Source organism: Pseudorasbora parva, chromosome 14, assembly GCF_024679245.1.
Source record: "Pseudorasbora parva isolate DD20220531a chromosome 14, ASM2467924v1, whole genome shotgun sequence".
NCBI classification, from domain to species: Eukaryota; Metazoa; Chordata; class Actinopteri; order Cypriniformes; family Gobionidae; genus Pseudorasbora; species Pseudorasbora parva.
The window spans coordinates 40390159-40451106 of NC_090185.1; the positions used below are offsets into that span (position 1 = coordinate 40390159).

General features: G+C 41.6%; 2 protein-coding genes across 2 annotated transcripts; one reads left to right on the forward strand and one right to left on the reverse strand.

The window, feature by feature from the left end:
- The first annotated feature begins 25156 nt into the window (after window positions 1–25156).
- On the forward strand, window positions 25157–36842 carry ncl (nucleolin). The gene is made up of 17 exons (XM_067416400.1): window positions 25157–25308; window positions 27047–27151; window positions 27225–27339; window positions 27420–27530; window positions 28559–28690; window positions 29975–30100; window positions 30270–30407; window positions 30494–30583; window positions 30759–30882; window positions 32225–32361; window positions 32546–32672; window positions 32759–32889; window positions 32981–33122; window positions 34483–34631; window positions 34729–34855; window positions 35084–35355; window positions 36222–36842. The coding sequence occupies exons 1-17, from the start codon at window positions 25291–25293 to the stop codon at window positions 36278–36280; spliced, it is 2103 nt and encodes a 700-aa protein (XP_067272501.1). The 5' UTR covers window positions 25157–25290; the 3' UTR covers window positions 36281–36842.
- Window positions 36843–40869: 4027 nt separating this feature from the next.
- b3gnt7 (UDP-GlcNAc:betaGal beta-1,3-N-acetylglucosaminyltransferase 7) lies at window positions 40870–44509 on the reverse strand. Its single transcript, XM_067414930.1, has 2 exons — window positions 44314–44509; window positions 40870–42932 (listed from the first exon to the last, which is right to left on the reverse strand). Coding segments are annotated over exons 1-2 (1230 nt in total). The 5' UTR covers window positions 44316–44509; the 3' UTR covers window positions 40870–41704.
- Between the last annotated feature and the right edge of the window lie 16439 nt (window positions 44510–60948).

Here is a 60948-nt window from a genome sequence, read left to right on the forward strand (position 1 = left end):
TATATAGAGTTGGATATATAGAGAGAGTTATAGATATATAGAGTTATATAGATATATAGATTTATATAGATCAGTGGTCGCCCACCATCTCTATACACGGTGTGATTGGCCTGACCAGAGTTTGGTTTTTTACAGCTCAGAAGGTATTGAGAGTTGTTAGACGACACTTGCCACTAGGGTGCGTCTTGATTTCTAGACTAATAGTAATATACACTATTATTATACTATTATTATACTAAATAAAATGTTATGTTTTTTTGTAATGGCAATTTAATTGATTCAATACAATAATGCTGTAAATAAAAATAAATGCAGTAAATTCATCTTTTTTTGAGGATGTTTGTATATAGCTATGTCTACTAGAAAGACATTTCCTGTGAGAAAAGTGAGTAACTGTCCCAAATGGCACCCTAAACTCTCGCGGTCTCCCTTCAAGTCCTCACTTTGGTGACATAGCGCCACTTTGGCTGTTGGGAAGAAGTCTGCTGGAGCAAAGGGGCGCTCGCGAGCACACTTCTGAATCCGAAAATGACGAACGGGATACCCTACTTCACCATCGTGAGTCTGAGAGTAAGTCCACAAAGTGCATATGATGTGTGCCATTTGGGACAGGGCCATAAAAGATACGCAAGATCTGATTAATAAAACCGCTATAGAGTGAATACGGAGGAGCATCAGAGGGCAGTGCCTGATAAATCCCTGAAACATAAGGGAGGCATTTTGCAGAATTTTAACTAAATTCAAAAAGGCAAAAAGGAGTTGCTTTGCCACAATTAAGTTTGACCCACTAAGTGGGCAGAATAGCAGATTTATTACTCTGAATTAATGTTGTGTGTATATATGCCGAGTGCTTTTAAAGGAGAATTACACAAGGAAAGAAAGAAAAAAAAACAGTTTTGTCCTTGAAAGCCGGTCTCGGATGACTCACACTGGGTCATTTGGGTCTATTTATTGCAGAGGACAGGAAGGGACGCTGTGACAGATAATCCAGTTTAAACAAATGAAGAGAAGAAGCAACGTCTGATCACCAAACTTACCAAAGAACCTGTTTAGGCTTCAAGCACAATTTGACCTCATTTGCTTAAGCACAGGTTTGTTAATACACTACACAGTTAACACAACCCTACACCAAAGTACACTTCAGATAATTTGCAAAATGGAACACTTTTGTCAAAACTATACACGACTTTTATAAAAACAATATTTTGTTACCAAACGAAACACACACATTTCATATGACTTCAATGTTTTTGAAACAGTTACACACTGCTGTTGCTAACCTAAAACACTTTCAGCAAGTCTAATTCTCAGTGATTATAGTACAGTAAATGAAGTACACAGAGAAAGAGCAACTATACAATAGTTCACCTACACAAGACCAATGCAGACTTAGGAAAATATCATTGATTTCTCTGCATATACCCAAATCGGTCAACATGGAGAATCACAAAACATGCCCACTGTTAGCTCAGCAAACAACAGACAAATAATCTGAACAAAACTGACAACATATTCTAAATACAATATACAGTCTTAGAAGGAAAGGTTCTAAATAGAACCTCAAAGGGGTACTTCAGCGCTGGGAAGATGAATCTGTATTTAAACTGGGTCATTAATGTAGTAGAAATGTGATTTTTTTTATTTATTTAGTGCTTTCTAGACTGAGAAAAGACAGAAAACGTATTTTTGTCTCAGATGAAAGACTACAATTCCCAGAATGCTTTGCTGCCCTACAAGGCTACTCTCAAAGCCACCGCTACTAGATTACTAAATCACTGATCACTTGCCCACCGCGACCGCGATCATCTTCATAAAATGAGTTCAGTTAGAGAACAGACACTACAATTAAAAACTGAACGTGTGTGTTCAGTATGTGATTTCAACCCGATCACACATAAATGCGTATAAATAGTACGAGTGTGCAATGTCGTGGAATGTATACGCCAAAACTCATTTTGGCGTGCATATGATAAGCACTTTATGGCGTATATATGACGCGCGCTTGGGTAGATTTAGGGTAGTGGGGCGTATATATGACACACGCTTGGGTAGGTTTAGGGTGGTGGGGCGTATATATGACACGCGCTTGGGTAGGTTTAGGGTAGTGGGGTGGGGGGTTCGTATGTATAATACACCATAAAATGCGTCTCATATGCACGCGAAAAACAGCGTGCCATAGACACGCCAAAATGAGTTTTGGCGTATACATTCCACGACATTGCACACTCGTACTATTTATACGCATTTTTGTGAGAATACCCTGGTGATTTAGCCGCTGAGGGAGTCTCACAGCCCAAAACACTGCAGGAGTCACATTAACAGTCATGGATGAGCTTGTGATGAGAGCTGAGGTAAACGCGTCCGCGGCATAGATTCACAGCGCACGTTCAGTCTGCCACGTTTTCAGTTCATGCCTTTGAAAGCTTAACTTTCATAGGAATTAGTTTGAGAAGTTGAAAGACTTACTTTGCTCTGCTGGCCGCACCGTTTAGACATGAGTGCCTGAGGCTGCAGCTGCGAGCTGAGTGCTGTGAGTGTGATCTCCATCCCTCACGCGCGAGTTGAAAACATGCGGAAATGGCTCCCTCTGCTGGCTGTAGTCTTTACCCTCTGGCCAACAATTCCTCCGATGGCGCAAATTGACGATATTTGCGTCATGGGAGGAATTTTTTTCAGAAATAAAATGCATAAATCTCTTGTCTTAGGGCGATATGAGAGGGGAAAGCACGATCATTTGAATATACTCCAGGGTTTCTACTAATACAGAGCCATATGCTAATCGCTGAAGTAACCCTTTAAAAGGTTATATCGGCGCTATGTATTTGGAACCCCTAAAAGGTTCTTTATAGAACCCTTTTTAAGTGCCAAAAGGGGTATTTCTTGTAATTATAGAACCTTTTTAGCATAAAAGGTTCTTTGGAGTTGAGTACACTTTATTAGGTTCATTGGGGTTCTATACAGAACCATAGGGTACTTTACTCCGAAAAACATTTTATGCTAAACAAGTTCTATAATGACAAGAAAGAACCCTTTTGGCACTTAAAAATGATTCTAGAACCTTTTAGGGGTTCCAAATACGTAGAGCTTTCAAGGTTCTATATAGAACCTTTTCTTCTAAGAGTGTAGTATATGAACAAAAACCTTTGTAGAGACAAAAAGAAGGCAAAACAATCTGAAAATCTGCATCTGGCCACAGCACTTCATCCACATCACAGGCAACGTCCTTACTCGCAAAACAGTAACGGAGGAATCTTCTGGAATGGCGAGCCCATCCTTGCACAGATCTTGCATTAGTTAGCTCTCAGGCTGGCTACATGCTTTGAAAGAGGAATGTCCTTAAATAGGGATGGAGATCTTAAACCTTCCACTGCAATGCTGCAAACAAACCTCCCTCAGTGGGGTTAAGGAAGGGAGAGTATGGCAGGAGGTAACTGAGGATGCTCATGAAAGCAGTTTTGGACCGGAGCATAACAGTGGAAAGATATATTGTCCCAGATGAGAATGTCTCTCATCTGCTCTGCATCCATTTGGTCTTCTACTATGACAATGTTGTGTGTAGTCAGTCTAAAAAGGAGAGTATGGGGGCCGTGTTGTAAGGACCTGAGCTCCTAGAGACACTATTGATTGCAGCACACAATATTCAAAACAGCTCTGTGGCCAATAATGTTTCTAACTCTTCCTCTTTCTGTAACATTGTCTTCCATTTTTGTTGAAGACAGATAAGCTCACCTGTTGCCTTTTTATAGTGCTTACACCTGATTGTTGAGTTTACAGCTCAGCACCCGAGTGTCTACACCTGATGTGTTTGATCCATCGGTTCATAGGTGTGCAGTGCCTTCATGTTAGATTTCTGTATCTCATGTAGAGAAGCGTGTAGAGAAGTTCTTCATTATATAACACAATTTGAAATTGATGTTAATCTTAATATACTGATTAAAAGTTTAAGATTGGTAAGATTTTAAAGAAGTCTCTTTTGCACACCACCCTCTCAGAAAAAAAGGTACAATTTCGTTCCTTGGGGAACAAAACTTATAACTGTATCTTTAAAGGTGCACAATTGGTCCTTAGGGTTCAATTCCCTGTACAGGGCCTTCCTGTAGCTCAACCCGTAGAGCGTGGTGCTAGCATCACCAAGGTCATGGGTTCGATTCCCAGGGAAAGCAAGAACTGACAATAATGTAAAATGTGTACCTTGAATGCAATGTAAATTGCTTTGGATAAAGCGTCTGCCAAATGCATAAATGTAAAGGTAAACAACTCTCCCATTGTGTTCCTCTACTTAGAGCAGGGGTAGGCAAGTTCAGTCCTAAACAGACACTGTCCTGCAGAGTTTGGCCCCAGCCCTGAAAGACGTCTACAGAAGCTCTTATTGAGAACAGATTAACAGAGGTTTAGATGCTGATGTTTTACTGAAAATGTTTGGTCACCATTATGGTGATCAGTGTTTCCTTTAGTTGGCCAGTTTATGGCAGTTTGGCTTTTTATGTGAGTTTGTGATTAGACATTTAGATGCACACAGATATCAAGAATCAGCATATGAATCTCAACAACGGTGACATACTTAAAGCTGCAATGCATGCTGGGAGTGATGAGTTTTATACTGTGGTGGCTTAGATGCAGGACATCAACTCTCTCGCACCGAACCTGCTGACCCCTGACTTAGAGGTATAAAACCCCAGTGACGGCCACCTTAAAAGGTATATTTTTTTTACTCTTTTTTTTTAGAGTGTAGGCTTGCATTTATTTTATCCCAAAAAAAGAAGGAAAAAAAATAAAAAACAGTAACACGGTAAAAAAAAATAACACAATGAAATATCATTCCCATGTATAACAGCGGTTCTCTGTGTGAATATAGTAAAGTGTGATTTATTCCTGTGATCAAAGCTGAATTTATCATCATTACTCCAGTCTTCAGAGTCACATGATCCTTCACTAATCACTCTCATGAGGATCTGATCATCAACACACATTTATGATTATTATCATATTTTTTGGTGGAAACCATAGTTTGTTTTATAATTATTTCATTAATAAAATGTTCAAAAGAACATTTACTTTGAAATCCATTAAAGATGTTAAACTTTAAACTTTCCACTTAAAACAGTTGGGTTAAAAATGACCGTTATTTAAACCCACTGGTTGTGTTGTTATATAAGTCAACCAATACATGTAAGGAATAACTCAAAAAAATGACCCAATATGTTTAACCCAGATATTAAGTGCCATAAACCACCCAACCCAATGTAAGTGTATGAAGAATGGCATGTTGCACTGCCTGCATGAATGAAGTCCTGGGAATAATGCTTCCACTGACATTTAAAATGCAATGATGCCCTCTTGTGGCCATTGATAATCTCTGCATTGCCACACTTTTTTTTTTTTAGCATTTTGCTATGTGGATATTTTGTCCACTAGGCAAGTCTAATTGCTTAAAAATGTAATAACACATTTCTCCTCAATAAACAGCATGATATAAACTCATCAGCAGCTCCTGATCATACATTTCTGTGTGACTAACCTATGATTAACTGCTAGTAGTTTTACTTTGAAATAACTACACACATGCAGGACACTTTTGGCACAGGTCATTGCGTAATTCGGCCTGAATGATTTCGGACACAGTCCTTGATTAGCTGGTTCACAGAGGCGTGTTTGAGCTAAACTCTGCAGGACAGACAATAGATTGTATGATTTTTTTAAAAATGGGAATTATGGAAAATAAGTATTTGGTCAATAACAAAAGTTCATCTCAATACTTTGTTATATACCCTTTGTTGGAAATGACAGAGGTCAAACGTTTTCTGTAAGTCGCCAAGGTCTTTACACACAGTTGCTGGCAGTTTGACCCATTCCTCCATGCAGATGATGTTTTGGGACTGTCTTATTTTCAACTCCCTCCAAAGATTTTCTCTGGGGTTGAGATCTAGAGACTGGCGAGGTCACTCCAGGACCTTGAAATGCTTCTTAAGCCGGGCATACACTGTGCGATTTTCGTCCGATTTCGAGCCGAATTCTGACTCGTGCGACTCTTTTTTTGGGTCGGGCCGATTTTCAGGTTTATCGTGCGTCGTTTGTCGTGAGGTGTTCGTGTAGTGTACAGGGGGAAACGAGGGGCGACAAACCTCTCACGATCGGGAATCGGATGGTCGGATGAATTTCTGGCGTGTCAGAAATTTTGCTCGTCCCTCGTGAGGTTATCGCACAGTTGAAGCAAAGCCACGAACTGATTGCCCTATTTCCCCTCACTGCGCCTGCGCCAAAGCAGAAGTTCAACCATTTAATTGTTTAAAGCATTAAAGGTGCACTATGTAGTATTTTTGCAGTAAAATATCCAAAAACCACTAGGCCAGTGCTATATATTTTGTTCAGTTGAGTACCTACAATATCCCAGAAGTTTCCAACTATTTGTAAATTGTGAGAAAATTGCTATTTTAACTCAGGACCGGGACGTTTCAACATTGCATTTGAGGGAGTCGCCTGTCAATTGCGTCATATCTGCGTTACCCTCGGTTTCGGTTTATCATATTAGATACACATTTACCATATGTATCTAATATGATAAACAGAGCTACATTACCTCAAAATCATAACCGGAAGAGCGGATCTGTGCAGGATCTGTGTCCCATCCCGTCATAATAAAAGTCCCGGTATTCGCGAGGCGGGTATTTGTTTAACAATCGCTCCAGCAGCTGTGCTCAGGTCCATAACACTCGGTCCTGCTCTGCTTTAGACTACAGTAACGTTAATAACAGCATGCATGAACGTGATTTCTGCCCGAGTCCTATTTTTCACCGGCTGTGATGAGAAGACCACATCTCCCAAGATGCTGCGCTCACACTTTGCGTCATCAAACTACGGTTTGTTTTGAATTGGCGCCCTCCAGTGGACGAAAGCTGCATAGTGCACCTTTAAGGAAGAAAACGAAAAGAGGGAGATCTTTAATTATGTAGGCAGCTATCAAATAACAGAAATTAAGTAAACTGTTGTGCCTCCAGTTTGTGTTGTCTATATCCAGTGCATATTATTCATTTAGCTAGTTGATCATTAATTTAGCCTACTTGTTTTACTTTCACAATTTTAAAAAAAAATTTTTTTTAATATTAATTAATATTTAACCTTGTCCATCTTGACACAATGTCATGTTGCAATGTGTTCTTTTTCTTCATGAACGCGAGTCAGCGGATATCACGCAATGCGCAGTTTAAACGCAGTCTCAAACCCAGTCAATTATTCACTACAGAAAGTGAAAGCAAAATCTGACAAGCTTTCGGCGCATATTCTCAGACAACGAGAGATAAATGTAATTCAACATAGTGATAATGTAGGCTATTGCCTTTTCTTTCTTATTTATTTTCTTAATATTTCTATTTTGGTCCATATTGTAAGAAAAAAAAATAGAAGAGAAGTAGGCCCATTTTGTGTTAAACAAGTTGCTTTTAGATAAATCTGCTCTTACTTTCTTACATTCTTACATTATTATTGCAGTGTTCTGACATTATAATCATATAATTAGGCCTATAATTCCTTGTTTAATCGGGCTAAATGTTTTCAAATAGTGAGGAGTAATCTATCTGTTATTTTATTATGCAGTGTGTCAATTATGCATTATTGTTGGGGGGAGGGGGCAAATTAACGTAATATCAATTAAATAATAAAAGTAGGCCTACTCTAATAATAATAATAATTTTATACATAAATTCTAAATCCTCTTAATCATAAAGAAAAATCCTCAATCCTCTTAAACTCATAAATTCTAAATCCCCCTAGTCAATAGCTGATGCATTTGATAGGTTATCTCTCTATAATACACCATGGTCTATCGTCGCCACGGGGGTTTTATTGCACATTTTTCACCCGTACAGTGTGAGCAGTCAAGACGCGCTCGACGGTCGGACCGCACAGTGAGAGCACAACAATCGTGAGCTTTGGCTTTACATCGCATGCAGATTCTCTTTACATCGCATCTACTCGTACAGTGTGAGTAGGTAACCTTGCTGAAATCCCATAGAATAGAGTGTATGCCCAGCTTTATGGAGCCACTCCTTCATTGTCTGGGCGGTGTGTTTGGGATCATTGTCATGCTGAAAGACCCAGCCACATTTCATCTTCAATGCCCTTGCTGATGTAAAGAGGTTTTTACTCAAAATCTCGCTAACACATCAGCAGCATCACTGTGGAGTCACGAATGCGGATTGACAACAGTGATATGTGAGTATGTGAACACACACACACACACACACACACACACACACAAAATCATGGCTATGATTCGAACAGGTAAAATTGTCCTGAAAAAAAATTATCTATTAAACTTGTTACATATCTGGCTATTTCTGTTGTTTTTTGCATTTGTCACATGTTCCACGTCTCAGTTTCCCGCCACTTGTTTGTCACCATGGTTACCCTCATTAGTCTAGTTCTGTTCAGCTGTGTTTAGTTTATCTTCATCTGCATCACCTGTGCCCTTCTTTTATTCCGGCATCTGTGTGTATTTAAGTTCCTCTTGTTCGTTCACTCCTTGTCTGGTCACCGTTATGTTAAGCTGTTATGCATGTACTGTGAAAATGCCTTCAGTAAACTTCATTTGAGCAACAGCCTTACCTGTTCTTGCCTTCTGCCAGAGCTGCTGTAACACTGTTTGTGGTCAAAAATGAGCATGTTGGAAATGAATGAGAAGCTAGAGCTAGATATGAGAGTTTTAAGTGTTCAGACTGAATATAGCCTGATGGTAAAAAGCTGCTTGTGTATGGCTATAGGTAGGGCAACCATTTGAAGAGGGAGTGTGGGGTCCAGAGTGATATTCTGAGCCGTTTTTCTCCCTCTGGAGGTGTAAAGGCCTTGGAGGGTGGGCAGGGGTAACCAATAATCTTCTCAGCCGCCCTGACTGTCCATTGTAGTCTTCTGATATCTGATTTGGTAGCTGAACCAAACCAGACAGTTATAGATAAGCACAGGATAGACTCAATGATAGCCGAGTAGAACTTTTTCAGCAACTCCCGAAGCAGGTTAAACTTCCTCAGCTGATGAAGGAGGTACAGTCTCTGCGGCACTGTAAACCATAACACTCAAAATAATTCAAAATAAGAGCCGACTCAAATTAAAGGGTTACTTCAGTGATTAGCATTAAGCTTTTTATCAGGAGAAACCCGGGAGTATATTCGAATGATCGTGCTCCCCCCATGTCTAGAAAAAATCAACAGATGACGCAAATATCATCATTTAGCGTCATCTGAGACTTTTTTGCCCAGAGGCTAGAGACTACAGCCAGAAGTAGTTCTGCGTGTTTTCAACCTGGCCACAACTCAGAGATTAAATCAAAACGATCGTGCTTTGGCGGGCAAGTGATGTAAGCGGTGGGAGTGGCCTCGTAGGGCAGCGAAGCAAGTGCATTCTGGGAGTTGATGTCTTTTATCCATATGAGCCCAAAATAAATTTGTCTAGAAGGCACCAACTTCTAAAATAATGTCACATTTCTACTACATAAATGACATCTTTTAAATACGCATTCATCTCCCCAGCAGTGAAGTACCCCTTTAAGCAAATGAGTTCAAACTAATTAACTTTTATGAGTATTTATAACTTTCTAAAACTACACATTTTCAGTAATCTGAATTGTTTTATTGATTTGAGTTTTATGACCTTATTTATTTTCATTTAGATCAACTTAAATATAATCAAAACTGGGCTGTGTTTTTTTCCCCAGCATGCTTTGCCATGACTCTCAAAAGGGAGAGTAAATGCCGAATTTAAGTAAAATTTTGTTGTTGTTGTTGTTGTTTTTGTTGCAAGATTAACGTTAAATGGGAGATTTAGAAGTGTTTAATGTTTTGTTATGCTAGTTTAGAAGAGTTTCTCTTTCTGATACAGTCTTACGCCCGTTTCACACATACTCCGTCTGCAGTGCGTGTGCGGTGCGTGTTGCGTTGCAGGAGCCCCACACCCTGTAGTGCTTTCACATTTGCTGCGTTTGCAGTCCGCAGCTGATCCGCTGTTGCATACCACAAACACAGCATTTATTCATTATTTTTTATTTAAAATCCAAAAGTTTTTACTGAACATGCCTCGTCAGAATTCCAATTTTCTTTGTTTACTCTTTAATAGAAGTCAGGTTACCTAGCCTAGGCTACTACATTTAAACAACATTTTATTAAATTCATTTATTCATATTTATATACTTTAGATTTAGCTCACACAAGTGGCAAAACATTTAAACATAGGTTATAGCCTTAAATCACAAACATTTTAAATTAGAAACTTACGCTACAACAGTCTATTCAAAAACAGCCGACTCTCGTCTTTTCTTTCGTTTTTACACCCTTTTAAAAGAAATCCTGCAGGTCAAAAAGAACTTTGCTTTTCACCTCCAAGAAAGTATGAGTGCTATCCATTATGGCACATTTTTTTTAGCCTACCTAAATGCCAGGTAAGGTGTCATTTTGTTGCTTTACTTGAGAAAAAAAGCCATGTGTTGACTTTGAAACAAGAGTATATTTTAAATGATATGCATCTGTGGTGAAATTACTAGATTTTCGCGTCAGTACATGTTTATTTTAATGCGAACGATCTTCTGTCGCTTTAATGCAGCAACGCAGCGCAGCGCAGCAAAAAATAGACTCGGTATGAAAACGATCCGTGCACTGCTGCAGACGCAACGCTCCTGGAACGGACTGACGGACAGCACCCGCGTGCAGTGTTAAAGCTGTCATCCGTTAACATGGGTACGGAAAAAAATACGCACCGCACACGCACTGCAGATGGAGTATGTGTGAAACGTCTATTTTCGTAAGTGCTACTGTATGGAAATTTAATTTGTGTGTTACTCGAGAACAGTTTGATGAATCAACCTTAATAACTGTTTGTTGGCATTGTCTAAAGAAAATCTGGTTAAATTTACGTGCAAATCGGATTAACGGTCTAGGAGGAGCTTGAAAAAGTATTTTTGTTTGGTGGGAAAATGTGGCCGGAAAATTGCCACACCCAAAGCACCAGCTCCAAACCAGGAAAAGTGTTTTCTTAGTTAGTTTTGGTAGCACCAAAACATCACTGGTCTAGAAGTAAGACCAGTTGCGTCAGGGGCTGAGGGCGGGGTTACCGTGACCAGCGTGAGACAATAGGTGTGTTGGACATCGGCTGCGGCTGGATGCATGCGATCGGCGAGAGTAGCCGAGTGCAGTCGGGGAGGAGGAGCTGCAAACGGAGACGTGAAGTCGGACACTTTCTGCTTCCCGTGGTTACGCTTGCGCTGCGTTTGCAAACTTTATCACAGCTGAAGTTAAATAAATACAATATTTCTCAAATACACAGATGTTTCAAATGACATTTTCATTCAATACTTTATGTACTGTTTAATAAAGCGTCTATTTGGACAAGATTAATGTTCAACATATAAACATACACTATTAATGAAGTGTTGTCAACGGTTTTTATCAGTTTTAGTTTGATAAACATGATGATATAACATCACGGCTACATGAAAAGAGGTTTTACTGTTATAAATAAATGATTTGTGTGCATTAGCGTGACAAGTTTTTAGAATAAACACAAAACGCACGTGGTCGCTGTCATGCGGTGAATCGGCCAATCGTGGATCAGCTGTGTCGTCATCAGAGCTCGAGCAGCCTCCTGCAGTCCCCCTTGAGAATCTGCAGAGGCTGCATCAGCCGCCTGCTCTCGAATCGCTCTCGCGGTACTTTGTTGACATACGTCACAGTCACGTGCCGTCGGCGCTGTCTCAAGTCGGAACAAATTTCTAACCGGCATGCACTGCTTTAAGTCAGCCGCCGATCGGTTTGCGCATTGCTAGGTGAAGTCGAACAAGCCTAATTTCTGTTTACCTTTTTTGTGCTTTTTTAGTCTCTCACAATGGCAACACCGTTTGAGGTATCCAATAACCGTTTACATTTTAGCATCTTCCATATATTTATTTCATGTTGTCCGAGATTGAATGAATCTGTCACATGCCTGTCCTGTCTTGTGTGCACATGTGGGTTTTGTTAGGCTTGTTCGACTTCACCCAGCGATGCACAGACCGATCGGCGGCTGACTTGAAGCACCGCATGTCGGTTAGAAATTTTGCCCAACTTGAGACAGCGCCGTTGGCACGTGACTGTGATGTATGTCAACAAAGTACCGCGAGAGTGATTCGAGAGCAGCCGGCTGATGCACCCGCTGCAGATTCTCAAGGGGGACTGCAAGAGCTCTGATGACGACACAGCTGATCCACCATTGGCCGATTCACCGCATGACAGCGATCATGTGCATTTCGTGTTTATTCTAAAACCTTATGCTACGCTAAAGCTCACAAATCATTTATTTATAACAGTAAAACCTCTTTTCATGTAGTCGCGATGTTATATTGTCATGTTTATCAAACTAAAACGGATAAAAACCGTTGACAACACTTCATTGATAGTGTAGGTTTATATGTTGAACTTAAATCTTGTCCAAATAGACGCTTTATTAAGCAGTATATAAAGTATTGGATGAAAATATCATTTGAAACATCTGTGTATTTGAGAAATATTGCATTTATTTAACTTCAGCTGTGATAAAGTTTGCAAACGCAGCACAAGCGTCACCACGGGAAGCAGAAAGTGTCTGACTTCACGTCTCCGTCTGCAGCTCCTCCCCGCCTGCACTCGGCTACTCTCGCCGATCGCATGCATCCAGCCGCAGCCGATGTCCAACACACCTGTTATGTTGAGCATGTGCTCATGTCTCTGTTAGATCCCTCCCCTTGTTATCTCATTATTGATTTTTATTTGCCCCACCTGTTCCCTCTTGATTTCTTAAGCTCCTTGTCTTTGTTAGTCTTTGTCAGAACTGTCTACGTCTCCTGTTTCCCCGTGATTTGTATTATTGAATTGTATTATTATTTGGGTTTGCCCCATCGAGGGTTTTGTTTTATTTTATAATAAATTATCATGTTCTGCACTTGAGTCCTCAAACCAGTTTTCCTTTGAGTTGACGTGACAGAAATGAGAACTTAAAAACTCAGCCTGATTTATCAAATAATCGACATTCAAAGCAAAATACCTGACAGAGCTATACCATGGTCAGAGCTAAAGACTGTAAATTAGAAAGTTATCCGACTCGATTAGAACAATATATATATACCGACTATTCAGTTGTGTCTGTTTCTATTTATTTGTAGACACATGACACTGTTTGCATAACATTTAGAAAAAAACAATCATTATTAAAAATTTTCCACCAAAAATACGACTTGAGAAGCTTTAGCACTCTCTCCAGTGACTCTCCTATTAGTTACAGTTAGGTCCATATACAGCTTTGGAAAAAAATAAGAGACTACTTAACATTGAATAATCAATGTCAAGTGGTCTCTTCATTTTTTTCAGAGCTGTGCATTTGGACACAGGCATATTTGTCATACTCTTGGCTCTCTATGCCTTCCGAATGAAATTAAAATGAAATAACCAAGATGAATTTGAAGAGCATACTTTCAGCTTTAATTCAAGGGGTTGAAAAAAAAAATCAAGTAAAAAAAAAAAAAAAATAGAACCAGTACCCCCATTTTCAGGGGCTCTAAGCATAAACCGGTCGACACAGGTAGTTTTTGCCTCTTACCCTGATTTCGTGCTGCATGTAAACGCATTAACCTGCTTTCTGTCGGCTTATTGAAATGCTCATGTGCGATAGGTGACAAAAACACAAACTTAGAGCAGATTTAAACGCATCCAGACAGAGCGAGCTAGCGTTTTGCACGAAATAAGAACATATATCACAAACGCAGACACTTTTAAGACCCAGAAAATTGTAGATGTGTTCTTCTCATCTCAAAAGTTCCTCCAAAATTAAGATGGATTACGTGATCACGGATCGCAAATAAAGGATTACTAAATCCAGATCAGTTTGATCCGGATTAAACCTTTTGATAAACCGGGCCCAGATGATTGACTCGGCCATTAGAGAATATTCCATTTATTTTTCTTAAAAGAAACTCCTGGGTTGCTTTTGCCGTGTGTTTTGGATCATTGCCCATCTGTCCCGTGAGGTGCCGTCCACTCATCTTTGCTGCATTTGGCTTAATCTGGGCAGACAGTATACTCCTATACTCTTCAGAATTCACCCGGCTGTTTTTGTCTTCTCATCAATAAACACCAGCGAAAAACAGTAGTTCCCTTTCGGGGAACTCGAGCTGCGTCGAAACGCTGTGAGAACGCCTCTGCGTTAATGCGTCGTGAAGCGCCTGTAGAACCATTCCATCGGAAAAAAGATCGATCGTCGGCGTGATGACGTCATCGACCGGAAGCTATAAAGCGTCCGTGAAAACAAACAGGAACTAGCTTCTGAGCCTTCAGCAAGCGATCTGTGTGAACCTGTCTGTCTATTTGGTGTTTTTGTCTGTCGATTGCAAGAGTTTTTCCACCCTTTTGTTAAATATTTCATATATATTTACAAAAAAAGAGAAAATAAATAGATAGATGATGGCGAGTGAAAGTAGCAATTTCAGGAAGTGTGTTCATCCCTGCCCACGCTACATCACGGGTGGGGATACACACTCTCTCTGTGTTGCCTGCTTGGGAGCGCAGCATGCCCAGGCAGCCCTCGAGGGGGCTGCTTGTGAGCATTGCGAGAAGTTACCTTTGAGAACGCTGCGCTCCCGCCGGGCACTCTTCGAGGAGGGTGCCTCGGCTCGTGTTCCCCGCGGCTCTGGTCCCGCTGCCGCCGAGGCGGAGCGGAGGCTGCTGAGGAGGGGTTAGAGACGGGCGCTGCCTTATCTCTGCCCTCACTTGCACCATCCAGCGGCTCTTCTCGGGGCATGGAAGCACGCATGGCGGTTTCTTCCCCCCCGAGAGAGTCGCCGGTGCTTCAACTGTCCAGCTCTGAGGAGGTGGACGTTGAAAGCATCGAGACTGAATACTCGCCACTTCAGCCCCCTGCATGCGAGGAGCTCGTTGAGGTTCTGACGCGAGCGGTGGCCAGGCTTAGCATCGACTGGCCAGCCGAGAGATATGAGGCAGGAAGAAAGCGTACAAGCAAATTAGACGAGAGATTCCTGCCTTCTCGCGCCTCAGAGCCTCAGCGACGGGGCTTGCCGTTCTTTCACGACTTGCACACTGAGGTGGCAAGGTCGTGGAAGAGACCGGCATCATATCGTGTTTTCAGCCCACAGACTTCGGTCTATAGTAACATCGCTGGGCTGAAACAGTATGGTTATGGGGCGATGCCAAAGGTCGAGGAGACGCTCGCGAGCCATCTCTCGCCTTCCTCGGCATCGTCCCTTAAAGCCCCGACTTTGCCCACCAGACCTTTAAAAACAACGTCGGCACTGGTGGGCAAAGCGTACTCGGCAGCGGGTCAGGCAGCTGCATGCCTGCACACGATGGCAATCGTGCAGGCGTACCAGGCTGACCTGCTGAGGGACCTGGATATTAGTGATGTCGTGGGGGGAGATATTATTACAGAGCTGCGTTCCTCTGCTGATCTAGCTCTCCGGGCCACCAAGGAGACGGCCAGATGTGTGGGCCGCTCTATGGCAGCCTTGGTGGCCACGGAGAGGCATCTCTGGTTAAACCCCACAGACATCAAGGAGAGGGAGAAAGCCTTTCTGCTCGATGCGCCACTTTCTCCTGGAGGCCTCTTCGGTGACGCAGTCCATACTGTCACCGAGAGGTTCCAGGAGTCGAAAAAGCAAGCTGTGGCGCTCAAGCAGTTCCTCCCTCTCCGGGTCCAGGTCCCTGGGGCTGCTGCTGACATCAAGCAGCCCAAACCGAGTACGAGCGCCTCGCACAGGGCAAAGCAAAAACAGAGCGTCGCCACCCGAACTCCCCCTCAGCGCGGGGACGAGGGGCGGCGCTCTCAGACGAGGCCTTCGAGGGGCAGGGCTGATCTGAGGACAGTCCTGATCGCCAAGAAGGCCTCGTCGAAGCGTTCCTGACGCCAGAAGCGTCAGGACGCTGAGGGTGGTTCCCCCCGTAGGGAAACGGTGTTTACCCCTGCCAACGGTACCCGTTTCCCTGCGGCACCCTCTGGGGGCCGCGCTGCCAACCCCGCCGCAATGCCGGGGCGCAGTCGGTCTCCGCGGGCCACCCGAGGGTGGTCCGCGCCCCCCTCGGGGGGCCCCCGAGCAGTCAAGTCAGTTGTTCCCTGCCGGTCCGCCGCTTCAGGGCACTGTGCTTGTTGCTCAAAGTACACCAGAGGCCAGCCTCGAGAGGCTGGTTCCCTTAGTAGATTTTCTAGACGAGTGGAAACGTCTATCGAATATATCTCGTTGGGTCCTGCAGATAATCGAAAGGGGGTACGCCATTCAATTCAAAAGGCGGCCACCTCCTTTCAGCAGTGTCCTACCTACAGAGGTGGGCCCGGAGCAGGCTCTGGTAATGGCACAGGAAGTAGAGACACTCCTGCAAAAGGGGGCTAAAGAAAGGGTTCCTCCTCCCGGCAGGGAGTCTGGGTTTTACAGCCGTTACTTCATCGTGCCGAAGAGGGATGGGGGCTTACGCCCGATATTAGATCTGCGTCTGTTAAATCGCTCAGTGGCCAAGCTCAAGTTCAAGATGCTCACACTCAGACAGATTGTGTCGCAGATCAAACTGGAGGATTGGTTTGTCACCATAGACCTCAAAGATGCGTATTTTCATGTCTCCATCCTTCCACATCACAAGAAGTTCCTCAGGTTTGCCTTCGGGGGAGAGGCATACCAATATCGTGTACTTCCTTTCGGTCTAGCACTGTCACCCCGCACATTCACCAAGTGTGTGGATGCAGCTCTGGCGCCGTTGCGTCTGCAGGGCATCCGGATACTGAATTATATCGACAACTGGCTGATTCTAGCGAATACAGAGCAGATGGCGGTTCAGCATCGAGATGCTGTTCTCGCGCACATGTCGAAGTTGGGGTTGAGGCTGAACGCCAAGAAGAGTGTGCTTTCTCCGGCTCAGAGAACCACTTTTCTAGGTGTGAACTGGGATTCGGTAATTATGCGGGCGCAGTTATCGCCAACACGCATAGCATCGATCCTGGCAGCAGTCAAAGAGCAGAAGCTAGACCGGGTCGTCACTGTGAAACAGTTCCAGAAACTGTTAGGTCTCATGGCAGCAGCGTCCAACGTAATCCCTCTTGGCCTACTGTACATGAGGCCACTGCAGTGGTGGCTCAAAACAAAGGGGTTCTCCCCGAGGGGAAATCCGCTCCGCACGATCAAAGTCATGCGGCGATGCCTACGTGCTCTGGTCATTTGGAAAAACCCGGGGTTTCTGTCTCAGGGTCCCGTGCTAGGGGCTCATGTTCGTCGCGTAACGCTAACAACAGATGCTTCTCTCACGGGCTGGGGGGCGACCATGAGGGGTCGCTCATCCCAGGGTCTATGGCTGGAACATCAGCGGCACTGGCACATAAATCGGCTAGAGATGCTCGCAGTGTTTCTATCATTGAAACAGTTCCTGCCCGACCTCAGGGGCCACCATGTGCTAGTCAGGACAGACAACACATCGGTGGTCGCCTATTTAAATCATCAGGGGGGTCTGAGGTCCCGTCCGCTGGACAAATTGGCGCATCGGATCCTCCTGTGGGCCCATGGGAAATTGCTGTCAATCAGGGCGGTATATATCCCGGGGGTCCTGAATCAGGAAGCAGACAGCCTGTCAAGGCAGGGGCCGAGGCCCGGGGAATGGAGACTCCACCCAGAGGTGGTGGAGCTCCTATGGAAGGTTTATGGGAAGGCAGAAATAGACCTATTTGCTTCGGCAGAGAATTCCCACTGCCCGCAGTGGTTTTCTCTGTCCCATCCAGCCCCGCAGGGGCCCAGGTACTTCTAGTGGCTCTGTACTGGCCGACCAGAGTATGGTTTTCGGAACCTGATATCTCTCCTGGAAGGCTCTCCGATGGAGATTCCGACCAGGAGGCATCTACTCTCTCAGGCGGGCGGAAGATTCCTGCACCCACGCCCGGAGATGTGGAAACTATGGGCCTGGCCTCTGAGGGGGCTAGGCTCATAGAGGAAGGTCTCTCGGCCGAGGTTGTTGAGACCATCCTTCACTCCAGAGCTCAGTCCACGAGGAAGCTGTACGGGCGCATTCTACCAGGGGTATAGCTGCCTCTAAGGCACTTTTGTCGGGGGCCAGGGGTATAGCTGCCTCTAAGGCACTTTTGTCGGGGGCTTCCCTCCATGATATCTGCAATGCGGCCGGATGGTCGTCTCCGCTAACCTTCGTTAGGTTCTACGAGTTAGATCTGGCATCTACTGTTGAGGCGCAGGTACTCTCGTAACCGTGTGCGCTTCGACTTCACACATACGAGACACTTGGTCCTATGGCGATGTGGGTATAAGCGTTCTCACAGCGTTTCGACGCAGCTCGAGTTCCCCGAAAGGGAACGTCTCGGTTACGTATGTAACCCTAGTTCCCTGAGGGAACGAGACGCTGCGTCGCTCTGCCATACTCCCGGCGTGTCCGTGATCACTTACTTCAGGCTTTATCAGAAGTTAGTTCCTGTTTGTTTTCACGAACACTTTATAGCTTCCGGTCGATGACGTCATCACGGCGACGATCAATCTTTTTTCCGATGGAATGGTTCTGCAGGCGCTTCACGACGCATTAACGCAGAGGCGTTCTCACAGCGTTTCGACGCAGCGTCTCGTTCCCTCAGGGAACTAGGGTTACATACGTAACCGAGATGTTTCATCCGTCCAAAGAATGCTTCTCCAGAACTGCTCAGGCTTTTTTAGATGTTTTTGGGCAAAGTCTAATCTTGAGGCTTATGAATGGTTTGCACCTTGTGGCGAACCCTCTGTATTTGCTCTCGTGAAGTCATCTCTTGATTGTAGACTTTGACAACAACCCCCCCTACCTCCTGGAGAGTGTCCTTTATGTAGCTGGAGGTTGTGAATGGGTTTTTTTCTCAGCATGTCCTCCAACCAAAAAGCCTATAGGTTGTTTGTCTCTTCCTTTAAATACAACCCATTGGAGCGTTTACTAAACTTTCGCTTGAGGTTTTGATATATAAAAGGTCATGGTAATATAAGAATATACTGTAAGTTTCAGAGCTGAAAACTTCCTTGTTAGACAAAGAAAAGCTTTTATTGACACCAGAACCATTAAAACGGTCCTGTGCTTCATACTGACGTCAGTGCGCGAAGAAACACCGCCTCTACAGCGCGTCTAATCCAGTAGCCCCGCCCACCGACTCGTCTAATCCAGTAGCCCCGCCCACCGACTCATCTAATCCAGTAGCCCCACCCACCGACTCGTCTAATCCAGTAACCCCACCCACTGACTCATCTAATCCAGTAGCCCCGCCCACCGACTCGTCTAATCCAGTAGCCCCACCCACTGACTCATCTAATCCAGTAGCCCCGCCCACCGACTCGTCTAATCCAGTAGCCCCGCCCACCGACTCGTCTAATCCAGTTGCCCCGCCCACCGACTCATCTAATCCAGTAGCCCCGCCCACCGACTCATCTAATCCAGTAGCCCCGCCCACCGACTCATCTAATCTAGTAGCTCCGCCCACCAACTCGTCTAATCCAGTAGCCCCGCCCACCGACTCGTCTAATCCATTAGCCCCGCCCACCGACTCATCTAATCCAGTAGCCCTGCCCACCGACTCGTCTAATCCAGTAACCCCGCCCACCGACTCATCTAATCCAGTAGCCCCACTCACCGACTCGTCTAATCCAGTAGCCCCGCCCACCGACTCATCTAATCCAGTAGCCCCGCCCACCGACTCGTCTAATCCAGTAGCCCCGCCGACTGACTCATCTAATCCAGTAGCCCCGCCCACCGACTCATCTCATTACCGACTCATTTACCGACCGTCTAATCCAGTAGCCCCGCCCACCGACCCATCTAATCCAGTAGCCCCGCCCATGACTCATCTAATCCAGTAGTCTCGCCCACCGACCCGTCTAATCCAGTAGCCCCGCTCACCGACTCATCTAATCCAGTAGCCCCGCCCACCTCGTCTAATCCAGTAGCCCCGCCCACCGACTCGTCTAATCCAGTAGCCCTGCCCACCGATTTCTCTAATCCAGTAGCACCACTTACCGACCGTCTAATCCATTAGCCCCGCCCACCGACTCATCTAATCCAGTAGCCCCACCCATCGACTCGTCTAATCCAGTAGCCCCGCCCACCGATTTCTCTAATCCAGTAGCCCCATTTACCGACCATCTAATCCAGTAGCCCCGCCCACCGACCCATCTAATCCAGTAGCCCCGCCCATGACTCATCTAATCCAGTAGTCTCGCCCACCGACCCGTCTAATCCAGTAGCCCCGCTCACCGACTCATCTAATCCAGTAGCCCCGCTCACCTTGTCTAATCCAGTAGCCCCCGCCCACCGATTTCTCTAATCCAGTAGCCCCACTTACCGACCGTCTAATCCAGTAGCCCCGCCCACCGACCCATTTAATCCAGTAGCCCCGCCCATGACTCATCTAATCCAGTAGCCTCGCCCACCGACTCGTCTAATCCAGTAGCCCCGCCCACCGACTCATCTAATCCAGTAGCCTCGCCCACCGACTCATCTAATCCAGTAGCCCCGCTTACCGACTCATCTAATCCAGTAGCCCCGCCCACCGACTCGTCTAATCCAGCAGCCCCGCCCGCCGACTCGTCTAATCCAGTAGCCCCGCCCACCGACTCATCTAATCCAGTAGCCCCGCCCACCGACTCGTCTAATCCAGTAGACCCCCCACCGACTCGTCTAATCCAGTAGCCCCACCCACCGACTCGTCTAATCCCACTGACTCATCTAATCCAGTAGCCCCGCCCACTGACTCGTGGAGGGTTTGTGCCAGCAGGTCAACCACAATAAACATGCCGAGGCAGATTAAGATATTGCGCTATTCCTGATTGTGAAAGAACACAGTCGCTGCATAAGCTTCCTTCTGATCCTAATATTAGGAATGAGTGGTTAACTCTTTATTTTTAAGGAAGCTCCAGCTCACTGCGGGATCGTTTGTAGACAAATCTCCAGTCGATGCTGGATTTGGATCCGACAGGAATGGTGCAACACACCGATGTGAGTAAAACGTGTTTTTATTTGTAACAGTACTGCATTGTTATAGATCGTTTTGCTCATGTGTAAGAGTCTAACAGAGCATACCTTTAGCACGCTGGACACGTATGGGCCAAGGCTCGCAAAGCCGGCAGGCCGATCAATCTCATTATGTTCCGTTCTTGCTCTGTTATTCTCTCTCTCTCTCAAGTTGACATCTGAAGGACATCTTGCGGGCTATGTGTAATATAAAAATAATAGTCCAATCAATCGCGTGTCGATGAGAAATAAAACATTGTGTTTGTTTGATGAAGACGTTTGTGAGCCCTGTGATCGAGAGAATCATTCTGGTTGGTAGTGATGAACCAGGCTGGGAGTTTTTAAAAGCCTCAGGAATCTTTTACAGGTGTTTAGAGTTAATTAGTTGATTCAGATGATTAGGTTAATAGCTCATTTAGAGAACCTTTTCATGATATGCTTGAGATAGGAATTTTGGGTTTTCATGAGCTGTATGCCATAATCATCAGTATTAAAACGATAAAAGACCTGAAATATTTCAGTTGGTGTGCAATGTTTATTTTTTATCATTACATTATGGAAAATAATGAACTTTATCACAATATGCTAATTTTTTTAGAAGGACCTGTACAGTCGTGGTCAAAATTGTTGGTAACCCTGGTAAATATGATCAAATATGGCTGTAAAAAATAATCTGCATTGTTTATACTTTTGAGCTTTTATTAAGAAATTCACAAAAATCCAACCTTTCATTTACGTAAAATAATTGACAATGGGGGGTAGATCACATTATGAATATATTATGAAATCAATTATTTTCTCTAAAACACGTTGGCCACAATTGTTGGTACCCCTAGAATTTTATATTCTAAAAGAGTAAAGAGTAAAATATATCCGAAGTATATTTACATTCATATTTTTTTTTAGCACACCAGGGTGAGAAGGAACATGAAATTGTCCAGCTATGATGTCTTGTTTCACAGGAGTATAAATATAAGGAGGCATAAAAGCCAAATTACCTCAATAATTTATCACAATGAGTGAAACCACAGAATATAGTTCTGATGTGCAGCAAAAGATTGTTGAGCTTCACAAAATAGAAAGTGGCTGTGGGAAAATAGCTAAAGCATTGGAAATCTCCTTTTCCACCATCAGGGCAATAAGTAAGAAGCTCCATTTTAACTGTTACAAATCTGCCTGAAAGAGGACGTGTGTGTATATTGTCCTAATGCACGAGGAGTAAAGTTTGAGTGCACAAAGACTCTCCAAGGATCACAGATGGAGACTCGCAGAGATTAGTTAAGTCTTAGGGTCAAAAAGCCACAAAAAAAAAATCAAACAACCCCTACATCACCACATGTTGTTTGGGAGGGATTCAAGAAAAATCCCCCTCGCTCATCCAGAAACAAACTCCAGCATATTCAGTTGTCAGACACGACTGGAAAGTCAAAAGGGACCTTGTTCTGTGGTCAGATGAAACTATAAAATAGCTTTTTGGCAGCAAATCTACCAGATGGGTTTGGTGCAAACAGGGATAAAAAGTACCCCATGCCCACGGCTAAAAATACCACTGGATCTTTGATGTTGTGGGCCTATTTTTTTGCTGGAGGTCCTGGATATCTTGTTCAGATACATGGTATCATGCATTCTAGCAAATACCAAAAAGATAACAAATCGAAACCTGATGGATTCTGCTAGAAATCTTATAATGAGCTGTGGTTGGATCTCCCATCAGGACAACGATCCAAAACAAACATCAAAATCAACTCACAAATGTGTCACTGAGCACAAAATGAATCTTCTGCCATGACCGTCCCAGTTTCCTGACCCGAACCCTATAGAAGATGTGTGGCTGAACTGAAGAGAAGAAGCGCCAACATGGAGCTGTGAATCTGAAGGATCTGGAGAGGTTCAGTGTGGAGGAACGGTCTCAGGTGTTCTCCAAACTCATCAGGCATTATAGAAGAAGACTCTGAGCTGTTATCTTGGGAAAAGGAGGTTGAAAAATGTATTTAATAAAAGGGTACCAACAATTGTGGCCAACATGTTTTGGAGAAAAGCATTCATTTCGTAATGTGATACCCCTCATTTTCAATTATTTTACTTCAATGGAAGGTTCGATTTTTGTGAATTTTTTAATAAAAGATCAAAAGGATAAACAATGCAGATTTATTTTTTACAGCCATATTTGATCATATTTACCAGGGATACCAACAATTTTGACCACCACTGTATACACACTCACCTAAAGGATTATTAGAAGCACCACACTAATACTGTGTTTGAGCCCCTTTCGCCTTCAGAACTGCCTTAATTCTACGCTGCACTGATTCCACAAGCTGCTGAAAGCATTCTTTAGAAATGTTGGCCCATATTGATAGGAGAGCATCTTGACGTTGATGGAGATTTGTGGGATGCACATCCAGGGCACAAAGCTCCCGTTCCACCACATCCCAAAGATGCTCTATTGGGTTGAGATCTGGTGACTGTGGCGGCCATTTTAGTACAGTCAACTCATTGTCATGTTCAAGAAACCAATTTGAAATGATTCAAGCTTTGTGACATGGTGCATTATCCTGCTGGAAGTAGCCATCAGAGGATGGGTCCATGGTGGTCATAAAGGGATGGACATGGTCAGAAACAATGCAGGTAGGCCGTGGCATTTAAACGATGCCCAATTGGCACTAAGGGGCCTAAAGTGTGCAAAGAAAACATCCCCCACACCATTACACCACCACCACCAGCTGCACAGTGGTAACAAGGCATGATGGATCCATGTTCTCATTCTGTTTACGCCAAATTCTGAAATGACTCAAGCTTTGTGACATGGTGCATTATCCTGCTGGAAGTAACCATCAGAGGATTGGGCACATGGTGGTCACATCCTCCATCCTAACTTTAGTTTAATGATGGTATATTAATGCAATAAATATAGATTTGGTTTTCCATGGTTAACCATGTGTTCATAATCATTTAACTAACCATAAATCATAAAAATACTCACATCAAGAAGAAACACATCAATAAGTGTACATTATTGTATGTATTTTAGGATTTAGTGTTAACACTGTTTGGCGGCCAGCGTGGTCAAGGTCATGGGTTCGATTGGGAAAGCAAGAACTAAAAAAAGAAAAAACTAAAAAAACGTAAAATGTGTACCTTGAATGCAGTGTAAGTCCCTTTGGATAAAAGCGTGCACAAATGTTAATGGAAAAGGAGCCCCTTAAATGCACTTTTTTTATTTATTTAGATGTTTAAACCTTTGTTTTGGCATGGAAATAATTACCGTTAGATCCAAAAGATAGTTTTAGCAACATCGCGCAGATGCTACAGAACAGAGTTAGCTTACTAGTTGTATAAGATTGTGTGCTACACTAATATATCACTGTACAGGCACTGGCTTGTGCTTTAAATCCTTTATATTATACATTTACTGCTGTAATGTTTAATGAGTTCATATTATTGTGAGGTGAGCTTAAAGGGTCACTGCCATGAAAATCACAGTTTCAGTGTTACGTTAATAAGACAAAGTATAATTACATAGATCTTATTTTTTTTGCTAATAGCTGTTCATATTAAAATATGTATGAACTCAATACATGACCTAGATTATTTATTTAGAAAAAAAATGTCCTTTTACATTTTATTTAATAATATTTATTAATAAAAAAAAAGGTTTTCTGTTCCAATAAAGCTCAGTGTGGTCCTTTAAGCCTCTGAAACTTAAACTGTCTGTGTAAATACTTCATAAACAGACTTTAAATATTAAAGTTGGTTGTCATTTCAAATAATCTTTTATAAAATGATTCTTTAAAATGTTGTTTAAATTAAAACATTTTATATATATATATATATATATATATATATATATATATATATATATATATATATATATATATATATATATATATATATATATATATATATATATATATATATATTCACAGGTTTTACAAATAAAAAGTGGTGCAGCAATGCCATTTGTTTTGTTTAAATTCTATATATCCACGTAATTGTCAACCTTTTTTTGTTTATTCTTTAATTATGCCATGATATGCACGCCCTGATGCCATGGCCCTCGTGACGACAAAAATAAAAGAATCACTGAATCAAAAACGAACTGTTCAAACAAACCGATTCGCGGAAACGAGTCGCTGCTACGGGACACGTGACTGGGCGGAGCCTCGCGGGACGTACTAAAAGCGAACCCGAGCGCTTTTCTGTCCTGTAGAGAGAACCACGTGTGACTGAACGGTTTTAACCTGCGCCATTCTCTCCGTTATCAGCTTTACAGTACAAACAGCCTCCAGTCATGGTGAAGCTTGCCAAGGTAAGAGATCTGCGAACTCATTCTAACGGTATAATGCATCGCGTGCCATCTTAAAATGGGCCAAAATGCGACGTTTGTCCGTTTTTCTTTGTATTGCTTGTTAGCGAGCAGGCCCACATGTGCGACACATGTATCTAACTTCTGCGTGTTTATAGCGTTGCTATGTAAACTCAAAATGTGCAAAGTGTTTTTTAAGGATAAATAGGGACGTCTAAATTGAGCTAATTCATGCGTAACGTGTTTTTGTTGTGTTTTCCGTGTTCCCGGGCTGACCACGCGTCTCCGTTTGTAGGCCTCGGCCCACACGCATTAACAATACTACACACGCTTTAATTCAACGCGTTTAATAGTGTTGAGAATTAAACGAAAAAACAAGCGTTGATTTGTGTCTCGCTTCGAGCGTCGCGGTTTTGCTGTACCGCGTTTATCCGCCATGTGTTGCAAAGCTCGGTGCTAAACGCCTCCATTTTGGTTCTTTGAAGCGAGCGGACATTTAAAACCCTGCTTAAAACCGCGCCGTGTTCTCCATGCGTATTTCACGACCTACTCAAGTATAATAAACGAGCACGACGCGATCATTGCTTAAACTAGCTTATTAATCCAATATCTTTAGATTTACTCTGCTTGGTTGCAAACACGTGGGTTTTCCACGTGTCGAGAAACCCACGTGGGTTTGTTCACGCGCGAATTTCCACGCACGGTGCTCTTGGTTCATGAGTTGTCCTTTCCGTTTATTTTTGTTTTTGAATTTGTCTCTGTATTGAGCAATTGTCATTAAGTTGCATTAAGTTTATAATTGCGCACAAACATTTGTTATAACGTTACCCAAAATCCCCTGCGCGAGAAACACGCCTCATGGCGTGTTAATTATCCACGGGATGTCCACGTGTTTTTATTTTGGCAATCTTTTTCGCTTCGTATACACTTATAGGCTACACCTTCAAATATTTGGTTTGCCAAATACCAGACATGTTTTAACAAATAAAACATTTGTATGTTTTAAGTTGAAATGTAGCAAGTAATGTGTTAAAAGCCATAAAATAAAACATTTTAGTTGGAAAACATGCAAAGTTAAATTGCACTACATTTATAGAGAAATGTTGGTACAGAATTGCAAAAACAATTTAACAGTTTTGGTGACAGGAGGTGCACGATCCTTTTAAATACCCCCAATCCTCTGTGATTTATTCCTGGAATATCCCCATGTTTTTATTTGGGTAATTTTGTTTGTTTTCATTGAATGTCATGTAAATTAAGTTTAATCAGTTTATTAGGCCACACCTCAACATTTGATTGGCCAATTACCATTTGTTTGTGTATTTACATATAATGTATTAAGTTGTTTTTCTCAACTTTATTTTTTGTGTACAATTAGGACGAGAGAATCACTGTTTATAATAAATTAATGGTTTGGTTAAATGTTAGTAATCAAAAGGCTTGTACTTATTTTTATTACTAGTTTAATTTCTCAATAGCTCATTAAATTTGAGTTCTATTTTAGTGCTTTAATTCGATTTATAATCAAATGATTTTATACAAAATCAGGACTGGCTTTATCATTTTTAATAGTTTATGCATTAATGCTTTATTACAAATGTAATCTCAGTGGAATCGAATGATGAGAAATTAACGATTTTAACAATCTTAATGTAATCAAAGATGTATTAAACATCTTGGCAAACCAAATGCTGTTGAAAATGCAAAGATTAGACTGAACTTTTATTTTGGTGGGTTGCAGGCAGCTAAAAAAGAAGCGCCGCTGAAGAAAAAGGCACCTCCACCTCCTAAAGATGTGGAAGAGGAATCCAGCGAAGAGGATAGTGATGATGAGGATGAAGAAGAGGTGAGTTGACTAGATGAATTGTGCTGCAAATAAAGAAGCCGTTCCAGATTTCAACCAAATTTGATTTGTACAGGCTCCGCCAGTCAAAGCTCCAGCGAAGAAGACCGCCACTCCGGCGAAGGCAGTGAAGAACGGGAAAGCTGCTGCCAAACAGGAGAGTGAGGATGATGACGACGATGATGACTCTGGTGAGCACATCTTCTGTGATGGTTTTCTCAGTGCTCAATCCAAAGGTTGAAGTATAACACGTTCCTGTTCTTCCCAATAGAAGAGGAAGCTCCACCTCCTCCAAAGAAGGCCACGCCTGCTAAAGCCGCCACTCCTGCCAAGAAAGCAGCGCCTGCTGAGGAGTCAAGCGACGACGATGATGACGATGATGGTATGAAATCTCAGGCCAAGAATAGTATGTTAAATCTAATCTCTTTCTTGATGACCCGATATCGGCTCTCCAGAGACTCGTTTAATGCATGAACAAGAGTTCACTGAACGGTATTTGTAGCGCAGCTTCCGTCCAGTAGATCGCTTTGTGCTTGTAAATTTGATATCGGGCTTCAAATCTTGTATTTACTACTAGTTATAGCACCAAATAAACCTTACTGAACATCTGAAGGAGTATTGAAAGATGGCACATGTAAAAACTACTTTGTTGCTCAAAGTGCTTGACTGTTTAATAAAATAAAATCTGTTTGGCGGGCTAGTTGAGGGTTTATTTTGAGGAAATTGATAGATTGGGCAAACCGAAACTAATGAGACGTGGCCGATTATTGCAAGAGTGAAATTATTTTTTCAAGTGTATTGTTATAAAAAGCACAAATGCTATTGTCAATTTTTGTATGAAATGTTTATTTCTAAAATGGATCTAAACAATACATTCCAGACTTTAGTTTGAGATCCCAAAAAATTAGCTTTCTGTCAGATTGTTCGACTGCAGTATAAAATGCTTAGATTTGCTAAACCCAGCCTGATCTGCCAGCGATTTTGATTTTTCAACACCGTCTGGAAACCTGTACATTAATTTCTACTTCTGTTACACTTCTGCGGGAACAAATGACAGACTGGCTTGTCCACCTGGCGCGCTATTGGCTGATTTAACACGATTATGACAGATAGAGAAGTGACGGGTCGGTGCCTGTTGAGTGTGCCTCTTGTGCTCTAATTGGCTGAAGGACTGTCCAGTTGCGTAGTCATTTAAACTATGCCCTTTGATCGCGCCTCCTGGGCAGTAGAAAATACACAGCAGACTCCACAGACCAGTGTTCAATCTTAAATTGAGCTTGGTCTGGTGATCGCCAGACAAAACAATTGATGTGTTGCGTTAAAATCGAATCGATCATAACGTGAAATTTTTGTCTGCACAACCCTAATGTAATGTGTATTTAAAAGACCACCTATTCCTGTCTTGTGTAGACGAATCAGAAGAAGAGACTCCACCACCACCACCCAAAAAGGCTGCACCCGCCAAAGCCACACCAGCGAAGAAAGCGACTCCTGCGAAGAAAGCCGCTCCTGCTGAGGAGTCAGACGACGACGATGACGACGGTATGAAAAGCTCTGCATATTGAAGGCATTTATATCAAATGTAAAATCAATTTCTGGTTTTATTGTAGAGGCCATGGAAACACCAAAGATGCATTAAGATCAGATGTTTTATTAGGCCCCGTTTACACTGCGCATGGTTCAAGTGACTCAAGTTTTTTCTCCCTAATGTGGCACGTAACGTGACCGTGTAAGCAGAAAAACACACATCTGATCTAAGTTCTTACATCCTTAGCTCCGTTTCAGGCCTCACTCATGTGCGATACATTTGGATAAGCGGTCAAATCGGATATTTCCCAAAAAATGCGAGTTGTACATAACTGAAAAAGGGACTGAGGCGAATGACGTCTGCACACGAACTGCGATCACATGACACTTATGGCGTGATGAAGACGAGTGTTTTGTTTTAAAGAGTGCAGAAAGCAAAACATTGCTTAATCATTTCATCTGCATCCATTGCATATCCTGCCACTATACGTCCTTTTCCAGGTCAGAGCGTCTGTGGCTGTTTCGCCAGTGTAGTGTAAACGCAAATATCGGCTACAGGTCGCTTTTAAAAGGAATGAAATGGAATTGTGCCTCAAGACCTGTGGTGTAAATGCTTGTACATCCGACTGTTTGGGTCATTCATGGACACAAAACAAATTGTGCAGTTTAACACAGTCCGCTCCATGTTTACCGCACAGTACCATGATTTACCATGCCTATTATGATCTTGCTCACTACAGCGTGAACAAGTCTCATAGTAGCGCAGAGCCAACGCACGGTAGCATATCACTTTAACACATTCAGATGTGTCTTATTGGGGTAAAACAGCGCTGCCTTCCCCACAGTGGTGTCTGTGGCTTCCAGAGCCTCATCAGATTCGTTCACTGGCTTAAGAGGCGAAGTCAAACTCCCATGATTCCTCAAACTCAAGCGATGTCTGTCGTTAAAGGCACTCTGTAACTCGCCACTAGAGGTGACCTTTTCAAAATAAAGCGGCAGGTTTATTAGGGTACTGTCACTTTAAGAGTTTATCCACAGATCCAATACACTGAGCCACATGTTCTCTCAGCTATTTTTATTTCAAAACAAACTGTTTAATTGAATATTCACCGGTGTAAGCTCAAGAAGCCACAAAGTACTCCCTTTGGTACTTGTGCTGTCAGAGCGAGCGCTCGCCTGGTATCAATACTGCAGAAAAGTAAAGGAACCGTTCCAGATGTTTCGCTATCAATGGGTGTCTGACTTTGACAACACTGGTGGCCTTTTTTGTAAATTGTGTAAACTTGTGTTCCTGTTTAGATGAATCTGAAGAGGAAGAAACCCCGCCTCCTAAGAAGGCAGCTAAACCTGCAGCCAAAGCTCCTGCCGCTAAAGCCCCTGCAGCCAAGGAGGAGTCTGAGGATGATGACGACGATGATGATGATGGTGTGTGTGACTGGCTGTTTATTGTTCAAGGAGCTGCACATATGATGTCCCACAAGGGACTTAATGCTGAAATATGTGGATGATACTGTGGAGCTGATCTTTGCTTTTTTTAATACATGTATAGAAGTTAATTTTGCACATCAAATGCACTTGATTGTTTTTTTTATAGATTCAGAAGAGGAGGAAATGGACACAACTCCTGCACCCAAAGCTGCTAAAAAGGCAGGAATGGTGAAGGCCAAGGAGGAATCTGAAGATGATGATGATGAAGACGACGATGACGATGAGGAGGATGATGAGGAAGAAGGTATGACTGTAATGTAGTTTATTAATGGCTTTGTGCTCTGGCAGACCTGGTTCACCCAATGCTCATGTTCTGGTTTGGTTTTCCAGAAGCTCCTGTCACTCCTGGGAAGAGAAAATCAGACACCAAGAAAGATAAAGGAACGCCGCCAGCTAAGAAAGTGAAAAGTGATGGCGAGGGTGAGGCTTGCTTTTGTATTTCAGTTCTTCTGCATTTAACTACATATGATGATCAAAAGGGACTTAATACTGACGTATGTGATGTCACCTTTTTTACTAATTCTGATGCTAGTTTAAGGAGAAAATGGCTTTCCTTATATTGGTATGGTGTATTTACTTTGCTTTAAATTTTCAGGTTTCAGTCTCTACTTGGGCAACTTGAACAGCAATAAAGACTTCGATGAAATTAAAGCCGCAATCTCCAAGTTTTTCTCAAAGGAAGGCCTTGAAATTCAGGATGTGCGACTTGGCGGTACAAAGTAAGAATCGTTTTTGAGCATCTTCTCTCATCAAATGTCCTCCACTGCAAAATATACTTTTCTCACTTATTTTTGTCTTGTTTCTTGGCAAAATATCTAAACTCTTACAATAAGAAACATTTACTAGACAATTGTAAATTATTTTCTTGTTTATTTTGCTTAGAATAAGCCAAATCTGCCAATGGGGTAATCAAAATCTTGTTTTCTGTTTGAATTAAGATTATTTTTCTCATTTTAAAGGGTTAGTTCCAAGCGGCAACCTCCCGCGATCTCTCTTGAAGCCAATACGGAAGTAATGTAAACTGTAATTCCTCAACTGGCCACTAGAGCGGCTCCAGAAGAGCAGAATCTCATTGAGCCCCATGTTAAAATTCTCAACTTTAAAGCAGAAAAAAACATGTTTGCAGCCTGGTACAAATTGTGGTTTTGGCTTATAAGGCTAATTTTGATCTTCATGACAACTCTGATGGGGGTGAATTTTTTTTTATAACTCATTCGTTTCCGTTATATAAAGCCTTAAGGTTATGCATAATTAAGGGCGTGGTTACAAGTGGATAGCCATTTATCCGCCGTCTATAGTCATTGCGTCACCTCAGCTCCGCGCACATCCCGCCTTTTTGCCCATTTTCTGTTATCCGGGAGTGACACGCGTTGACTCTCTCACAAGATGGCAACGCCCAGCTCGCCCATACTTTAAGCTTCAGAACGGCTTATCAGAATCCTATGGGTGACGTCACGGACACTACAGCCATATTTTTTTACAGTCTATGGTTAGTTCACCCAAAAATCAAATGTCATTAACTCCTCACCCTAATGTCGTTCCACACCCGTAAGACCTCACACACAGTTTAAGATATTTTATATTTAGTCCGAGAGCGTATGCAAGTGTATGCACACTATACTGTCCATGTCCAGAAAGGGAATAAAAACATCATCACAGTAGTCCATATGAGACATCAGTGGGTTAATTAGAGTCTCTTGAAGCATCCAAAATACATTTGGGTCCAAAAATAACAAACTACGACTTTATTCAGCATTGTCTTCTCTTCTGGGTTTGTTTCCAATCCTCAAATAAATATTCAAACGGTTATGAATCAGCGACTTGATTCGGATCGTGTGTCAAACTGCTGAAATCACCTGACGTTTGGGTGAATTAGAATTAAGAGTTTTTGCTTAAAGGGTTTTTTTTTTTTAAACAAGACCATTACTTTTGCTTGTCTACTAAATACTTTGTTTTAAGAATTTAGATGTTTGTACTGAAACGAGACAAATGCCTTACACATTGCCAAAAAAAAAAAGCTTCTTGATATTGCGGATACTGACTTGACTCATTGTTTTGCAGGAAATTCGGCTACGTTGACTTTGCATCAGAAGAGGACCTGCAGAAGGGTCTAGAACTTAATGGCAAGAAGCTGATGGGCCTGCCGGTGAAACTCGACAGGGCGAGAAGCAAGGAGAACTCCCAGGAGAACAAAAAAGGTAATGGCAGGATTGGCGTTTGAAGAGGCTGCTTTAGGACATGTCTAGAAATGATGAGTTTAAAATCTTCCTGAACTCCCATGTGGATTCCAAGATGGTCAAGTACTGATCTGGATCCAGCATGGTGTGGGACACCAATGTTAAGCTTGCAGAAGCCAACGGTTTATCGCTTCTCTTCCCTCAGAGAGAGACGCTCGCACTCTGTTCGTAAAGAACCTTCCCTACTCCATAACCCAGGATGATCTGAGGGAAGTGTTTGACCAGGCTGTCGATATTAGAGTACCCATGGGAAACAACGGCTCCAGCAGAGGGTAAGACGACGCTATCACTGTTGCTATTGATCAAAACCAGACACATTGGCACATGTTTGACTAACATCCTCCACGTTGTGGCACAGAATCGCCTACATTGAGTTCAAGACTGAGGAAATCGCAGAGAAGATGCTGGAGGAGGCACAAGGGGCAGATGTTCAGGGCCGGTCAATCATGGTCGACTTCACGGGAGACAAGAGTCGGCAGAGCGGGAGATGTGAGTGTTGCTCTTTAGGTGTCTTTTGTTCCTGCAACTTTAGCCCTCTTGTTTCCCATCATGAATGCTAACCGGCGCTCTTGTTTTCCAGCCCATTCAGCCAGCGGTCCGTCTGCAAGCAAAGTCCTTGTTGTGAATAATCTAGCCTTCAGCGCATCTGAAGATTCGCTCCAGAGTGTGTTTGAGAAGGCCGTGTCCATCAGAATACCTCAGAACAACGGCAGGCCGAAGGGGTACGTCAGTTAATGTCATTTGAGGATGTGTAGGCGTATATTTGTTCACACCAATCGCCAATGTTCAGAAAGAAAATAGGGTCTGATTTTTCCCATGCGTCTTCAGAGAAAAACTTGCTGAATGAAAATGAATCTCACACTGAATATAGCTTATGGATCAGAAATGCCACGGTTAACTTTTCCATTTCTGAGACCTGGATTCTTCCTCTGCAGTTATTTGGTAAATTAGTTACTTTTGTGAGCACCACCAACCTGCTAGATGTGATTTAAGGCCAAATTCTTTTTGTGTGTGTTTGTGAGGGTCTGCGTACAGCGCGTGACACACATTTCACTGCTAGAATAGTGCATGCGTGAAGGATAAGTGCAGTAGTTGCTAAAACTAAGGGTTTGTGTTTTGTTTTTTTTGTTTTTTAAATAATGGGTTTAAAATGTTAACAGTTTTACAAGCACAAGTTATTAAATACCAACACCGGAAGCCAGTTTATATTTATATTTACATTCAGTTTACAAATGGCCGCTCCTTCTCTCTTGCATTAAATATGGTGGATTGGTTGGCCAGTTCTCTTCCTAGTGTGAAGAATATTTATCTGTAAAGAAACCTCTTGATGACTTGGGAGGCTTTTCGTTCAAGCAGAATGACTCAAACTATTTTGAGTCTGTTCAAAGGGTTTATTGCATTGAATTGACTCCAAATATATGCTTTTGTGAACAGGCCATATAGTTAGGCATGTTAAAATGCTCCTATTCTAATTCTCTTAAAGGGTTTGTTCACCCACAAATGAAATTCTATCACTAATTACTCACCCTCATGATGTTCAAAACCTGCAAGACTTTCGTTCATCTTCTGAACACAGATGTTTCTAATGATCTCCACTGACACAACTACCACTTGAGAAATTATAGAGATCATAAAACGGATCCATATGACTGAGCAGTTTACTTCAAATTTTATGAAGTAATGATATCTTTATGATAAACATTGACCATGTTCGGTTGACGTGAGAACCAATGAGGTTCATTCTCATGTTGCGCAGAACTTTTGGTGGGACTTCTGATTCTCATACAAACATCGATCAGCGAACAAAGTATAAATTTAATCTTCATATAAACTGCTCGGTGCTTATGGATGAGTTTTATTTACCTTTTTGAGGTGTTAGTTGTGTTGCAGCAAATCGAGGGACCAAAAGCTCTTCGTTTTGATCAAAAAGCTTGTTTTCCGAAGATGAAAGTCTTGGGGTTTTATAATGAGTGTGTGAATGACTTTCCTTTTTGGGTGAACAATCGCTTTTTAATCTACCTACATTTTTTGGATGTTTTTGCTAGCTTCTTGGACTGGTCTAACTTTTTTCTTTTTTTCTAGGTTTGCGTTTTTGGAGTTTGAGAGTGTGGAGGATGCCAAGGACGCGCTGGAGAACTGTAACAACACAGATATCGAGGGCAGAAGCATCAGATTAGAGTACAGTCAGAACGACAGAGAGCGAGGAGGCGCTGGAGGAAGAGGAAACTCTGGTGTGTAGCTTTGCTTACTCAAGTTTAAGCAGCTTTTCTGTAGTTTTTTTTTTTGGGGTGCAAATGCTAAAAGCTTTTTTCACTCTTCTGCTTTTAGGACCTACAAAAACCCTGTTTGTCAAAGGTTTGTCAGAAGACACCACAGATCACACTCTGAAAGACTCTTTTGAAGGAGCCGTCGCCGCCAGAATCGCCATGGACAGAGAAACCGGCTCGTCAAAAGGGTACGGATGTTTGATTCTCTCGTAAAGTGTTTTGGCTTCTCATGAGCTCCTCTTTGTCAGTCTGTGACGTTGTATGGATTCGCACGAGAAGTAGATTAACATTCACACTCAAACAGCTGGTATGTTAAAACAAAACCATGTTTGATGTGAGGACATTACGCCATGTAGATCAAGAAACGCTGCCGGTTTTCCTCCCGAGTGTTCACTTAATACGGTCTTCTCCCTCAGATTCGGTTTCGTAGACTTCGATAATGAAGACGACTGCAAGGCGGCCAAAGAAGCCATGGATGATGGTGAGATCGACGGAAGCAAAGTCACCCTGGACTACGCCAGGCCCAAGGGCGAGGGCGGCCGAGGGGGCGGTTTCGGCGGCAGAGGGGGCTTTGGAGGACGTGGTGGCGGACGAGGTTTCGGTGGCCGAGGGGGTGGTAGAGGAGGTGGCTTCAGGGGAGGAAGGGGAGGAGGAGGAAGAGGCGGTGGCTTCAGAGGAGGAAGAGGCGGTAGGTTCAACTGTTTGGTTTAGACTTCATGCAAGTGACTTTACAGTCTGTTTGTTGGGTTGGTTCACCCAAAAAATGTTAATTGTCATTAATTCCTTCTGTGGTTGGTCACCCGTCAGACCTTCGTTCATCTTCACACACTTCAGAAACCCGATGGCTCAGAAAGGCCTTCATTGACACCAATGTCATTTCCTCTTAAGACCCATAAAGGCACTAAAGACGTCGTTACAAAGCCCATCTCACTACAGTGGCTCTTCAATCACTTCATTAAGACACAATTTAGTTTTTTTACGCACGAACTCTTGAGTTGTATAAGTGATGGCTGATTTCAAAACAAACCATTATGAATCAGTGAGTCTTCATGATTTGGATCGCCAATCAATGTCACGTGACTAGCAGTTTGCCACTCTATCTGAATCATGATTCGACTCTGCTTCATAACAGTTCGACGCTTTATTTTGAAATTGGCCAATACAAGTCATAATTTCGTTGTTTTTTTTTTACGCCCCAACTCTTGTCTTCATAAATGATTGTAGAGCCGCTGTAGTGAGATGGGCTTTGTATCGACGTCTTTAGTGCCTTTATGGGTCTTGAGAGAGGAAATGACATTGGTGTCAATGAAGGCCTTTCTGAGCCATCGGATTTCAACACTAATATCTTCATCTGTGTGTGAAGATGAACGGAGGACTGACGGCTGTCCAACCACAGGAGGAATTAATGACAGAGTTTACTACCTTTTTTTTTTTTTTTTTTGGGTGAACTCCAATTTCTAATTTGCAGTGTTGGTCTTAACTGTAGTTGTATAGCTGAAATGAGCATAAATTTAAGATGGATATTAAATAAAAACCTTGTCTTTCTCCTTTCAGGTGGACGAGGTGGATTTGGGGACAGGCCACAAGGAAAGAAGATTAAGTTTGATGATTAAGTCTGTAATTGAATGAACTGTTTTCATTGCTTAAATCCACTTTGTCAGAGCATTTCTAGGACATTCCAGAAAGCGTCAGTAACTGTACAGTGACCCCCGACCCCTCGCTCCCTATGAACTGTGTGAGTTCAGAGACGTCCCGACCATCCGCGTAAAAAAAAAGAAATGTGAATGTTGTAATTAATGCTCTGCTGGTTTAGGTACATGTTGTACATGCTACGGTTTGTTTTTGTTTCTTTTGTTGGTGTGTATTTCTCCACTCTTCCTCCATTTCTTTTTTTATTTAATTTTTTTTTTTTAAGTTGGCTTTAGATGCAAGTTTAATGTGCAGTACCTTTTTAATGTGCAAAGCATATTGTAACGTATACATGGAACCTATTTAGTAGTATTTAGGAATATAAATCTATATGAAATATTTGAATGATGAAGACGGGCAAATGCTCTGTGAGGATGTCAAATTTATATGCATTAAATTTGGCTTTTGTGACTAGGTTTTTCTTTTTCCAGTTCAGATTTTTCATAATGTAAAGAACCATTTTGATTAAACATGGTTTTTAAACTACCAGTATCTGGTGTGTCATGACTTTGAAGGAATGTTGAGGTGTGTGTTTGCTTGTTTTACCAGTGTAATTAAATACAATCCTAATCTGCCAATCAGAACTGTAGAGAAGGAAAAAGCAAGAACCAAAAGTAAACCGTATAAGACAACTGGTCTCGCATTTGCGTCTACTCTAGTTGCATTAAATTACAAAAAATATATTTAATGAGTAACTGTTTTTGTTGAATATATTAAATGCATGAAAATGTTAAATAATTGTCATGCCATTAATGCGCTTGTCTCAGGCCAGATTTTTTTGTTTTATAGGTAACCTTTTTAGTTTCAATACATTTTCATCTCTAGTTTAAATATTTAGAGATTTGCAGTTGAAACTTACATTTTAATGCCATTTGGCTACCAGAACAATTTACAAAATGTAACTTGATCTTCATGAATATGAAGAGAAATATTTCTATACTCAAGTAATTGTTTTTTGTCAAATTTGTAAGGGCAATTTCAAAATGTATTGAGGTTTCTCTAAACTGAAACAACAGGGTATACGTTTTGAGAGTACTTGTATGGGTAGAACCTATAACTTGAATGTAATTTCTCTAATTTTATCAGTTATTTGTGAAGGGGGAAAATAAAGCCTTTGTCAGTAGTGAATGACAAACGTGGAACTCAATCAACTCCCTAGTTCAGTTGCCAGGGCACTGATCAGGGATCAGCCCATTGACTTATGTCCTAATCAGTTCCCTGACTAGTGAACTAGGGAGGGGATTGAGACGCACCCTTGGTTGTCATGTTTAAAATCTGTCCAAGGTTGACGAAGGAACACAAGATGGCGCCACTGTTTCTGGAGGGATTTATGGAGAGATCGGCGCTCATTCTGTACTTCGCTATATTTTATGCTTTTAGCGACAAGTTCACACGTTCACCTGAACATACTTAGCTAGTAGATCTATTTACAGTTTTTCTCAATTGCTAAAACACTTTCTGAAACCTTGCTCCACTAGCTGGTGACACGCAGAAAGTCTTCTACACTAAATTAAGTCGTAAGTTATGAAGAATTGTGTTAAAAGCACTGTAATGGTTGTTTTACTCACAATCCCCTGCTGTAATACCAGTAGTTGGCCAGGTGAGGTCGGACTCCTCAAGATAACGACGGTCCCTGTCCCATGACAACGAAGATTTTTTCCACACAAATTCTGTTTATTAACCTAAAAAAATCTGCTCTGACACTGATTTATTTGTCGAATCAGGCCGCATCTGCTAATAAACGATGATCTGGTTTTCAAGCAGTATTGTGCCGTTTTTCTGAATGCCCCTTAAAAACCTGTAGGCCTCTCTAACAATAAAGTGTCAATTGTCTGAATAGGTTTTCGTTGTGTGGGATACATTTGCATTTAGGCCACTTACACAATTAGCTATTTTAGGTTGTGACAAAATAACGTCCCAAGACAAAGAAATTTTGATATTGTAATTACTGTTATTTTATAAATTACTTTTGGTTATAAATTCACCATTTTGGTACATTTTGGCTTTGTGTGTCAACTTTTTTTACTTTAATCTTATGATTTATAATTTCGACTTTGTATGTCATTATTTGACCCAGTAATCCCATATTTATGGTTTAGCATTACACAGTTTGAAATGATTACTCTTGTCATAATTTTGTATTTTTTTTTACTTGTCATGATTCTGACTTTAATCCCATAATTATGATTTAGTATGCCATAATCTCAACCTTTTTGTCATAATTACGATAAGCACGTGTTTTTCTTATGTGGCAGGAATGGGCTTTCTTAGGTATTTCATGGTTTATTGCTTCTTTTTATTATTGTTTTAACTTTGAAGCTCTGTTCAGTCTTTATTAATGTTTCATAACCATACTTTATTAGATAATAACTCATAAAAACAGTGTTCCATAAATCTGAAATACCCAATGGTGATGAATTGACACTTTTGCACAATACTCATATTTGATGTTTAGAAAGTTATTTTTCATCATGTATTATCAAGGCTATCTTCACAATATTAACACAAGTTTGGAAGCACATTTGGTGTCTGAATATCCTTGCCAAACCCATCCACTGATTTAACGAAGATGAACCGTGATTAAACATCACAAAGTTTAAATAGCACAGCTGATTAGATCATAACTGTGAAACCTGCACTGCTTCATTCATCGTGCTATGAGTTCTCAGTCATGTGGTGGCAGCCTTAACCTGATCTCAGTTTACAGAGTCCCATGTATAACACGACGAGTCAAATAAAGGGTTGCTGAACCCTCTGGTGTCAAATGTCAAGATGTCTATCTTTCTCTATCACAGTCTATTCACTGACAGTTAATATTTTTCCCCTGTTGTTTGACATTCCCCTTTGTCCCTTTTCATCTCAGTATTCCAGACGATAACCTACTTTAACACTGTTTACTGTCTTCATTCAATCTTCCTTTTAGGACGATATGCTAAAATATACCAAGCTAGACAATTGTGGTGGGATTTAAATATATTTTTCATTTTATACATGAAATATTATACAGACCTGTATGGTACATATTGTTATATTTCAGATATATATTTGGAAGATTTAAATGTATGCGTTATGTGAAATTTTGAAATTCAGAACATTTCATATTATCACTAATCAGGCATAACATTATGAACTAATATTGTGTTGGTCCCAAAACAGCCCTGACCCATCAAGGCATGGACTCCACTAGACCCCTGAAGGTGTGCTGTGGCATCTGGCACCAAGATGTTAGCAGTAGATCCTTTAAGTCCTGTAAGTTGCGAGATGCTCGATTGGATTGAGATCTGGGGAAATTGGAGGCCAAGTATACAAACTCAAACTCATTGTTGTGCTCCTTAAACCTTTTGCTTTGTGCCAGGAGCATTATCCTGCTGAAAGAGACACAGCCACAAGGGAATACCGTTTCCATCAAAGGGTGCACATGCTCTGCAACAATGCTTATGTAGGTGTACGTGTCAAAGTCACGCACATAGTGCATCCTGGGGCCATGTGTTCCCCAGGTAAGCCACGCACACTAATCCATCCACGTGATGTGAAAGAAAGTGTGATTCCTCAGAGCAGGCCGCCTTCTTCCATTGCTCCGTGGTCCAGTTCTGATGCTCTCGTGCCACTGTTGGTGCTTTCGGCGCGGTCAGCATGGGCACCCTGACTGGTCAGCGGCTTTGCCGCCCCATACACAACAAACTGAGCTGCTCTGTGTATTCTGACAGCTTTCTATCAGAACCAGCATTAACTTCTGGAGCAGTTTGAGCTCCAGTAGCTCGTCTGTTTGATCGGACCCCACGGGCCAGCCTTCGCTCCCCATGTGCATCAATGAGCCTTGGCCGCCCATGACCCTGTGGCCGGTTCTCCACTGGTCCTTCCTTGGAGCACTTTTGATAGAGACTGACCACTGCAGACCGGGAACAGCCCACAAGAGCTGCAGTTTTGGAGATGCTCTGACCCAGTCCTCTAGCCGTCACAATCTGGCCCTTGTCAAACTCGCTCAAATACTTACGCTTGCCCATTTCTCCTGCTTCTAACACATCAACTCTGAGGACAAAATGTTCACTTGCTGCCTAATATATCCCACCCACTAACAGGAGCTGTGATGAAGAGATCATCAGTGTTACTCACTTCACCTGTCAGTGGTCATAATATGATACACGTGTGTGTGTGTGTGTGTGTGTGTGTGTGTGTGTGTGTGTGTGTGTGTGTGTGTGTGTGTGTGTGTGTGTGTGTGTGTGTGTGTGTGTGTGTATTTTTCTATATATACACATTTATGGGAAAAAATTCATTTGACAGCACTATTATATTGACTTATGTTATATTTTCTTATATTTTAAATATATATTTTAATTGGGTTAAAATATATACATTATGGGAATCTTTGAAAACAACTTTGAAAATCAAACCGAACTTGTTGAAATGCAAAACAAATTACACAAATACATAAAGACTAATGCTAAATTTGAACCTTTTTAAGTCTTTACTTCAGGTTCAGACCCTTTAAAGGAGACACACACCGTGTTGTCTTTTGTGAAGAAATGTTTATTTACAAAGAATAATCCATTTTCACCTTAGTTTGTTCTACATGGATTACAAATGCAAGTGTTTCACGTAACCTTCAAGTACAATTAAATATCATTCACCAGACTCCGCCCCCTCTGATCCAAGGAGGTATTTCATAAATTAGGTCAACATGTACCAGACAGTTTGCCGTTTCACAGTTTTAAAGTAAACCCTCTACCAAATGCATCTCAAGTCTATGGGCAAATCAAGCAATGTCAGCGTGTAAAGCAGGCGGCAAGCTTTAAATGACAAAACCTTTGGAAGAGCAACTATCATTAAAATATACGTAAATCACTATATAACGTAATTTCAGAAATGTACAACATTGCAGCGAAAATAACATGAATCCACTCAGAAAACACGTTAAGGTAACATTCATCCACAGAGGGGCAGACTAAAACGAAAATGGTGAGGTAGAGACTAGTTTCCTTCTATTTGGGACAATAATATTTAGCCTTTGTGATTGTTTTATGCCTATACATTAAATGCCAATGGGGTCCAACATATTTTGACCTTCATTGTTGACTTTCAAGTCAAACAGGTTTGCAAGAATATTTGGAATCAATATTTTTTTTTGTAGCCTAAAGTTTCCCAAAAGACTAGCGAAATGAACCCTTTACACATTATTCACATTATCCACATTGCATAATGTGTCATTCGGCACATAAATTAACATTGTCCAGAAATCTCCTCAAAAAAGGAGTACTTTGTCTTTGAGCGTCCTCAAAGTTCCCTTCCTTTATTTAGTTTCCTCCGATTTACGAAATGACTTCTGAGATCGAAACAGTCAGAAAAACAGACTATAAGAATTCAGCTTTCTGCGAACAGATCAAGTCACTGTTGACCAGTTTCCACATGTCCATTAGATCCGGCGGGAGCAGCTTGTGCACCACTATCATGCTCCTAAAGAAGCACGGCTCCCTGTTCAGCCGACTGGTTTTGTTCTTCACCAGGCCAAACGTTTTAAAGGCGTCGTGTTTTATCGGAGTAACTTGAAGCACCTCCAAACACATCCCAAGAAACACGTCGTCGATTGGATAAAGCTCCAGAGTTTCGCAAGCGCCGTAGAGTTTGCGCGCCAAAGGGCCGTCCATCAGGAACCCGCCTCCACCGGCATACGGCGGGTAGAGCGTCTTATTATACAAGGCTTGTGGGATGTAATACTTGTTCTGCTTTTTGCGGATGGGCTTGGCCTTGAAGAGGACGTCGCCAACAAACAGATCCTTCAAGTCTTTGCTGGCCTCCAGATACTCCAAGATGTTGGGAACGCTGACGAATACGTCGTCGTCGCCTTTAAAGATGTAGCGCGTTCCTCCGCAGTAAGTGGAGAACCATTTTAGGAAATGGATCTCCTTGAGGGTAAGATTGAAGAAGCTATCCATAAAGTCCCATTGCAGGACGTCCCCGTAAATGTAATCCTCATACTCCAGAAGCTTCTGGTGGTTCGCCCTTTCCTCGGGGTTGGAAGACGTTCCCAGAAGGAAAAGGGTCTTGATTCGTTTTCCGTCGATCACTTGCTCTTTGCCCCAAGTTTTCCGTATGACCTCCCTCCGGTCGTACTGCGTTATCACTGATTTGATGACCATCAGCAAGTCTACGTCTCCAGCGCACTTCTCCGGATGATTCATGAGGATCGGGAAGTATCGGCAGTGCCTGTAGACCAGAAATTGCTTGAAATTGGCCTCGAGACCCGTGAACCAATCCGACGAAGAGAAGTTGAGGTTGATGCTGCAGTTGGAGGAGGTGACGTCCCAGGTTGTGGGCATTTGCCTTTGTGTTGTTCTTGGATCGTCTGTGCTGGACTCCGGTCTTTGCGCGCTCTTCCAGAAGTTGACCGTAATCGAGCCCTTTTTCTGCAGCTCGCCGTCCCTCATGAGCTCCATCCGCGTCTGCCGCTCGATCCGGTCTGTCTGGAAGTCTTGCAACGAGGTGATGGTTCCTCTGTGAACCACAGTCAGCGTGACTACAGCCAGGAAGAACATCAGGCTGATGCGCTTGTAAACTCGCCATCGTTCTCTGGTCGTCATCCTAAAGGCGAAAACGAGAAAAGCGAGAAATTATAATGAGCTCCATTTAAATGCAGCTTTACATCCAAACAGTGGAAATATTGTTATCTCGTATGTGATCAGTGTTCACCATTCAAACAACACCAACGCTTGGCACGAACAACTGGGCTCTTGTTTCTTTTCCTTGGAATAATTGTCTGTTTTTTCCCCCCCAAAGGGTTTCAGTCTTAAAATATTCAATATTACAGATACAGATGATCTGACCAGTTCAATCTAAATATTTGAATTCAACTATGACTGAAATGTGTAAAAGTGTGTAATGGTTTTTAGATATATATTCTAAAATGTAACGTGTTGTATATATATATATATATATATATATATATATATATATATATATATATATATATATATATATATACACACACATAACATTATATGTTCTTCATATAATATGTAAATCAGTTAATTGAATAATATATTATAGTTGTCACTATTTAGCATGTTAATGTAACATGACAGCTTTTAATTAAGTGTACTTAGGCTACATATGTCATAATATTTTACAGTATTAAATGGATAAATGAGGTGTGGATTTGAATACACACACACACACACAAACACAAACACACTCACACACACCCACACACACCCACACACACACACACACACACATACACACACACACACACACACACACACACACACACACACACACACACACATACATATATATATATATATATATATATATATATATATATATATATATATATATATATATATATATATATATATAATAAAATCTATCCTTCTGTTTTTAATTTTTAGATTAATTTTTCTTTTAGAAATCGATATTCTCTAAGGATAGTCTTTATATTACCTACGCAAATTTCTAAATTGAACAATGAGTGCTCAATATATATATATATATATATATATATATATATATATATATATATATATATATATATATATATATATATATATATATATATTCGTTTTGAGAATCGTTAGAGAATATCGATTTCTAAAGGAAAACTTAATCAAAAAAATTAAATTAAAACAGAAGGTAACACTTTATTTTAGTGTCCTTGTTAAATGTAACATGCGCTTAATATTGTATTAACCCAGTACATAGTTCATTAATATTACTCGGTACTTAAATATATAACTACACTGTGACACGGACAGCTTACGATTCATAAAGTGTTACCAAACAGAATATTAACACTTATAAGGCCTGATTTGTTATAATTATTATATCAACTTTTGATTTAATAATGTATTAGTAAATGATGAAATTAACATTGAACAATAGCAGTTATTAATCTTAGTTAGTGTTAGTTCCAGTTAACTAATGTATTAGCAAAGACACAAACACTTAACGAACAAATACTTACATTTTGAGAGCTTGTGTGTTCTGTTTTATTAATATAAGTTATGTGAAACAGGTCTGCTGCTCCTCGGATGAGTTAAGGGTCTCTTTAGACAATCCGGTGCATAGTTTCAAAAAAGACTGAGAAGAAACGCCACGAAAGACGACACACACACACACACACAAAAAAAAAACCCGAAGCAAAGAGTTCCACACGAAGATGTGAAGGCACGACATCCCCTGAAGCGCTGCCTGCTTCTTTTAAAGCCGGACTCAAATGCAAATGAGGGCACGGATGACTCCGCCCACCACGCCCACGCCACGCCCACGCGCAAACAAAACCAGCAGAACCTTGCCGTGATTTACTGCACGAGGTTAGACTATCGTTGCTTTCACTTCAGGCACAACTGAGCTCAAAATGAAGGTCATTTTTCTTCGGAGTTCTACACCAAGATATGCAAATGTGCACTATTTTAAATCTGACTATATATATATATATATATATATATATATATATATATATATATATATATATATATATATATATATATATATATATAACCTTAAGTTGCATATCCCTGCACATTTTAGAACAAACCACATTTTTTCTTCAAATACTGGTTAAACCATAGACGTGTTTCACGAGTGTTTGATTCAAATTATTTAAAAGTCTTATTTACGCTTCCATTTTAATGGATATAGAATATTATACAAATTTGAAATGCATAGCAAAAGATTTTATTCAAAGAAAACAAACTAGCATTTTTACAATGTGTGCCTCTCGTTTGCCACCCCAATTGAAGAATGACCCCTATCTGTTTAAGCCAAACCTGTGCAAATCTGACCTGAAGTAAAACTATGAACATTTCTCTAATAGCCTGTCCACCACGCTTAGGTCAGGAGTGATGAATTGACGTATGTCAGTAAATTATCAAAAGGTGGTGCGTCAAACACTCCTCCTCCAGCGAAAGCGCTTGATGCGTGTGCAAATATTTAAATAAACAGAAAGAATTAGGATAGACTTACTCTGATGCAAAAACCTGCGTCATGTCGTGGCACACTGGAGTAACTTTGTTGTTTTAGAGTTTCCCTAGAGTAATAAAACAAGATTTGTATGTTTTTTCAAATGCAAAATCTGTTTTACATTTCTTATTTATTTTACCAAATATATTGCACTTTCAATTCACATTTTTGTATCAAATATGTTGAAACAAGGACAGATATTCCACAAAGCATGCTTTTAAGCAAAAAGTGCATCTGTGCGTTTAGCTGTTTGGTCACGGAAATGAAGTCAAAGGACAATAGGAGGAAAGCAGCTGCACATGACACCATGAGTCACTGTCCAGGTGTCCAGTTTTATTACAGCAAGTTGAAACAAGTATCAGCAAAACGCAACAATCATTTGGCAAATTTGTACAAATCTAATGTCATGGTGTTTTTCTCGTTGAAGTGCAGAGGCAAGTTTGAGCTGTGGAGGCCCCGGTGTGGGCGTGAAGGGCCCTCAATGTCAGGACGCTCCATCAGCCGCGTTTATCTGGAGACGGCGGTGTGCTTTACTGATAACAGACGCGTCACGCAGAGCCAACACTTCCTCCTTCTCATGTCCCAACCTGGACTCACTTTCTCCAATCGGCTTGTGTGGTTTGTGAGTGTTTCTTTGGGTGTCTTTGTGTCCCTTAGAGGATGGATATGTTTCTCTTTATTATGTGAAGGTCACATTAACACCTTCAAATCTTTTGCCTTCATAATGTTTTTTTTATGTTTTTTTGCTGTATTTCAAATGCCTTCGTAACACTTTACAATAAGGTTCCATTAGTTAATGTATTAGCTAACATGAACTAACCACGAGGAATACATTTGTTACTGTTTTTGTTAATCTTAGTTAACATTAGTTAATAACAATACAGCTGTTCATGTTTTTTTTTTTCATGTTAGTAAGTTCACAGTGCATTAATGAATGTTAAAGGGGTGATGAATCAACTTTCCCTTGAGCATTTGATATATAAAAGGTTGTGGTAATATAAGAATATCCTGTAAGTTTCAGAGCTGACAACTTCCTTGTTAGTCAAAGAAAAGCTTTTATAGACACCAGACTCAGCAAACGGTCCTGTGCTTCATACTGACGTCAGTGCGTGACGAAACGCCGCCTCTACAGCGCTTCTAATCCGGTAGCCCCGCCCACCGACTCGTTTAATCCAGTAGCCCCGCCCACCAACTAATCTAATCAAGTAGCCCCGCCCACCGACTCATTTAATCCAGTAGCCCCGCCCACCGACCCCATCTAATCCAGTAGCCCCGCCCACCGACCCCGTCTAATTCAGTAGCCCCGCCCACCAACTCGTCTAACCCAGTAGCCCCGCCCACCGACTTGCCTAATCCAGTAGCCCCGCCCACCGACTCGTCTAATCCAGTAGCCCCGCCCACCGACTCGTCTAACCCAGTAGCCCCACCCACTGACTTGCCTAATCCAGTAGCCCCGCCCACCGATTTGTCTAATCCAGTAGCCCCGCCCACCAACTCGTCTAACCCAGTAGCCCCGCCCACCGATTTGCCTAATCCAGTAGCCCCGCCCACCGACTCGTCTAATCCAGTAGCCCCGCCCACCAACTCATCTAACCCAGTAGCCCCGCCCACCGACTTGCCTAATCCAGTAGCCCCGCCCACCGACTCGTCTAATCCAGTAGCCCCGCCCACCGACTCGTCTAACCCAGTAGCCCCACCCACCGACTTGCCTAATCCAGTAGCCCCGCCCACCGATTTGTCTAATCCAGTAGCCCCGCCCACCAACTCATCTAACCCAGTAGCCCCGCCCACCGATTTGCCTAATCCAGTAACCCCGCCCACCGACTCGTCTAATCCAGTAGCCCCGCCCACCAACTCGTCTAACCCAGTAGCCCCGCCCACCGATTTGCCTAATCCAGTAGCCCCGCCCACCGACTCGTCTAATCCAGTAGCCCCGCCCACTGACTTGTGGAGGGCTTGTTCTAGCTGGTCAACCACAATAAACATGCCGAGGCTGATTAAGATATTGCGCTATTCCTGATTGTGAAAGAACACAGTCGCTGCATAAGCTTCCTTCTGATCCTAATATTAGGAATGAGTGGTTGAACTTTATTTTTAATGAAGCTCCAGCTCACGTGGTGAAGACATGTTCACTTCAGTTCACTGCGGGATTGATTTTAGACAAATCTCCAGTCGATGCTGGATTTGGATCCGACAGGAATGGTGCAACACACCGATGTGAGTAAAATGTGTTTTTATTTGTAACAGTACTGCATTGTTATAGATCGTTTTGCTTATGTGTAAGAGTCTAACAGAAACTCCACACCTTTAGTATGCTGGACTCAGACACGTATGGGCCAAGGCTCGCAAAGCCCGGCAGGCCGATCAATCTCATTATATTCCGTTCTTGTTCTCTTGACATCTGAAGGGCGGTGCGCGCCGAACGTGTATGTGTGTGTGCGTGCGGCTCGCGCTTATATCGTCCAATCATGTGGGCTATGTGTAAAATAAAAATAATAATAATAGTCAAATCAATCGCGTGTCAATGAGAAATAATTGTGTTTGTTTGATAAAGACGTTTGTGAGCCCTGTGGTCGAGAGAATCATTCTGGTTGCCGCTTCTCCCTCATTCTCTCCTCCCTCATGTGAACTGACACTAGATATGACAGCGGAGCTGAAGCTCATTAAATATGCAAATCTTCTCCAATCCTAGCCGTGGGCGTTTACTTCCAAGTCTCCAGTGACACGCCCTTCAAAACCCAGCGTTCAGGAGAGAGCCTCAAAACCAGTGGAGAAAATAGCCTATTACTGATTAGTTATGATGTTTTTGAATGTTAAAACCACATAAACGTCATTAGTTGAACTCAGACAACAGTATAAAAACAATAGAGCCACAGTAGTGAGATGGGCTTCGTAACGACGTCTTTAGTGCCTTTATGGGTCTTGAGAGAGGAAATTACATTGGTGTCAATGAATGATTTGTGCAATCTAATATTGCAAAGAGATTAGCAATTTAATGTCGGCCCAGATCCGGTCCACATCTGATACGCATAGAATCTACATGTAGAAGATGTGGCCAGATCTGAAGCGACACTATATTGCTGTCTGGGGAGCAGCTGAACACATGTATCTAACAAAGTGGCCAGTAAGTGTTATACAGTCTTGTTCAAAATAATAGCAGTACAATGTGACTAACCAGAATAATCAAGGTTTTTAGTATATTTTTTATTGCTACGTGGCAAACAAGTTACCAGTAGGTTCAGTAGATTGTCAGAAAACAAACAAGACCCAGCATTCATGATATGCACGCTCTTAAGGCTGTGCAATTGGGCAATTAGTTGAAATTGGTGTGTTCAAAAAAATAGCAGTGTCTACCTTTGACTGTACAAACTCAAAACTATTTTGTACAAACATTTTTTTTTTCTGGGATTTAGCAATCCTGTGAATTGCTAAACTAATATTTAGTTGTATGACCACAGTTTTTTAAAACTGCTTGACATCTGTGTGGCATGGAGTCAACCAACTTGTGGCACCTCTCAGCTGTTATTCCACTCCATGATTCTTTAACAACATTCCACAATTCATTCACATTTCTTGGTTTTGCTTCAGAAACAGCATTTTTGATATCACCCCACAAGTTCTCAATTGGATTAAGGTCTGGAGATTGGGCTGGCCACTCCATAACATTAATTTTGTTGGTTTGGAACCAAGACTTTGCCCGTTTACTAGTGTGTTTTGGGTCATTGTCTTGTTGAAACAACCGTTTCAAGGGCATGTCCTCTTCAGCATAGGGCAACATGACCTCTTCAAGTATTTTAACATATGCAAACTGATCCATGATCCCTGGTATGCGATAAATAGGCCCAACACCATAGTAGGAGAAACATGCCCATATCATGATGCTTGCACCTCCATGCTTCACTGTCTTCACTGTGTACTGTGGCTTGAATTCAGAGTTTGGGGGTCGTCTCACAAACTGCCTGTGGCCCTTGGACCCAAAAAGAACAATTTTACTCTCATCAGTCCACAAAATGTTCCTCCATTTCTCTTTAGGCCAGTTGATGTGTTCTTTGGCAAATTGTAACCTCTTCTGCACATGCCTTTTTTTTAACAGAGGGACTTTGCGGGGGATTCTTGAAAATAGATTAGCTTCACACAGACGTCTTCTAACTGTCACAGTACTTACAGGTAACTCCAGACTGTCTTTGATCATCCTGGAGGTGATCATTGGCTGAGCCTTTGCCATTCTGGTTATTCTTCTATCCATTTTGATGGTTGTCTTCCGTTTTCTTCCACGTCTCTCTGGTTTTGCTCTCCATTTTAAGGCATGGGAGATCATTTTAGCTGAACAGCCTATCATTTTTTGCACCTCTTTATAGGTTTTCCCCTCTCTAATCAACTTTTTAATCAAAGTACGCTGTTCTTCTGAACAATGTCTTGAACGACCCATTTTCCTCAGCTTTCAAATGCATGTTCAACAAGTGTTGGCTTCATCCTTAAATAGGGGCCACCTGATTCACACCTGTTTCTTCACAAAATTGATGAACTCAGTGATTGAATGCCACACTGCTATTTTTTTGAACACACCCCTTTCAACTAATTCAACTAATTGCCCAATTGCACAGCCTTAAGAGCGTGCATATCATGAATGCTGGGTCTCATTTGTTTTCTGAGAATCTACTGAACCTACTGGTAACTTGTTTGCCACGTAGCAATAAAAAATATACTAAAAACCTTGATTATTCTGGTTAGTCACATTGTACTGCTATTATTTTGAACAAGACTGTATATGGGTGATATATATATATATATATATATATATATATATATATATATATATATATATATATATATATATATATATATACACTAGTACACGAGTATTGCACACTATATTGCCAAAAGTATTGGGCCGGCCCTCCAAATCTTACATCAATAAGTGCAATGCAAAGCGTGGGATGCAGTGGAGTAAAGCAGCCGCCACTGGACTCTAGAGCACTTAGACCTGTTCTCTGAGTGACCAATCACGCTTCAGTCTGACAATCACATGGATGAGTCTGGGTTTGGTGGTCGCCAGGAAAACGGGACTTGTCTGACTGCATTGTGCCAAGTGTAAAGTTTGGTGGTGGGGGGGGGGTATGGGGTTGTTTATCAGGGGTTGGGATTGGCCCCTTAGTTCCAGTAAAAGGAACTCTTAATGCTTCAGCATACCAAGACATTTTAGACAATTCCAACATCAGGGCCTGACCTCACAAATGCGGTTCTAGTAGAATGGACATAAATCCCCATAAACACACTCCTAAACCTTGAGGAAAGCTTTCCCAGAAGAGCTGAAGCTGTTAGCGCTGCAAAGGGTGGGCCGACTCCATTTTAAACCCTACGGATTGAGAATGGGATGGCAATAAAGCTAATTTGCATGTAAAGGCAGGCGTCCCAAAACTTTTGTATGTTTGTGTATATATATATAGTGAGGAAAATAAGTATTTGAACACCCTGCTATTTTGGGGTCTGAAATTGTCATCGCAGATGCATGTCCACTGTGAGAGACATAATCTCAAAAAAAAAATCTAGAAATCACAATGTATGGTTTTTTAACTATTTATTTGTATGATACAGCTGGAAATAAGTATTTGAACACCTGAGAAAATCAATGTTAATATTTGGTACAGTAGCCTTTGTTTGCAATTACAGAGGTCAAACGTTTCCTGTAGTTTTCCACCAGGTCTGCACACACTGCAGGAGAGATTTTGGCCCATTCATCCACACAGATCTTCTCTAGATCAGGCAGGTTTCTGGCCTGTTGCTGAGAAACACGGAGTTCGAGCTCCTCCAAAGATTCTCTATTGGGTTTAGGTCTGGAGACGGGCTAGGCCATGCCAGAACCTTGCTATGCTTCTTACAGAGCCACAGCCTCGACCCCTCTTTAATGCTCTAACTGAGGGAAGGAGGTTGTTCCCCAAAATCTGGCAAGACATGGCCCTGGTCATCCTCTCCTTAATGCAGTGCAGTCGCCCTGTCCCATGTGCAGAAAAACACCCCCACAGCATGATGCTACCACCCCCATGCTTCACAGTAGCGATGGTGTTCTTGGGATGGTGCTCGTCATTCTTCTTCCTCCTAACGCGTTTAGTAGAATTATGACCAAAAAGTTCTATTTTGGTCTCATCTGACCACATGACTTTCTTCCAAGACTCCTCTGGATCATCCAAATGGTCATGTGCAAACTTAAGACTTAAGCCGGGGAACCTTCAGTGCCATGCATGATTTCAAACCATGACGTCTTAGTGTATTACCAATAGTAACCTTGGAAACGGTGGTCCCAGCTCTTTTCAGGTCATATATATAAGTAAGCATGAAGTCATGAAGGTTTGCCCCTCAACCTAAACGTTCATAGGCAGATCATATGAAAATGTGCGAATAAGATTGTACTAATATGAATTGGTCCCCAGTAGGCTTGTGATTGTCTTACAAGGTGCATGTGATTAAAGGTAACTGTTACACTTTCTTCTGTTACAAAGATATTATACCGGTCGCCATCTCATAAGAAAGAATCTGTGGACAAACTACAAGCACAGTGCAATGCTGGGTTATCTAGAAGCCTTTAGTCTGTGGTGTCCCACAAAGGAAGAAGATAAAATGTGGCTTTTACACTAATACAACATGGATGCTTTCCTCTGGTCCTTCCTGAGCTGTCTCTGACTGACGTAAGCACACACACACACACACACACACACACACACACACACACACACACACACACACACACACACACACACACACACACACACACACACACACACACACACACACACACACACACACACACACACACACACACACACACACACACACACACACACACAGGGAGAGAGAGAGAGAGAGAGAGAGAGAGAGAGAGAGAGAGAGAGAGAGAGAGAGAGAGAGAGAGAGAGAGAGAGAGAGAGAGAATATTTCATAGATAATATCCTACAGTCATAGTACAAAGCAACATTAAGCTTTCTTCTAAATTCAAAGCAGATTTGCATGTTGTCCCAGAATGCACTGCAGTTCTCATCCTGGAAAAACAAAAAACAAAATGTTGACTGATAAACATGACATAAAGTTGCTGCCTATGTAAATTGCTCCAAATGAGGTGCCTTAAAAGTTTCCCTTTCATTTAATGTGCTGCCATTCTAGTGCTCAGTTAGGTGTGCGGACCATTCAAAGTACACTCCATTGCATACGCACTACTTGGTGAACCTTTGTTTTCAAACGTTAAAATCACTCCTGCATGTGCTGTTGTTCTTGATGATACATAATAGGGCTGCATGTGGATGGAGTGTGTGGACATCAGCGGACTACTGATGACAAAATTTGGGTCTTGTACAGTCCCTGACAAAAGTCTTGTCGCTTGTGTACAAATTGAACTAAAGTGCCGCTGAAATATATTTCTAATCAAGATTTTTTTTAAAGAAATGGCTCATTTTAATCCCACCAGCTTTTGTGATAATGTTTCAGTGAAAAACTAAACTTTCAAAAAGTATTCTAATATTCACAGCTTGGTAAAGCCCATTGAGTCAATTTTTGCAAAGACATAAGTGTTGTCACCTTGTCATATGAGCTTCACCTGTGACTAATAATGGATCAATTAGGTCTCAAGTGTGTATAAAAAGAACCCCAGTATGCTAGACCTTCACATCAACTGCAACTAGACCTCTGCAAACATGCCTAAGATTCACCCTGAGACTAAAGTTTTGATTATCAAGAGGCTGAAGACCAGATCCACTGCTGATGTGGCAGACACCTTCAATGTGTCTCAGCGTCAAGTACAGAGGATAAAAAAAAGATTTGAAGAGACTGGAGACGTTTTTGACAAGCCCAGGTCAGGCAGACCTCGCAAGACAACTGCTCGAGAGGACCGTTTGTTGGCTTGAAAATCCAAGGCCAGCCCATTTTCCACTGCAGCAGAGCTCCACGAGACCTGGTCACCTGAAGTCCCTGTGTCAACCAGAACAGTTTGTCGGATTCTGTCTCGAAATGGCCTCCATGGTCGAATCAGTGTCCGGAAGCCAGCACTAAACAAAAGACAATTAAAAAACCGTGTGGCATTTGCCAAGGCCCACAGCCTGCTAAAAGGATGGACGCTGGAAAAGTGGCAGAAGGTGGATTTTCAGATGAATCTTCTGTTGAATTACACCACAGTCGCCGCAAATATTGCAGGAGACCTACTGGAGCCAGAATGGATCCGAGATTCACCCAGAAAACAGTGAAGTCTGGTGGCGGAAAAATCATGGTCTGGAGTTAAATCCAGAATGGGGGTGTGCGAGAGATCTGCAGGGTGGAAGGCAACATCAATAGTCTAAAATACCAAGAAATCTTAGCTACCTCTTATATTCCCAACCATAAAAGAGGCCAAATTCTGCAGCAGGACGGTGCTCCATCGCATACTTCCATCTCCACATCAAAGTTCCTCAAGGCGAAGAAGATCAAGATGCTCCAGGATTGGCCAGCCCAGTCACCAGACATGAACATCATTGAGCATATGTGGGGTAGGATGAAAGAGGACGCATGGAAGATGAAACCAAAGAATATTGATGAACTCTGGGAGGCATGCAAGACTGCTTTCTTAGCTGTTCCTGATGACTTCATCAATAAATTGTATGAATCCTTGCCAAACCGCATGGATGCAGTCCTTCAAGCTCATGGAAGTCATACAAGATATTAAATTTGGATCTCACAGCACCACAACTTAATTTGCTGACATATTTTTGTATTTGCAGTAAATTTGTTCAATTTCTGTATAGGCGACAAAACTTTTGTCTTGCCAAAATTTGACCTTTCTGTCTTGATTAAATGATAAATATTTTTTCTATGAAAATTATTTATTTCAGTGCATTAAACATCATTTGGGAGGGTTTTAGCTTTTCATATGAGCTATTTCTAACACCAATGAATTAATTAAAAGTCAGGTTAATATCAGGTATTTCTAGAAAATAGATAAGCGAAAAGACTTTTGTCAGGGACTGTAGACTGTCTGAGAATTGGAGCAAAACATGGACATGGGAATGGTCCTATCATATATTTTCCATGTTCCACTCCATCTAGTGAACGGTTGAGTGCTGAAGCCTTTCCAAGCACACTCCTTTGTTTTCAAACACGCGTCCATGCACAAGTTCGTCTGGGCATCCGGATGGTGCTGATTAAATGTGGGTCATGTGGACTGTTCCCGGGCCAGAGTGGAAAATGGACATATACTTTTGTATATTTTCTGCATTCTGCTCTGTCCAGCAGACAGGTTAATGTGAAAACAGTCAAAGTACACTTTATTAAAAGTGAGCATGTTCATACAGACTACCTAGTGGAACTTTTTACTTCCTGAATGCTCAAAGCACCAGTGAATATATTGTTGTCCATGCACAAGTCTTGCCACACACAGATGGTGCGCGTAGTAAAAAAGAGTGGAGCGCGAACATGGGAAGGATTTTCCATATATTTTCCATGTTGCACATCTTTTTGTGAAAGCCATTCAAAGTACACTCACATTTGGTGAATGTGCACTACCAAGTGAACCTATTTTTTTTAAACACATTTAAATAATTTGCTCATTCACACGGACAGTGTGCACGAACATGTGCGCACTGTGCTGATGCCACAATTTGCATCATACAAACGTGGAAGGCACTTCAAGAACACTATGGTATTACCATAGTAGCATATGTCCAAAAATGTAGGATATATTTTTATGACAGCAATATGTAATAAGTGTTTCACATGATAGCTGTTGCTGTGATTTAGTAGACTTTTACTAAACAATCTATTGACCATTAAACATCCAGGTTTGTAACACCATATTTTCCCTGGGTGACAAGCAGAGATAACTTTGCTCCAGAGCAGGGATTCATAACACTGAGTAAAAAAGCGGACCTAACTCTGCTCCGGAGCAGGGATTCATGCCTTTGGGTAAAAGGTTGTGCTAACATTACTCCACAGCAGGCCTAGAATAAACGGCCTAGAATAAACGGCCTAGAATATGTCTCAAATCTATGCAACGGTTGAATCCTCATGGTGGCTTATCCCTACCAGGTTTTTGGTCCTATTATTTAGGACTTGGATTCCGAGGTCGACTCCCCCGTGCCCAGAGGTGGACAGTAACTAAGCTCATTTACTCGAGTACTGCACTTAAGGACACTTTTTGAGTATCTGTACTTTACTTGAGTATTATTTTTTCTGGAAATTTATGACTTTTACTTCACTACATTTGAAAGACAAATATCGTACTTTTTACTCCACTACATTTCTATTAAGGTCAAAAGTCGTTTCTGCAGCAGCTCGGAAAGTCAGAGGATGATTTTTTTTATTCTTTAAAAGGTTTTTTGTTGTTGTTGTTGCAGACAGTCTATCAGGAATCACTCTTATAGGGTCATATACATTTCCCCAACTTTTTTTGAACACTGATCTGATTATAGCAAAATGGAAGAAGACGGTTCTTAGGCACAAGTGTGTGCACCCATAGCCATACTTTGAAAGTATGTTTCAGTTTTAAAAAAATCAAGATTAGTTTAGTTGGCATACACTTGGTGCATGTCTTATAAAATATTAAAAATATAAACGTCTGTGAGAAAGAGAAGAGTAAAGCTGGGAGAATACCAGATGTGTATCAGAGTATTGGATCCGTGCATTCAGCCTTAAAGTGACAGCAGCTTTATTAAGAGCTTTGTAACTTATATACAAGTATTTAAATGAGTTTAAGTTAGTCGTATGCTAGTATGTCAGATGGAGCATCACTGACTGGCTTAAACCACGATGGCATAATGAGCATTCATACAACAATAAGAAAATAATGTGTTGGCATAAAAAAGGAAATTTACTTTTGATACTTAAGTACTTTTGAAAACAAATACTTCTGTACTTTTACCTTTACTCAAGTAATAGAGTTGTGTACTTTGTCCATCTCTGCTCGTGCCATAGCAGGCTTTAGAAAAAAAATTACGTCTACAGGATTTACTTTTTACTGGTATATATATAAAAAAAGTTCATATGTCATTCTCTTAAAACCTGGAAAGCGGCAGAAAAGATAATGGGAGTGTCAGATTCCTACAGTGATTCTACCCCTGCGTAATAGTACCCCGGTATAATAGTAATCTCGACACGGGTAACAAACCACTCGATTTTTTTTTTTTTGCTGGGCTGATTGTGGTATTCATACCCTAAAAGATCTGTACAAAGATAGTGGGCTTCAGTCATTTTCCTTTTTTCTGTATTTAAGATTGAGATCCTCATTGAAGGCTTATGGTGTACCCTGGTCGACTAAAATATCTCCTCATCCTATGATAAACTGGATAGATTCCAGTATGACTTCTGAGTATTGTGAGTATAATGTACAAATCACTTTTAGTTCAACAGTACTCAAACATTCCAATCCTGGGAGAGAGAACTTAATACCATGATCGATTGGGACACTGTCTGGAGGAACTGTTTTGCTACCTCAAAAAATCCAGCTCATCAAATGATTTACCAGAAGTTAATCTGTGAGGCATATGCCACACGTTTTTTTGAATGATAAATTGCCTTTAAAGTTTTTATATAAATATTCCAAACTACAGGTTGAACATGGATTCAGCTGCTTTGTTTTTCAGGCTTTTTTCTGTATGGTTGTCACAATGCCAAGGCCTGCAGGAAATCTGCAAATGTAAGGTACAACACAGCTGAGGATTCAGATGTTTGGTACTCCATCATGCCGAGCTCAGCTTGAGTTATAAAAACATGTCCAGAGAGCTCGTCCCCTGTGGATAAGTCTAACCTCACCAGGAATTCTGTTCCAAAGAGCACATCGTTCCGTAAGCAGGACAGTTTCCGCTGAAAGGACACTGCCATACTTGAACTAACTCGACATCTCCTGATCTAGTAACTCTACAACCTTGCTTTGGGATCTGCTAAGACAAGCCCAGTTGTGTCCATCATTAACTAATAACTTGCTTTTTGATGGTTTCCTTTGGACTTCCTCATTCCACAGGAGGACCATATAATCTGTAGGGCACACCTGTCTGCCAAAACTGGTGGCAAAGGTGGTGTTGTTTTAGGGGATAGACGGATGGTCCAAATATGGTCCACTTTCAGGTCAAAGGTGGGAGGGGGGGCGACAGGAAAAATCCCCCTGAAGCACAGGATGCACATGGACAGACCATGACAGCTAGAATACAGCAGGAAATGGAGAGAGAACCAAAGGAAGAGAGGATTGTGGGGCACAGCTGAAGTTAGATTAAATAATTCCTGTTTTTCAGAGCTGTTTTTGTGTCCCGTTTGTGTAGCGCACCATGCAGGAAGCTGGAGATACAGTGCTGTCGTCAGAACTGTGGAGTTTGCTTGAGCTGAGGGTTAGATAGCAAAGCACTGCCAAATAAAACACACTAGTCACTTTAGTTAAACTACATTTACTGATGAAAATGTGAGTGGTGTTTGCTTTGAAAACTCACTTCCATAATGGGGGTTTTGGTAGTTGCCAGGGCATTGCATTTCAGTTGCTAGGGTGTCCTGTGATTTTTAGCATGTTGCTTTGGATGTTTTCTAGTTGTTGGATAGTGTGTTCTGAATTGTTTCTGGCACGTCACACTAAAGTCTCAAGATATGGTGCAGGTCTCTCCTTGACTGCATACCAAATAGACTTTTACATACACTCACATTTTCTTGTGTCATGTCCTTTGATGTTATACACAAACACAAACAAACCCCTTATTGTTAGTACCTTGTTCTCTTCTTGAGAAGGCTGCCAAACATTTACTTACCAATTATTAAAATCAGGTACATTTTAACACACACTTCACAAACAAGAGACATTTGAGACTAACAGGTAACTCAATATTTGTAATAAGAGAACAAAAGACAGAAAGAGGATTAATGAACCCAAAATAGAAGCATTACAGACATGCGGCAGTGTTCGCTTGAGGTTTCAACCCTGTTGTGCTTTATGATTTGCGCAGATGTTCAGACCAAGTGGGGGAAGATGTGACACACTGTAGGACATTCTCTTCTGACAGTTTGATGAAAATATTATGGGGAAAAAAACTTGTAGGAATGTTTTACACAACGTAACCAGTTTTGATATCTCAATAAGCCCTAAATATCTTCAGATGATATAAAAATGCACAATCAAATGTATTTTTTTAATCACATATATATATAGTCAAGTCAACTTTATTGATATAGCGTTTTTACAAAGAAGCTTCACAGTGTTAAACAGGAAAATATTTGGCTGTGCAGTCGTTCTGAAGAAAACTGATGTCAGCAGCTCATTTAATTTTATCATATAACGACAATGTTGGCAGATCAGTGATATAGTGGATCTAGTTAATTTAGTAATTAATTTTATTTTTATATTAATTGAAAACTTTGATCATAATTTTAGTGTCTCCAACTGAGCAAGCCAAGCCAAAGAGAAAAATAAACCTTGGGAGAAACCAGGCTCAGTCACGGGTGGGGGCAATTAATTAATTATCAATTCATATTTAATAATACATTAATTATTAAATATGAATATTTAAAGGATTGGTGTCGTCACACCGGAGGCGGGTTTATTGATGATGACGACGTGTCGAGTAAACAATTATTAAATATAAATATTTGAAGGATTGAAGTCGTCATGCCGGAGACGGGTTTAATGAGGATGAGGTGAGGCAAATTCAGAGGAGACACAAATTGACACGGTCTCAGCAGACACTCCAGGATGCATTGTTCATGTCTGGGTGCAGGTCCACCATCCAATCCGGATACAGTCTGGATCCGGCCGACTGCAGTAAACCTCGGGATAAACAGAGAGACTAACATTAGCGTAGATGCCACTCTTTTTATGATGTAGCGAGTAAATCAGGTGTTATGGGAAGTGTTCCCGGTTCCGGCTGACCTAGTTAATGCAGCCTAACAATCAGTCAATTGATCTGAATAATGAAAGTTAAAAATGTGTATGCCATAGTAAAGAGATGTGTTTTTAGTCTAGATTTAAACTGACAGAGTGTGTCTGCTTCCCGAACAATGCTAGGAAGACTATTCCACAGTTTAAGAGCTAAATGGGAAAAGGATCGACCGCCTGCAGTTGATTTAGATATTCTAGGTATTATCAACTGGTCAGAGTTTTGAGACCGCAATAGACGTGATGGAGTATAATGCGTTAAGAGCTCGCTTAAGTACCGGGGAGCTAAACTATTTAGTGCTTTGTAAGTAATAAGCAAGATTTTAAAATGTATTCAATGTGTAATAGGGAGCCAGTGCAGTGTTGACAGAACTGGACTAATATGATCATACTTCCTGGTTCTAGTAAGAACTCGAGCTGCTGCGTTTTGGACTAGCTGGAGTTTGTTTATTAAGCGAGCAGGGCAACCACCCAGTAGAGCATTACAATAATCTAGCCTTGAGCTCATGAACGCATGTACTAACTGTTCAGCATTTTGCATTGAAAGCATGTGCCATAATTTAGATATATATTTTTAAGATGGTAGAATGCGGTTTTACAGATGCTAGAAACGTGGCTTTCAAATGAAAGATTGGTATCAAAGAGCACACCCAGGTTCCTCACTGACGACGAGGGCTTGACAGAGCAGTCATCAAGTGTTAGACAGTATTCTCGGTTACTACTTGTGGAGCTTTTCTGTCCAATAATTAAAATTATCTTTTTTTCTGAATTCAGTTGCAGGAAATTACTATTCATCCAATCTTTTTCATTAGCTATCCATTCCGTTAATCTTGTAAATATTAAATTGTAAATAGTTAAATTTCGTCAGGGCGTGAAGAAATATAGAGCTAAGTATCTGTTACGGAACAGATACATGGAGAGCAGATGAAGGTAATGAGAATGTTAAAGTCAGTGAGCGGCGAGGATCAGGTGAGCAGAGAAGCAGTAGAGAAGCAGGGTAATGCAGATAATCAATGGGTAATACTCAACGTCTTTCGTAGGAGAACCTGGAGGACAGAACACAGAAGCCAGGGAGACGCAGACGAGGAGACACACTGGAGGTCATGGTAGCAGGTAAGCAGATATAGAGAATCCTTGAGGTGAGTATACACAATGTAGTACTAACGAGACCGGACAGTGACTGAAAAGCTGTGTCTCATTTCAGAAGGCTGCGTCCTCCGGAGGTCGCATTCGAAGGGTGCATACGTCATAAGGCCGTCTCATTTCAAAAAAGTGAGAAGGACACTCAAAACGCGACCTTCGAATGCGTCCTTCTTTTACAGGAATTCGGAGTGTGCACGAGGAGTATCCTTCACGGCTGGAGATAACCCACAATTCTTTGCGTCTCCGTTAACAACCGTCATATTTTTTTTGATATTATATGAAAAAACGGCACCACCGCCAGATATACATGCGAGCGTAGGTGTGGTGTTTAAAATGTAAATTCAAGCTTGTTTTTATTTTTAAGCTCTATTACCTCAAACAGATAGTTGTGGTAAACAGGATTACAACTGTTTCGTGCATTTTAAACGTTTAGAACAGTACATTGCTGTCAAGACAAGAAACATTTCATAGTCATTTTCAAGTTATAAATCATTTTCATTCATATAACTGGCGTGAGAGCGCAACGAGGCTGAACTTGTTGGCATAGCAACGTGATACTTCCTGCCTGTGTGTCCTACAAAGGACGTCTCGTTTAATTCTGATTGAGGACACTCCGTATACTGCATCCTACAC

Excerpts from the sequence above, each read along its gene's own strand:
- ncl (XM_067416400.1), top strand. Across the intron at positions 30,883-32,224 it reads GTGCGACTTGGCGGTACAAA|GAAATTCGGCTACGTTGACT; the intron begins GTAAGAATCGTT and ends ATTGTTTTGCAG. Across the intron at positions 35,356-36,221 it reads CTTCAGAGGAGGAAGAGGCG|GTGGACGAGGTGGATTTGGG; the intron begins GTAGGTTCAACT and ends TTCTCCTTTCAG.